The 72,089-nt window shown below is 32.1% G+C and overlaps 5 protein-coding genes and 1 non-coding gene across 8 annotated transcripts; 3 read left to right on the forward strand and 3 right to left on the reverse strand.

Annotated features, from left to right (window-relative positions):
* Window positions 1–259: 259 nt before the first annotated feature.
* On the forward strand, window positions 260–1,466 carry LOC100253485 (probable CCR4-associated factor 1 homolog 9). The gene has a single exon (XM_002271600.5). The coding sequence runs from the start codon at window positions 538–540 to the stop codon at window positions 1,372–1,374; it is 837 nt and encodes a 278-aa protein (XP_002271636.1). The 5' UTR covers window positions 260–537; the 3' UTR covers window positions 1,375–1,466.
* A 14,720-nt stretch (window positions 1,467–16,186) lies between these two features.
* Window positions 16,187–16,711, forward strand: LOC104879726 (transcription repressor OFP13). Its single transcript, XM_019220812.2, has one exon. The coding sequence runs from the start codon at window positions 16,187–16,189 to the stop codon at window positions 16,709–16,711; it is 525 nt and encodes a 174-aa protein (XP_019076357.1).
* Window positions 16,712–26,248: 9,537 nt separating this feature from the next.
* On the reverse strand, window positions 26,249–26,764 carry LOC104879725 (transcription repressor OFP6). The gene has a single exon (XM_010653550.2). The coding sequence runs from the start codon at window positions 26,762–26,764 to the stop codon at window positions 26,249–26,251; it is 516 nt and encodes a 171-aa protein (XP_010651852.1).
* A 16,445-nt stretch (window positions 26,765–43,209) lies between these two features.
* Window positions 43,210–45,040, forward strand: LOC100258627 (uncharacterized). 2 transcript variants are annotated; one of them, XM_010653549.3, is made up of 3 exons: window positions 43,210–43,546; window positions 44,432–44,623; window positions 44,705–45,040. In XM_010653549.3, exons 1-3 carry the CDS (start codon window positions 43,307–43,309, stop codon window positions 44,861–44,863), a joined length of 591 nt encoding a protein of 196 aa, XP_010651851.1. In that variant the 5' UTR covers window positions 43,210–43,306; the 3' UTR covers window positions 44,864–45,040. The 2 variants fall into 2 exon arrangements, with proteins under 2 accessions (XP_010651851.1, XP_059593659.1); XM_059737676.1 differs by having other exon boundaries at window positions 43,230–43,546; window positions 44,432–45,040.
* A 558-nt stretch (window positions 45,041–45,598) lies between these two features.
* Window positions 45,599–55,590, reverse strand: LOC100245057 (transcription factor E2FB). 2 transcript variants are annotated; one of them, XM_002272437.4, is made up of 14 exons: window positions 55,198–55,590; window positions 49,897–50,086; window positions 49,589–49,645; window positions 49,264–49,349; window positions 49,101–49,189; window positions 48,941–48,995; window positions 47,716–47,768; window positions 47,582–47,632; window positions 47,431–47,479; window positions 47,235–47,300; window positions 47,067–47,143; window positions 46,681–46,906; window positions 46,214–46,280; window positions 45,599–46,117 (listed from the first exon to the last, which is right to left on the reverse strand). In XM_002272437.4, the coding sequence occupies exons 1-14, from the start codon at window positions 55,369–55,371 to the stop codon at window positions 45,984–45,986; spliced, it is 1,374 nt and encodes a 457-aa protein (XP_002272473.1). In that variant the 5' UTR covers window positions 55,372–55,590; the 3' UTR covers window positions 45,599–45,983. The 2 variants fall into 2 exon arrangements, with proteins under 2 accessions (XP_002272473.1, XP_059593658.1); XM_059737675.1 differs by lacking the exon at window positions 55,198–55,590 and adding an exon at window positions 54,403–54,565.
* Window positions 55,591–62,558: 6,968 nt separating this feature from the next.
* Window positions 62,559–66,612, reverse strand: LOC100263775 (uncharacterized). The gene is made up of 2 exons (XR_009465921.1): window positions 66,488–66,612; window positions 62,559–62,978 (listed from the first exon to the last, which is right to left on the reverse strand). It is a non-coding gene; the product is annotated as an uncharacterized LOC100263775 (transcript).
* Between the last annotated feature and the right edge of the window lie 5,477 nt (window positions 66,613–72,089).

Consider the following 72,089-nt stretch of genomic DNA (forward strand, 5'->3'; position numbering starts at 1 on the left):
ATGCTGCTGCCCACGGTCGACCTTTGTTCCAACTCCCCATATTCAAAACAAAACAAAACAAGCATGTCCACGTGGTCTACAGTCTACAAAGACCAAAGGCTGCCGTCGGCCACGACCCTGTACATTAGGAATATGTGGAATTGGGCGGATACCTTGATGACCTGGCACCTGGGCAACTGTCTAAATGTACAAGTAAATGAATGGACCCAGTCTCATCCTCTGCGTTACTTCTCCAGTCAAAATCCAAACGCGTTGAACTTGGATGTAGGAGGTAGGAACCCACCGCCCACTCCCCGCTATCTCTCTCTCTCTCTCTTACACTGAACTAAGTCACCCACATTGGACTTTCTCTCTCCTCATTTATTCATTTTCCCATCTTCCACGCAACATCCCCGCCACCACTTTCCTTGTGTATATAACCCATCCCCCCTCACCCCCACTCCCTCATCACTACCCATCCTCAAAAATTTCAACAACTCTTTTCTTCGATTTCTAATTTCTCATTTCTAATTTCTAATATTAAAAAGCCTCTGCATCATGTTTTCTGAAGATTCCGATTGTAATTCAAAACCCGTGATGATCCGGGAGGTGTGGGCTGAGAATTTAGAGTCCGAATTCGAGTTGATCAGCGACCTCATCGATCAGTACCCTTTTATCTCCATGGACACCGAGTTCCCCGGGGTGGTATTCCGTCCCTCCGGCGGTGAACAACAGTTCCGCCTGCGTCGCCCTTCGGATCACTACCGGTTCTTGAAGTCCAACGTCGACGCGCTCTGCCTCATCCAGGTAGGCCTCACGCTCTCCGACGCCAACGGCAATCTCCCCGATCTGGGCACCGGGAACAGGTTCATCTGGGAGTTCAACTTCCGGGACTTCGACGTGGCGCGTGACGCCCACGCTCCGGACTCCATAGAGCTCTTGAGCCGTCAAGGGATTGACTTCGACAGAAACCGGGAAGAAGGGGTGGACTCGGCGCGGTTCGCAGAGTTGATGATGTCGTCGGGACTTGTGTGTAACGAGTCAGTGAGCTGGGTGACGTTTCACAGCGCGTACGATTTTGGGTACTTGGTGAAGATACTCACGCGCCGGTCTCTGCCGAGTGGGTTAGAGGAGTTTTTAAGTATTCTGAGGGTGTTTTTCGGAACAAAAGTATACGACGTGAAGCACCTGATGAAATTCTGTGCAAGCTTGTACGGAGGGTTGGACCGGGTGGCGAGGACGCTGGAGGTGGACCGGGCGGTTGGGAAGTGCCATCAGGCCGGTTCCGATAGCTTGCTGACGTGGCATGCATTCCAAAAGATTAGAGACGTTTACTTTGAGAAAGATGGAACGGAGAAGTACGCCGGTGTCTTGTATGGATTGGAAGTATTTTAGAATTCATTATTCAATTATTTCTGGGTAAATTTTGTATATTAATTTGGGAAATTAGTGAATGATTGAAGAAATTCTTTTTTCTTGAGTAAAAACAATTGCGTATGGTTTGGAATGGACTTAAAAGATTATTCAAAGCGAGTGGTAAACATAAAAATTTGGTCATAATTGAATTTGGATATCTTGTCAAATTTGAATTTCTAACGCGTAAATTCCATGTGGCAATTGACTTAAAGAATGATATTCATATGTCAAAATAAAACGTGTGTGGGTAGTATGACTCGTTCGGCGTTTTGAATTTGTAGGTTTCGTTTGAAAACATTTTTTATTGCAGGAGTACACGTCAATGACAGAAGCCGCCGGCACGCTGATCGAGTTTGAACCCAATGAAGTATGAAGCAGGCTAGAAAGGGTTGAAAAGTCAGAGCTGACTCCAGAATTGAGGTGGACTAGTTTTACGATACCCAGGTACCATCCTACCCCAATTTTGTTGACGAAAATAAAAATCCTTTGGATAATGCTTAAAAAACATACCCGTATCTTTAAAATGTTTTTATTAAAATTAAGGATGATATTACATTTTTAAAATTTTAAATTAGGAAAAATTATGTTTTAGGTTCAATTGGACCCAAAAATTAAGGTTTGGTTCATAAAACGTGCATAATTAAGAGGAATGATATAAAATATGAAAAGACAAATATACCCTTCAAATTTCCATACGCGGCAAATTGAAGTTGTCATGTCAGATGTCCTTAAAATATGTTCAGAGATAAGATTTGGGTATTGTTTATGGAGAGAGAGGGTAAGCTTTGGGGAAGAAGAGTCTGTGAAAATCATTCAATTCGTCCAGTATACCTTTGCTTCGGGTCAAATAGATCTCAAAAGCAAGAGCTCCCATGAAGATCTAAAGTCGTTGCACCACTGGCAATAGATGTGGTCATCATGGTGGCAGTGGCCCAGCGAAGGTCAAACAGATGTCAAAAGCAAGAACTTCAATGAAGATCTATAACCGCTACACCACTGGTAGTAGATGTGGTCATCATGGTGGCGGTAGCCCAACAAAGGTCAAATGGATGTCAAAAGCAAGAACTCCCATGAAGATCTACAATTGTTGCAGTAGTGGTAATAGTTGTGGTTGTTGTGGCGACGGTAGCCCAACGACCTCTATTGAACATGAAAATATGCTAAATAGGGTATATGCCCTATTGGAGTGGTTTTGGGGTTAGTATAGTTTTTGGAATTGCAACCCACGTTTGTAGATGATTGAGTGTGTTTTTATTAGCTTTTTGGAATTGTCATAAATTTCTTAATTCTTTATATTTGGGACCCCATATGATTGAAACTCCTTTATGGTTGAGTAGGAGATTAATAATATGATGACCATTAGTTGAGGAACAAATTTATACTTTAGTTTTTGCCCATTTTATGAACCGAAATATTACAAACATGGTTAACTCATGTATGAGCAGACGTTCAGTTATAGTTATATCGAAATTCTGCAATTGTACAAAGTATTTACACTAAATGTACAAGGAAAATATGGTAACTATACAAGGACACCTATCTTGAAGGATTTCAAATCCTTTTGAAAATCTGGCTTACTCATTTCCCTAAGACTAAACGATGGGGGACATTCCTCATAGACATTCCTTGATCACACACGATGATGAATAGGATGACCTCATATATGCTCATTGGATGACCTACCGCACTAATGATGAATAGGAACCTAAATTGAGTTTAATTTTCCCTCTTTTCCTTAAGGCATGACATTGGAACATGGTTAACCCACCCATATGCACACGTTAAGTTATAGTTATGTCGAATTTTTGCCATTGTACAAGACATTTACACTAAACGTACAAGGAAAATATGGTAATTGTACAAGGGTGTACAAGGGTACCTGTTTTGAAGGATTTCAAATGATTTTTAGGAACTCACTCACTCATTTCCCTTTTCCAAGGATGAGAAACAATTCTCACACGTATGGGTTGATCACTTGCATCCCATGTATTTATTTAGCCTCATACATGTTCATTCGATTACCTTGTATTTGTAAATGATAATTAGAGAAATATATTTGGGTTCGATTTCAATTTTTTTTCCTTGTTCCTAAGTCATTACAATGGAAACATAGTTAATCCACCCATATGCACACATTGCATTATAGGTGTATGTAATTTGTGTAAGAGTATAAGGCATTTACACTAAGTGTACAAGATAAATGTGTTAACTGTACAAGGGTGTACAAGGTAAATATCTCTAAGGAGTTGAAAGGAATTTGAAGAAGTTGTGTGTACATTTCCATTTTCCAACGATGAAGGACATTCGTGACACGTTACTTGATCACACACTCATTCCATTCATTTTTGTGACCTCATACATGTTCATCATATTACTTACCACAATAATGATGAATAGAAACGTAATTTGGTATCAATTTCTGCACATTTTCCTCATTCATGACATTGGGACATGTTTAAACCACCCATATGGATTCATGTGTTGAAGGTGCATGGAGTTTGTGCGAGTGTACAAGGCATTTACCAAAAGTGTACAAGGCAAATATAGTAATTGTACAATGGTGTACAAGGGTACTTGTCTTGAAGGATTTGAAATGATTTTGAAAAACTTACTTGCTCATTTCCCTTTTCCAAGGATGAGAGTCATTCCTCACACATATTTGCCAAATCACGTGCCTCCCATGCATTTATTTGACCTCATACATGTTGATGCATAGTTGGGTTTGATTTCATTTTTTTACCATTTTTCCTGAGCCATGAAAATGGAAACATAGTTAACTCATCCATATATGCACACATTGCATTATAAGTGTATGTAATTTATGTTAGTGTACAAGGCATTTATAGTAAGTGTGTAAATGTGCTAATACAAGGGTGTACAAGGTAGTTATCTTGAAGGATTTCAAATGATATTAAGGAACTCACTCACTCATTTCTCTTTTCGATGGATGAGAGACATTCTTTACACATTATTTGCTACACACTCATTGCATGCATTTTATTTGATCATGTCCATGTCCATGTCCATTCCATTAGCTACCCTACTAATGATGAATATGAAATGAAATTGGGTTCAATTTTTCTTTCTTTTCCTTGATGGATGACAATGAAAATATTGTTAACACACCCATATGCACACTTTCATACTTATGTCAAAATTATGACACTATACAAGGCATTTACACTAAGTGTATAGGGTAAATGTACTAACTGTACAAGAGTGTATAAGGTAGTTGTCTTGAAGGATTTCAAATGATATTGAGGAACTCACTCACTCATTTCCCTTTTCCATGGATGAGAGACATTCTTTACACATATTATTTGATCATGTCCATGTTCATTCCATTAGCTACCCCATTAATGATGAATATGAAATGAAATTAGGTTCAATTTTTCCTTATTTTCCCTGATGGATGACAATGGAAATATTGTTAACACACCCATATGCACACTTTCGACACCTATGTCAACCTTCTACCACTATATAAGGTATTTACACTAAGTGTATAAGGCAAATATGCTAACTGTATAAGGGTGTATAAGGGTACCTATCTTGAAGTATTTTAAAGGATTTAGAATAACTCACTCACTCATTTCCCTCTTAAATGTCATCATCCACATTTTGCAACTCATTTTGTTTTTAGTAGTTTTAGCTTTTTTTGGACACTACAAAAAAAAAATAATGACATAAGAAATAATCAAGGTAGCACTGCATTCAAGATACGTAATACAACTAGAATGTGTAGCTTAGTTGCATCACGTTTGAGCATACCTAAAAATACTTCTTAACAACAAACATGATTGTGAAAGTTACAACACATCCAAGTAGAAAATGAGCAAGAAAGCTTGATTTCTTATTTTCAATCTTCTTTAATACTTGACCATCTACCAGTTGGCCACTAACCTGGTTAACTTGTTCATGCTTAGAGGATTCAATAAGTGTATCAGGTTTTTTCCATTAAGGCTCGTACATCACCCTAACCCCTATGGGTTTTATCCCTTCAAGTGCTTCTACAAGCTTTTAAACTTGGTTAGAATACATGGATTCTAACTCTACCTCCATAGCTTTTATTAAAGATGTGCATCAACATCTCTCATTACTTTATCGTAATCTGTGGAATCGATTTCATGATTCTTTAAAATGGCCTTGAAAGACTTTCCCAAATAAATGAATCGATCTAGTTGTATAACAACCCTGCCATTATGATAAGGCATCTATGTATTAGAAACGGGAATAGTTGGTGTTGGATTCTTAGTAATCTATGATGTTGTGGGAGTATCATCTAGATTTCTCAAATCGATCTCACTCCTAACCTTATTACTCACCTTATAGTCATTTTCCAAAAATCTGACATTTGTACTCACAAATACCTTCTGATTGACCTGACTCTAAAAATAATAACTTCTAGATCCTTTTGGATATCCAACAAACTGATAAACTTCTGATATTGGTTCCAACTTGTCTACTTTTGGTTTCAACACATATGTTGTAGACCCTCATATGCAAATATGGTGTAAACTAGGTTTACGACCCATCCACATCTTTATAGGAGTCAAAGGTACTGACTTAGATGGAACTAAGTTCAAAAGATATCTATCAATATCTAAACCATATCCTCAAAAGGATGTAGGTAATGTTGAAAAACTCATCATGGATCTCACCATGTCCAATAGAGTTCAATTTCTTCTTTTTGCCACTCCACTTTGATGTGGAGTACCAATAACAGTCAACTAGAATATAATCTCATGCTCCTTACGAAAAAATTCTAACTCATTAGACATGTACTCTCCATCTTGATCAAAATGAAGCACCTTGAGGCATTTATCTAACCGATTCTCCGATTCTGCCTTAAATTCCTTGAATATATTTAAAGAATAATATTTCTTATTCATAAGTTAAACATAATCATACCCAAAGTAATTATCGATGAAAATGATGAAATACTCATACCCAGTGTTTGAAAAATCACTTATTGGTGGTGGCCGATACGAAATCAACCACCGATAATTGGTCCAACAATTTTTCACTAGAAAATCGGTGAAATCATCGATATATCGACATTTATCGGTTAACCCAGGCCAAAAAGCTTAGGTTCAAGCCTGGTTGCCATTGGGCCAAGTTCCCACTTATTATTATATGATGATATAAATATGTTAAAGTTCATTATTAAAAAATAAATAAATAAATAAATTTAATTATTTTATTTTAAAATTTATTTAATTAATTAATAAATGTATAAAAACCATCATTATAATTTTCTTAATAAATATTTTTAATATCATTTATATGATAATTAAATATTAAAAAGTCATGTATGCATCATCATTTATTTTACATTATTGAGTGCATTTGAATTAAATAAATTATAGCTTTAATATTAATTGTATCATCATTTATCTCATTAATCCTATTTTAAAAAATTACTATCACTTCACTTTTAAATTTATATATTTATCCTTTTAATTTTTATTTAATTTTGAATTTTTTTATTTTAAAATATTAAAATATAAATTTATTCAAAAAAAATACTAAAATATAAAAATAATAATAATTAAGTTCTAATATTTTATAAATTAAAATTAATTTGATTAGACAAATAATAAATTATAAATACCGACATATCTTTGCTCATCAATATTTGTCTCTTTAACCATACCTATATCAATTACACTTACTTTAACTTTAACATGTGTATTTTTATTTATTTTATCATTTTTTGGAGTTTCTCCAAACATTTCCATGAATTTTGAATAATTTTCGTCTTATCAATATTTTTGTCAAAATATCCACCAACAGTTCTCCAATATATCCATAAAATCCAAGTACTGATATATCCGTGTTTACTGATATTTCAAACCTTGCTCATACCCACCACGTGCTTGGACGTTAAAAGCTTCACACACATTAGTATGCACTAACTTCATACATTCTTTAACTCTAACCCTTTTAGTAGTAAAAGGTCTCAATCATTTTAGCTTCTATACAAGATTCAAAAATTAGAAGGTCTTCTAGAACTAATGAGTGCAATGTTCTAGACTTGACCAGTCTTAGGATCCTATTTAGATTAATATGACCTAGGCATAGATACCATGATAGGTTTGATCAGTGCTAGGTACTTTCCTCTTAAGTAAGACATGATTATTTTCAACAATAGATAATAAAAAAAGTAGGAGTGATACAAAAAAAGTGTCAACCAACATACATGAGCAAATAAATGAATCATTTTTTTTAATATTTTTTTATTAAAATAAACCGAATAATCTAATCTATTTAAACTAGAAATTGAAATCGAATTCTTTCTAAACTTAGGTACATAAAGACAATCCTTGAGTTCTAGATATTTATTATTTTCTAATACTAAGTTTAACATCTCTCACTACCTGCACAGCTATCCTCACAGCAGATGCCAAAGTCAAGTACATTTATCCTTATTCAGCTTCCTCCTTAGTTAAAACCCTTGTAAAGAATTATAGATATGGTCAATGGCCCTAGAATCTATCCACCATGAATTGGTGGAATCCACCACTAAACACGATTTTAACTAAAAGTGAATAGGACACACCTTTTTTCTTCAAGCAGTCAAGGTATTTCTTTTTCCAATGGCTCTTTTTGCCATAGAATGGAACATTTACCCTTACACTTGCTCTTTTCTTTTCCAACTCTTTTCTTTCCCTATTTGGATTTCTTAAAAGAATTCTTCTTCTTCTTATTTTGGGAAGAACTTGTAGAATCTTTCACTTCCATGTAAATACCTTTAGGATCCTTGACAATCCTTTCAAACATCTAAAGTTCCTTCATTGGTTCTAGCAAGCTTATCATTAACTTATTCATAGTATAATTTCCTATAAGGTCTCTAGGATCATATCAACCTAGGTTTCCCCATAAATTTCAGCTTCAATGATCTTCATCTCGTTAAAGAATGCAATCATAGGAATCATATGATCTCTAACAGGAGTTTTTTTTTTTATCATTTTATTATTCATGATGATCCTTTGGGAAACTTGCCTAACTAGCCTACCCATATCACAAAACATCTTTTTTAGGCTTAGAAGAATCTCATAGATAGTGGCAATGCTCATGTGTTGTTATTGCAACACATTACTAAGAGACTTAAGTATGATATAACGAGTCTTTTCATCTACTCTTTACCACTAGGAATGAGCATCTTTCTCTTCCTTTGTGGAAAGCTCATAAGGAATAGGGGGAGCAACTTCCTGAGTTACCCCTTTCAACTATTATACTGTGACCACTATGTCCAGGTTTATTTTATAGTCAACTTATTATTAGTGAGAATCAAAGTACTAGGGTTATAAGACATGATTCCTATAATAAACAAAACATTTCATGCATTAATAAAGAAACTAAGCACTCAAGACAAATATAATAATAAATTTAGCAAAAATACAGTGCTCTCAAACTACATATATCCATGCAAGGTATTCTAATATCATAAGAATTAAGTCTACTTTAGACAGGTCATGATTCTTATTACTAGGTAGAGACCCTCTCTAATTAATCAATCTAACTTAAACCTTAAAAGGTTATCCTAAGGTATTGATTAACATAACTTTGTATTTAACTCTTAGCACATGGAAATGGGACCACTATAGGTGATTCTACCACTTTATGTCTAAGTTATATGTGTAATCAAGATCTTTGACATCAATGTTACGAAGTGAAGAGTTTCATCTTTAGAATTGGTCACTCCCACTACAAACATATACAGTCTTATGCTTTGAAGATAGTCTGTATCCCTTAATTCCTTGGGTCACCCCATCTTTAAGATAGTAATTGGCCCAAAATCAAGATATGCTAGATCTTAAAGGTTTTAGGCTCCCCTATGACCTGCTCTCATTAGAAAATAGACTTTGAGATCATTTTGGTAGCCATCTCAAAACAAATTTTCCATCATGAAAATTTCCAATATCCTTATTTATTATTTGAATTATGACTCTTGTGCCAAAAAAAAAAAAGGATTGTTTTCATATTCCTCATCCTTGAATTTTCCTTTTCAAACAAAATGGTTTTCTCATTTTCTAAGGGGGAAGAGCCTGAAGAACCAATTTAGATGTTGTTCTCCTTATCTCTAAGGGGGAAAGCTTGTAAAAGCACTTAACCTAAATAAAAGAAAGTTCCAAAAGGAATTTGAAATCCCAAATGGCAACAACCAACTCCTTAAATAAATAATAATGGAAAGTAACCTTATGAAATTTATTCTTTTAAGAAAATCCAAATTTTGAATTTTGAAAAGTATTATAAAATATTTTCAATTATTTCCTAACATATGCAATATATAAAATATAAGCATAAAAGGAAATAAAAAAATCAAATCTCATGTCCTTAGAGATCTTGTTGCTAATTTGGTAACCCAAATATTTGGATTTCCAAAATCCAAAAATACTACATTGTACTTGCAACAAAATATGGTTAGTGGCATTTACAAATGACCAATACACCCTGATTGCCAAACAACTATTTTGAGCGCTCGAGCACCCAAAATTATACAAGAATACTTGATGCATTCTGACACACTAGATATGATGTCACCCCTGGATACAACTTACCACTGCTAGATATATCGCGCGATCAATCAAGGTGCATAAGAGCTAATCCCACTGCTTATGCACTTCTGCAAAACTTTAGAACCCGAGAGTTATTCTTTGAGTTTTCCAACAAACGTTTTCTGCCAAAACAAAAAAAAAAAACTCTTTCTTTTGTTGCAAAGGAATGTGCATGATCGCCATGTGAACATCTAGATTGCTTGCAGACTCTCAGAAGATTACATAGAAAGATAAAAATCGGATTTTTACACCAAAATCCTATACTCTAATGATTTGGAGTTTACATATCAATCTATGAAAAAAAAAATGATTCTTTACATGATAACAAAAATCCTATGCCCCTTATGAGGCTTACAACCAATCTAAAGAGTAATAAAAACAATCCAAATAATACAACCCCAACAACAATCACAATTATGATAATCATATTGTAAGAAGATCATAACATAGAATGCACATACGTTATCCCTAGGGCTATAGGATAAACAAAACACCCTACAAAACCACTATTAGCACAACTTAGACAAGTTCTAACATGCTTACTAAATTATGGCTCCGACGCCAGTTGTAGGAAAACCGTGGATCACTCTGTTTCACAAACCCAAATTAGGTTAGGAAAATGTAAAACTATCCTAGGTTTTTCTAAATCATATGCATAGTAGAAAAATTGCATTTTTAAATCTTTAACAGGATTCAAAAATACTAACAAAAATCATACTTAAGTTTGGATGTCCCTAAATCAATTTCACACGATGAAGATGAAAATCACTATCATAAGAAGTCTTGTAGACTAGAAGTCTTCTACCCGATGACTTGAACCTTGATCTTAGCACATTTCCAGTTGAGAGAAAGAAAGAGTGGAGGCTATGACTCTCTTTCTCTCTAAAGTTGAAAGATGGTTCCATGGGAAAAGTTATGGAAACCTTAACCCCTAATAGGGTATTTGTAAGGTTCCTAACTGAGCTTTAGTGACTTGAGTCCACTAAAGGCTTGGGTCACTTAATCTATCCTAAAATCGGGTTTAATTGATTAATTAACCTAATAGGACCTACTGATTAATCAATTAACCCAATAAGGCCTACTAATTAATCAATTAACCCAATTTAGAGACCTTGTTCACTTATCCTTGTGTAGCCTTACATAATTACCAAAATGCCTTTATCCACAAAAGTAAATTTAAAGTCAATCCAACCCTCATAACCCGTTTTAACAAGATATATGAGCTTAAAACGAGGACTGCTAGGACCCATAGGAGTATCGGTTTCCTTAGAATCCAATTCTGAAGTTAATTTAATTGAACCCCAATATCCTATGTAAATAACAACAAGACACCATGTGCTCAGGTCTGTGACCTACTATCCATTGTATTTAATCTCCCCATGAACTAGAGTTCATAGTCTAACAAGGTGAAAACTATTAGTCTTTCAAGACTACCTCTACTGATCTTAAATTACAAATCCTCTTATTATGTATTCAATTGACATGTTTTATCTCTTAAAGAACTACTATGGTCATTGCTAACTTTAACACAAACTCAATATTCTCTCAAAATTGAGAGACTACACAATGAACCAGCTTAGTAAAGTCATGACTACTTGATAGCCTTAAGTCATAACTCACCATAGATCGTGTTTAATCTGTAACCATACACACTAGTGCACTCACAATGGGAAACTCATCTCAATGGCTAAGACCAAATACCTTTCCAATTAGAAGGTAGTGTACCACAACTTCTGATGGGTTGCCTAATCCCATAAATTGATTGTAAACATGTCATCTATTTGCAAGGAACTCATCACTTGGATCTTTCGTGCAACTTCTAATATACCAAAGTCACATACAATGCAAAAAATGCAAGCTAGAATGCTTACAAGGTATAATACATAAAATTATGATAGATAAAAGTAAACTAGAACTTTATTAATAAATAATAAAATCCGAAATTTATTACAACATGTCATGTTTTTAAGGGTTTTATCCTAACACTCCTATTATGTGACCATTCATATTCCGCACATTTCCAAGTTATTCTACAAATTTAAATTTTCAAATTGTAGTTATATCATCAAGAAATAAATATTTTATAAAAATATTTGTATTTTTTAAGGTAATGTTTTATTTTATTAATTATTTTTATCACTTGAGTAAAAAAGAAAAAAAAAACTTATTTTCTTTATCCATTCGTTATTGTAAATAAATTTTACAAGAATCCATTTTTTAAATTTATTTTCTTTTGTCATCTTATTTGAACATTAAATAAACAATTGAGTATAATAAAAATTCTTTATGGTAGATAAATTTTATAGGAAATAAATCTTGTACGATTATGTTTTTACCCATATTAGTGATCATGCAATGAAATACTTTATTTCACTAATTAATTTATCATTTAAATAAAAATAAAAATTTTAATTAATTCTATCTTTATAAATAAATTTTATTTCCTTGAAAAGGAATTATTCTAACTTTGTTATACATTGTTAATTATACATTCATCAAGATAAATAAATTTTTATACAAATAAATTTTATAAGAATGTATTTTTGCAATTGTTAGTGATCATGTATATATAAATAAATGTTTTGTTTTCTTGAAAAAAATAAATATTTGTAAAAATAATAATTTATTTTACTGATTTTATTAAATAAATAAAATGATATTTGAACGGGCCCTCCTCCACATGTTTTTTTTTTCCTTTCCTCACGCGACTTGTACATGAACACCTTTTATTGGAGACTACTCTTTACTCTTTAGTAGGTATGGAAAAGTAGCTTTTGGTTGAAAAGTCTCACTTGATACATTATTTATCATCATGACCAGAAGCTATCACAACCCATAAAACTTAGATGACACATTACCTGTTGCATAACCATCGTCTACATCTCATACCACCCAACATGTGAAAAGCAAATTGGAGCACAATCCACGTAGCCAAAAACAACCAAACATGTTAGGCTCCACCTACCATCTGCCATCAAGGTTTCTACTTAAATATGTGTAATGGCGGTTGGCAAACTGGAGGTAACTTCATTTTAACCCAACTTAGTAACCGGTGGTAGCTAGTAAAAATCTTTTCATAGGAACTAAGAAGCTCTTGTTGAATGAATTCACTAAAACAACCCTCCTAATTCCTTGGCATATGGGTTGTCCCAAATGTTGCACAACTAACGGGGAATAGCATCAAACTTGTGGCCCTGTGTCACCCATAGATTTCTCTTAATTTGCTTATTGGACACCTAGAGTATTATTTACGCTCTATTTGATAGTGATTTTAAGAAATATTTTTAATTTAAAAAGTATTTTTTTTTAAAATAAAAATAAAAAAAATTGATAAATTTTAGAAAATAATTTTAAAATCTGAAAATCATGTTATAATGTTAAAAATTCACTTTTAGTGTTTTTTAAGAAACACTTGATACGTGATTCTCCTAAAAACGGTTCTACTAAAACTACTTCAAGTAGAAACACTATTAAACATACTTTTAGAATTTATTTGATAACGATTTTAAGAAGTGTTTTTAACTAAAAAAAAAGTGTTATATATATATATATATATATATGTGTGTGTGTGTGTGAGCGCGCGTGCGCACACACGTGCAAAACAAATTTTAGAAAATACTTTTAAAAATCTAAAAAATCATTTATAGTGTTTTATAAAAAATCACCTATAGTGTTTTTTGAAAAATCACTCATGATATTTTCTGAAAAAATACTTGATTGATGATTTTTCTAAAAAAAAAAAATTTAACTTATAATATTTTTTGAAAAAAATACTTGATAAGTAATTTTTAAAAAAAATATTTTTAAAAAAAAATACTTCTAATAAAAGCACGGTTGTTAAATGAACTCTTAAATTTTTTATTTGATAATAATTTTAAGGAACACTTTTAACTGAAAAAGTAATTTTTAAAAAATAATAATAAAATATTAGATAAATTTTAAAAAACACTTTTCAAAATTTTCACTTCTAATCATTTTTACTTGAACTTAGGTAATTCTTTTGAAAAACACTTTCCAAAAAACCATTTCTGATTACAACCACTACCAATCGCACTCTAGACTACTTCAGCCAGCTATATATCACTGCGGTAAGAAAGTTTAAGATTGTGCAGATGCAAATTAATAAATATTCGTGTCTTCATCATATTGGAAACATTAATCGGTAAGCGGAAGCAGTTATACTTATAACACAACAAGAAATTAATTGTCGAAGTTGTAAAAGGTTAACAGTGTATATCATCATTACTCCAACCTACTGGGTCGTACGTTTTAAATTCAGGTGGTTGACCCACTCCATCAACACAGGAAGCTTAAGGGAACAGGAGAATCTCATTCATCTCAACTCCATCAGAACCCATTATCTATCTAAAGGATAAAAAGTGATATTTATTGATCCTATAAAGAAGGAGAAGGCCAGAACTTAAAAGTATTTCAAGGAGAAAGATTGATAAACTAAACAACAAAATTTCCATGCAAAATATTTACCTTAAGCCCCTAATATCTTCAGTCACTTTGTTCAAAAGCTTTCAGCATTATAAAGGAATGAACCATTGATATTCAATATTTATGCTTAGAGTTTATTTGACGATGATTTTAAAAAGCGTTTCTAATTTTTTTAAAACTTAAAAAACAGTTACTAGAATCACCATTGAACATACTCTTAAATGACCTGTTCATTTACATAAAGCTAAAACTTTGGTACCATTTCCTCCAAAAAGTTACAATTTATTCAATGAAATATTTTATTTTTAAATATTTTTTTTTAAAAAAATGCTAGTGATTACACACTTTTAATTACCGTTTTTCTAGTTGACAAATGGTGGAAGACGGGATAATGAGAAACTTTTGAATTTAATAAATAGAGACCACTTTGTATTATATCAAATATTTACTACTTATTATGTAAAACAGGTGATAAAAATATTAATAAGAGTAATGAGTAGGTAATACTATCTTGTCTAAAAAACACTTGAGTAAGACATATTAGTTGGGATTATTTTAAAGTACTTATCAAGAACTTGAGACTTTAATTGTTTGTTATTAGTCAATTCTTTGTTCCAACACAACTATCATAACCTAAAGCATATATGCACAGAAGGTTCATGCATGTGGAAAAAGTAACAGGACACCCACAAAGACAACATCGCAGCAAACCACCATTTAATGAAAAATTGTGTGGCTGCATGGAAAGAGAGGGGAAAAAACCATCAAAATTGTGACTTTGTGAGATTTTCTTTATTCTTATATCTTGTCTTTATTATCTAATGTCAAGTTAATTGGGAATGGCAGGAGGTTATAACATTTTCAGGGATTTCAGAGCACTCGTACTTCTTCTATACGTTTGGAAAGATTAATGTTCTTATAATTGATCTCCGCTTTTGAGAAAGCTTATGATATATTCTCTCAGCTAGCAGTCGTAGATCCTTGTGTGTACCATGGAAAGTTTGATGGAGACTACATTAAGGGGCACTTGCTATACTCACAACAAGAAATGGCCTAAGCTATAAATGAGGGTCTACACGAGCGCTCATATGTCCATGGCATTGTGTTAAAACCAAGTAGTTGATCCACCCCAACAACCATCCTGTAGAAGAAGAAAAAGACTGAATTTATTAGGATAAGACACATTTAGTTGGACTAAACTCTGAACATATTGTTGGTATAAAAAGATGGTTTTCCTCTTGCCCACCTGCTCAAATTGATGCTTATCAACTTCCCCAAAAACCAAACACCACATCCAACACGTACACAGTAGTAGTGCGTTTTGCTATATTTTTACTCAAAGTCCTTTTGCAAAAAAATGTCATCTAAAAAATACTATTAATAATTTTTCAATACTATAAGTAATTTTTCAAATTTTTAAAAATGTTTCATAAAATTTATCAAATATCTATTTTTTTTTTTCAAAAACACATTTTAAGGTAAAGGTATTTTCTAAAATCACTGACAAACGAGTTTTAAAGGTCTGATGTCATATCAAATTACAGCTTACACTTCTCAGTTAAGTTTTAGTTTAACATATAACATAAGTTTTCATATGCTCATAATTTCTTTCTGGAGCTCTTGAAGCGATGTGTGCAATTAAGTTCTCATCATGAAAGACCCACCCGAACAAACTTCCCTCCTCGTATATATTCTACTATGTGAGTTTTACTACATGACAAATGGGAAAATTATATAAATTAAGCCCACTTCTTAGCAAGGTATTGTGGGATATTACGGCCAAGAAGATGAAGCTCCCTTCACTCTTCAAGAAAAAAGAAGTACAATGTCTAAGCAAATGCATCCCTCCAATATTTGCATTCCATAAGACTGTTTCTTCCCAAACCACCGCCGGCAATGTTAACAACTTCAGTTCAAGATTATCTGATGCCACCGAGTTGATAGCCGGGGAGAGTGCATGGCCGTGTTCCGAGGAGCGTCAAAGGCAGGCTTTGGACAAGGCTTTTCAGGCAATGAGATCAGAGAGGCTGTTTCTGGAGCTGAATGACACAAGTTCAATCTCAGTAGGAGATTCCAGGTTCCCATTCCAAGAGTTCGTTGTGGTGGCTCTTCAGTCCAATGATCCATACGTGAATTTTCGGATTTCAATGGAGGAAATGATTGAGGATTATGGGTTGCAGGCTAACGGGCTAAAGGATTGGAATTATCTGGAGGCTTTGCTTGCCTGGTACTTGAGGATGAATAGCAAGACCAATCATGGTTTTATAGTTGCTGCATTTGTTGATATGATTGTTGCTGTTGGTATATTGTAGGCACAACCACGGGTTCACTGATTCAACATTGTGCTGCATGATTGTTGAAAATCCTAATCTACCTAAAGATCAAATGGAAGATTTTTAGAATTTGAAAAATATTAATAATTTGTATTTAGTTAGGTTTGTTATGCTATGTAAAGCACTGATTCAACATTGTGCTGCATGATTGTTGAAAATCCTAATCTACCTAAAGATCAAATGGAAGATTTTTAGAATTTGAAAAATATTAATAATTTGTATTTAGTTAGGTTTGTTATGCTATGTAAAGTTCGAGTTATGATCCAAGTATGATTAGTTTATTATAAATATATGTTTATTATTATGTTGATTAATGAGTTGAATAAAATTAAATATTATTTTAGTAAAAATTATTGTGAATACTCATAATTATTGGTTCTAACATATAATAGACACAAAGGAATACATAGAATATAAAAAAAAAAAGTACTGATTATGTTGAACAGGTGCCCCACTAAAATAGTTTTTAGAAGAATGCTAGAGGAATTTTGAAGTATACATAAATTAGATGTTTCTTTGATATTTTTTTGTTTTTTTTTTTGGAAGAATTGTGTTTTGGGGCCCAAAAATTAAGATCCGGTTCATATATCTTACATAATTAAGTCCAACACCCAAAGAAAGTCTAAAAATTGAGAAGAAGGATATTGTCCTTTATTAATCCCTAAAATACCCTTAACCCTTATATAAGCACATGATGAGTGTGAATTTCAATTTTTTTGTGTTTTTTTTCCCTTTTCTATTCTCTATTAAGTAATACTCATTTCTATCTTTTTTTCTTTTTTCTTTTTCTTCCAATCTATATTTCTATTTTATGTCAAATAAAAAGCAATAATGTTTTTCTTTTTCTTTTTTTCATTTTTAAAGATATTGAATCTTTTTACTCTTACTATAAGCAAGGATAAAAATTTTGAGATTTTTCATCCAAATATTTTTTATCTTTTTGTATTTATCTTTTAGTTTAATTTTTAATTTTTATTTTAAATTTATATTACCCTTTCATTTATACTTTTCTCTTATTTTTAATTATTTTTATATTTTCTACATTAACCATATTTTAAAAAATTTAAAAATTGACTATCACTTCATTCTATATATATATATATATACTTTTAGCTTTTTAATTTTTAATGTTTTTAATTTTTAATGTTTTTATTTTAAAAAATTTTAAAAGATAAATTTATTGAAAAAAATAACTAAGATATAAAGTTCTAATATTATATTAATAATTTTTCTTATCTAGATAGACTAATGCAAAGTATTTTGACTCACAATAAGAAAATTGTCAATACAATTTTTTAGTGAAACTTTAGAAATTAAATTTCAAATAAAATATATTATATAAAATTTTATCTAAAAATTATGTTACAAAAAAAAATAGTTTTTCATTTTTAAAATAAATGAGTATAAATATATTAAAAGAATTAAAGATAATTTTAGTAAAAAATTTGATAAATATGATTATAATTTTAAATATAGATTCATTTGGATAAAATTTCACAAAAAAAAAAAAAAAAATTGTGGAAAGAAAGAACATTGCTAAAACTACAAAAACAAAATATGCAATTACAAAATTTTGATGATGAAATTTAAAAATAAAATTCGAAACAATTCTTGAGTGAGAGAATTTGAGTACAGAGTGAAAAAAAATTAGAAGGTTTTTCAAAATCACTTGAAATCCTTAACAAAAAGTAGTCTTGTACACCCTTGTACAATAAGTAAATTTATCTTGTACAGTTAGTGTAATACCATTGTACAATAACTCAAATTTCATACATTATCTCATGAATATCGGACAATAAGTTGGTTAATCATGTTTGCATTGGTTTTGTTTTAAAAAAGAAGAAATTTTTTTATATAATTTTGTTTTACAATCATCATAAGTGAAGTACCTATTCAAATGACCATATACAAGTTAGATAAAGTGCATGAGATGAATGTATGCTTAACCAATGTGTGTAAGAAATGTCATCTATCCTTGATTAGGGGAAATAAACAAACAAGTTTTTCAGAATCACTTAAAATCTTTCACAAATAATAGTCTTGTACACCCTTATACAGTTAGTATATTTATCATGTACACTTAGTGTAAATACCTTGTATATATAGTGACTCAAATTCCATATACCTCCTACTCAATGTGTAACCATAGGTAGATTAACCATGTTTTCATTGGTTTGGTTCAAAAAATAGTGGAAGATGGAAAAACAAAATTTTCTCTCAAACATCATTAATGGGATAAGTATTCGAATTGTCATATGCGAGTTAAATAAAGTACATAAGATGAGTGTGTGATAGAGGAATGTGTACCTTGAGAGTGTGCAATCCTTAGATGACAAGACAAAAAAAAAAAAGTTGTCAAAATTGATTGAAATCTTTCACAAATGATAACCTTGTATACCCCTTGTATAGTTAGAACATTTGTCTTGTCCAATTGAACATTTACCTTGTACAGTTCGTATAACACCCTTGTACAATGGTGCAAATTTCATCCATATACATACATTATATGTCACATATGATGTGTGAACCATGTTTCCAATAGTTTAATTTAAAAAATGATATAAAATGTAAAAACAAAATTTTTCCCTAAACATAATTATTAAGGTAAGTATTTGAATTGTTATATGCAAGTTAAATAAAGTACATGAAATAAAAGAATTTGTGATAGGAGAGCGTATAATCCTTAAATGATAAGAAAAAAAAAATGTTCAAAATGTACAGTATTGTACACCCCTTGTACAATTAGTGTAATAACCTTGTATAATGGTATAAATTTCATATATATGTATAAATTATATCCACATGAGTGTGTAAACTATGTTCCCAATAGTTTGACATTTAAAATAATTAAAACAAATAAAACGTTATTTTATTTTATTTTCAATGCAAAATGTAATTAAAAATAAGACAAAGAAATTACTTAAAAATTATTATGTAAGCCAAGTTTATTTATTTATTTCCTTTTATTTTTGGAATTAAAGAAAAAAGAATAAAAAATTTATTTAACCATGAGAAATATGAATATAAGATCAATTATAAAATACCAAATTTATTTATTTATTGCATTTTATTTTTGAAATTAAAGAAAATAATAATAAAAAATTTATTTAACCATAAAAATATTAATATAAGATATGTTAAAAAATAGAAATAACCCCAAATTTATTTACTTATTTCATTTTATTTATTTAAATTAGAAAGTAATTTATTTTAATAGATCAAAATGTGCACAATTAATCTATTACTTTGTTAATTATGGATATATTAAAATTTTCTATTAGACAAAAAATAAATAAATAAATAAATAAAATTAAAAAGAGTAATAAATATATAAAATTTAGTTATTTAATTATTTTTCATGTAAAAGATAATCACACAAAAAACACATAGTTGACCGGTTCTTTTGTTTAATTATAAACATACTATATTTTATTATTATTACTATTATTAAAATAACTAATGGAAAAAAATAAATTAAAATGGATAATCAATGAATAAAATTTAATTCTTTTTATTATTTTCATATAAAAAATAGTATTAAACAAGGTTTTCAAATTTTATTTTTAAAAATAGTTTTCATTTTTTAATTAAATGTTTTTTTTAAATATAAAAAATATAAATCATATTACCATTTTTTTAGAAAGTATTTTTTAAAATAGTTTCTGAACATAATTTTTCTTTATTTATAATTTAAAATAGAAAATAATGTTGATTTTCAATTATTTATAAATAAAAAAATTAAAACAATGAAAAATCCAAATTGTTAAAATAGAATTATTATGGTTGCATGAATAGTGGTGTGAAAATTGTTAAAATCCAAATTTTAAAAAAGTTTATGTGAAAGGCCATTGGGTATTTTAGTCTATCACTATTTTATATCCTTAAAAGGTAATCTATGGAAATTTGAAGGGTATATTGGTATTTTAATATCTTATATCCTTTCTATTAATTATGTAAGTTATATGGACCAAATGTTAATTTTTGGGCCCAAAACACAATTGTCTCTTATTTTTTTGGGTGTACTGCATATTCCCATTATAAGAAGCATCCAAAAAGAATTTGAAAATAAAAGCAAGAAGTGTATTCTTTTTTGCCATAATGACATAACTAAGGCTTACAAAATGTATAATCTCAAAATAGGGAAGTTAATTATGAATATAGATTATCAATTTCTAGATAACGAAAGTTAGATATGGACTTTAAAGAAAAGAAAGAGGAGTTTTGACTGAAGAAAACTTTGTGGAAGATAATGAGTTGTATCAAAAGGATTCAGTAGTAGATATTTTTATTTCAAACATGCTTTCTCATAGTAAAAGTTATCCGTTGCAAACAGAAATAGGTCAAAAGTCTAAATCATGAAGACACCCAAAACATGCACATATTATGTTGGCACATCTAAAGGATTATGAATTGATAAAATGACAATGAAATTGTTGATAAAGATTTAGTTAACTTTTTTTATTTTCATATTTTGACCCAATTTCATATGAAGAAGCTAATCAGAGGTGGATTCAAGTAATAAATAAAGAAATCAATAGTGAAGAACTATACATGGGAGCTAACTATTGTACAAGTTAAGAAAAAGTTTATTGGTGTTTAATGGGTTTTAAGACAAAGTATAAACTATAAAGTTAATTGATTTGAGGCAAGATTGGTGACAAAAAAAGATTACAAACATAAGACATTTATTGATTATTTTGAAGCTTTCATACCAATTACCAAACTAGATATCATTCATATGTTAATTGTACCTACAACTCATCAAATCAAGAAAATCTAGAAAATTCATTAGATGGATGTTAAGTCAACTTTTCTTAATGATATACTTGAAGAAGTTTTTGTCAAACAACCACTAGGGTGTATTAAGCATGGTTAAGAACAATGAATTTTAAAACTTAGAAAGTCATTGTATAAGCAAAAACAAGCACTATATGCTTGGTTCACATGAATCAATCGATGCTTATTTATTGCGGTATATGGTTTTCAAAAGCATCTTTTTAAGCAAAGACTTGATGTAAAATCAAATTCTAATGGTAAAATAATTGTTGTTTGCTTCAATATGGATTATTTAATTTTATAAATAATTAGCAATAGATGTTTGAAGATTTTAGGGAGGTAATGACGTAAGGGAAGGTCTAACAAACAAATAATGATACCTTCATCTCGCATATGTCATAGACATTCTAAAAAAATTCAAGATTAAATCATCAACACTAATTCACACACCTATTGCAAAGCTATTAGAGATGAAAAAAGAAGTCATTGAAAATTAGTAAATCTCATATATTCAAGGGCATAGTTGGAAGTTTTTGGTATTCGATCTCTACTAAACTAAATATTGTTTATAGAGTGGTAATCATCAATTAATTTATGAAAAACCATATCAATTAATACATTTGCAAGCAATAAAGTAAATTTTAAGGTATATAAAAGGTACTTGTGATAATGGAATTTTCTATTCCTATTTAAACAATTCAGTTTAGTGGGTTACACAAAAGCGATTGGAGAGTTATTGTAGAAACTAGAAAATAAAAAAATAAATAAAGAATATTGTTGGGCATGTTTTTTTTATCTAGAAACATGAGTATTCTATTCTCATGGTCTTCAAAAAACAAGTTGTAGAAATTGAATACATGGCACTAACTTTCATGATATATGATTAATTTATTATAAATATATATTTATTATTATATTCATCGATGAGTTGAATGAAATATATTATTATCTTAGTCAATATTATTGTCTTACCTGTGTTTTATCTTAAGATTTTATTGGTTACCTTTTTAATTAGAATTTCTAGTTAAGTTTTTCTTGGTTAAAAAATAAAATATAAAAAGTGGCAAATTTTTTATTTTAACTAAGATTTCATCTCTATCTCTCTTCTTCTTCTTTAATTAATTCTAAGTCTGGGAATGTGGATTGTAAGTTATTTTTTGTTGATATTATTCTTACTTTAGTTAAAATAAGAATATTCATTAAAAAGGAAGAAGCGCATACACCTGTAGACAACATCATGCCACTTGTATCATAGCCCATGTCTCCGCCGACCCTACCAAGCTAGCAACACGATTGTGGCCCCAGGATCTAAAACTAGACAAAGAATGACTTGTTAGCCAATTCATCAGCTTCTCAAGTCAATCCCTTAACATGCTTACATTGTTGCAGTACTCCACAAACTAAGCAAATTACTCACTATATTCTTTACCTTCCTAGTACATGTTGTGGATTGATATATCTTCCCTTCTTCATCTTCTTCTTCTTCTTCTTCTTCTTCTTGATCTTCTTGAATATGGACTCTCAACATGCTACTCAGAGTTGAAGTGTATCCTGCAGCCTAGGCATTCTTATATTCCATTTCTCTTTACATTGATTCTACTTGTCAATGAATCCCACTCACATTGTTTTCTTTCTTCTTCATGTTCTTTTGTTATATAATTTTGATATTTTTTTATGGTGCTAGTATTTCATCGTCAAAAAATGACCAGTTTGTGAACTCGCTAGGAAAGCATTTATTGGTGTGAGGTTAAATAAAAGTACTCCAATCAAACCTTGGTTGCTGTAATTGTTTGATAAGAGAATCATAAAATTTTGTTGCCGTTGCTTAAAAGCTCTACAATGCCCTAAATAGAAAATTAAGCACTAGACCAACATAGGGTGCAAAACAAAGAGAACAAACCATAAAATGGTTGGCAGTTGTGACCAAGCCACTGTTAAAAGGCCATATTGTTGCAAAGTTTGCAAACTTGGTATGAAAAACTTTAGATACAATTAGTTAAATGTTGGGATTGCTTTATAGATAAAATCATGTATTCCTTTGACATGCATATTTGAGTCTCTAATCATGCATAGGGTTGAGGAAGAAGGACAAGAAGACCTGTACTAGATTTCAAATTGGGAGTTCTGTCAAATATTTGATGAATTTCATTGAGTATAATTCATGGGTTGGTTGGAGCTAGCTTAGTGTTCATGTGTAAGGTTGCTAACTAAATTAAATCTAGTTCTTTCCAATTCTCTTGCATTTTCTTTTGTCTTTCTTACTTTTTCCCCTCCATCTCTCCAAAATCAAGTTGTGGATGAGATATAGTTTTTCAAGCATCTTACATGAATTTAGGGTCGGTTCGTATAGGCTCGTTGCAAGTTGATTTGACTTTAACTTTGCCTAAAGAAGAAAAAAATTTAGACCTTTCCAACCTCTTTTACTTTGAAAAGTACCATAATACACAATCATGAGAATTCATGGCAAGAGGTTTAAACGGTCATAAACTGCACCCGAAGATGGCTTTAGTGTGTGTGAAGAAAGCATACATACAGCCTCTTTGACCTCCATCACTAATAAATATGTTACCTTCAATTTTCAGTGCTCAAAGTTCAACCAGCATTTATGCTTATGAATGATTTGCTTCTATTCAATAATGCCCAGACTGCTTAGCCAGAGAGACACATCCAGAAAGAATTAAAGCCACTGCAGAAGCAATGGATTAGCTCATTCAAAACCAACTTGCCCCTTGGATTTAATCAAGACTGACAGCTTCTTCAGAATGCACACACAAATCAAAAAACAAAAAACAAAAAAAAATTAAATTTAGTCAGATCAGTGTGTGGGGCAATTGGGATTACCACCCTAGGCTCCATCTAAAGATCTTGTATGAACATGTACCACTGGTTCAGAGCCCATTCTTGGTTTGAACCACATCCCTTCCATCCTTGGGCATCTTGACCTATAATTGTTAATGAATGGTACTTTTGGTTTGGCTTCCATTCTTCCAAGAAGACTAGGTTTGTGAAGATATCAAAAGCAGAAAAATGAATCCCTACTTGCATAGAAAGCGAACAAGGGTATTGATTGGGTTCTTGCTTCTATAGAATGCAAACTGTAAAAGTTCCCACATGTGGTGTTTGCCCTTTGTTGAATGGAAACAGAAGGTCCATAGGACCATAGGACCATAGAACATCTCTGCAAAGGCAATAAGTTTGGCGCGCATGGTTGGTAAAATGGATGACAGGAACATTTGCAATTGAAAGTGACAGGTAACATGAAAGCAAACAAAAATTATTTTCCTTTTTCAAGCAAAAGGATCATAGTATGGAGATTATTCTGATGAATTGTACAGGTTGCAGTGGACATAGATCATTGTCACATGGGATTACTTTGGCTGGCTTGGGGGTGTGCTTATAGATTATCCAAAGGCCAACTTGGAGTCATACCATTATGCTTATAATTTTGCTTTATATCTTTCTAAATTTTACTAATCTAAGGACTATATACATATACTGAATCATTTTAGTGTGGACGACATTATTATGAAAATTTGATCAGGGTTTGTGCTATACTAATAAAGAATCAGAGCTTCGACCTTGAACTTACCTACCAATCTTGACTGAGGAGTAACTGCCTTAGGTTTATGCATGATTGGGCTACCTAAAACCAAGTTTGCTGCAAGTCCAAAATTTAGATCTAGACAGCCATTTTCTTGATCAATTTTGTTTGTGTTTCGCAGGCTGTCAGATGTTTTAATGTTAACAAATGAAGACAGTCTTTACGGCTGTAGCATGTTAGCTTTGATCATCGAAAATTTCTCCATTCACTGAAAATTTGAAAGACCACAAGGGTCAAAAATAAATAAATAAATAAAAAACCGATGTGCAGATAATGTCAACAACATCAGCTTCTATATATTTTAGCAAAGGGAACGCTAATTGTCATATTGTCTACATTATGGCCAATATTTTTTGACTTGACTATCGAATCAAAGGCTTTCCTGAATTAAAATATGAAGAAATGCTTTGTTTTTCAGAGACTTTCCTGTTTGCTTCTTTGACATATATGCTGTGAAATTTTATCGTCTGTTGAATGTATCCCATGTGTGCATTCACAGAAGCAAATTGGAGAGTCTCTAGTTTGTGGTGAATAGAAATTTTAGTGCCCAATATCCAAATAGTACCTCAGTCAAGAACTACCCTTAATGATCACACAATTAACTTTGATATAATCATCCATTGCTCTTTTTCATAGTAAAAAGGAACTTCATAAATCTTTATCAATGAAATTACAAAAAAAAAAAAGCATCATCAGAATTACCTTAACAAGAAATTGGTGATAATCATGAAAGTAGCAGAGCTACAAACCACCGCCCCCTGCCCCCCAAAGCCCAGAAACAATGAACCAAATCAACATAGTTGAATAAAAACAGCATAAAAGATAGCCAACTACTAACTCATAAAGGCTACACAGAGAGTAGTAAATGCCAATGTTTGGGAACTCTATAGAGTCACAAGAAAATTTGAAACATCACATCATTCATCATCAAAGCTCTTTAAAACTTTTTCCTCTCGACCATTACTATATTCAAATCCCAACGCCTATCTTTCCTCACCCAACACCCCATTTCCTAGAAGGTAGGTCTGTTGAAAAAAACCATGTAATGGAGAATAAATCTGATGGTCCATGGATCACCTTGTCCATTAAAGACTAATAAAACCATAACTTGCAGTGAGTTCCTCTCGCACGTACCATATCTAAACTTGGTGTGACAGCCTTTCTGAGATGACCCCATTCCAGATCTCCATGAAAGCTTGGATAATAACATCGTGGTGACAAGGAGAATTCAGCTGAAGGAAGCAGTTGAGGAGCTCCTGAAGATCCCCCTTTGAGAAAATCTGTTTCTCCAGGATCATTTGAAGCATAGATTGTCGAAAATCATGGTATGGGTCATTGGAATCCTTAACAACAGCGATGCTTTCGCTGAGCTTCTGGCTTGGGCTGATCATCTTCTTGCACTTGGGATCATTTTCAGGCTCCGAAGGATTTGAACAAGTTTCGATATTGAGAGAGAATGTGGTGGTGGAAGTGTGGTCTCCATCACCTCTCTCCCAAGAACTTGATGAAGAAGGACAAGGTTTCGGCTTCTGGAAATGGGAGGTTCTGGGCCTTGGTGTTGGGTTGACTATGTCTGAGAGCTTTGGCCTTCCACACCCACACCCTCTATTGGGTGTGAATATGCTTCTGAGCAGCTCTTTCTTGTTGGAAGACATTGTAGAAAAGAGAGAGAGATTTATGAATTGGGAGGGTTTTGTAGGTGAAAGTCCTTTTCAGTTTTCAAGATGGGAGAGAATAGGGGGGAGAGAGAGAGAGGGGGCGAGGGTTATAACTTGTAAATAAGAAGGTGAGATTGGGTCAGAGTCCTTTTCAGGATTCACCACACTAACCCTCATTCAGATAGATTTAAGGAACATGAGGTGGTTTGTATGGATAAAGATTGTTTTCAAATTCATCTTTATCCTGATTGGTAAAATAGAATTTCATAAATAAAGAGAAAATACCTATATTATTCAATTTTGAATTTAAACAACATTTTCGCGTGTAACATATAAAATAACTGTCTTTCAAAATGATTTTTTATTCCTTTAAAAATTAAGGAAAATATAATAAAATTGAAGTTCAGGAGTGCGAGATTAAAGGTTGTTCCAGCCTGCATTGGAATCTCCTTGGAAAGTGAACACCATCTTCAAACTTGACCTAACTTACATAACTAAACAACAATGAATAAATACATGATCAATGTAAAGTAATAATTATTGGTCAAACGAGATTTATTAAAATAAAAACTTGGCTGATTTGAGTTCAATCATCCAAATAAAAATTATATTTAGATTAATTACTAAAAATAAAATTTAGAATGAAAATTTTGTTTATATGAAAATTAAAATGTTTGCATTTATTTTCATGTCCTATAAATTTACAAGTTTGTTGGGTGAAAATTAGTTCTGAAATATAAACTAATTCAACCCCACTTTGGACGGGAGAACAACTCCTTGAGCAATTTGGGTAATTGGAAAAAAGAAAGGGCATTGAATTCGATGGGTCTTAGGTTGTGAGATCAAACAATCTCAACCCAAATTGAGTATCTAATAAATAATTATATTATTTTGTATAAAAAATAATATTTAAGTTTTATACTATATGTTTTAAATTTATTTAATTTTAAGAATTTAATTAATAATCATGTATATGTTTTTCTATATCTTCTTGTCAAAGAAAATGCAATAGGCGTTAGATGGGTGGATATCTCCTTCTCTAGTATATGTGCCTGCAATATCAAGGAAAACTGACGATTAGGATATCATTTAAATTTTCCTATAAATACTATTACATCCTTGTATCTGAGCAAAAAACTTTAATCACACAAATCATAATGATAAGTCCCCTAAAAGCAAGTAATCTAATTTTTCTCCTTTGAATAATTAAGAAGCATATTTTGGACTTGGATTTCCCTGATAGTGGGCTGTTCCTAAAGAATAGCAATAACATACAAACATACATATACAAGTGTTAATGGCATATGATTAGAAGGATGGTATACAACAAAATGGGACAAGTCCTAATGCGGGAGCATACGGACGATAACGAGAGAGACCAACCATAAAATCTTTCATTTGAAATTTAATCGGGGTCAATTTTACAGCTATAGTTAGGTCTGAATCATGCGAAATAGCTTAGAGAAATGGTTCGAAAAATCAACCAGAAGAAGATAGCAAAACATTGCCTGATTTCGGCACCTAATACTGAGGTATCAAAAAGCCAAAAAAATTGATATATTATAAACCCACTAAATCACTATATCAATTCCCATTATATTTCGATATTTCGACAAAATTAAGAGGATAAAGCATGGTTCAATTTTGAAATAGAAAAAATCAACACCAAAATCAATAGATATGGAATTTTGATACTAGCATTATGTCGATTCTATTTTGATATTGAACTGGAAGCATATTCGTCTTTCGACTATGAATATGAGGGCAATGCCTATTAAAGTAGCAGGGTATTTTTGGTAATAAAAGGTTTGGTTTGTTGGAGTTTAGTTAGCCCTCTTTTGTTTGTTTGTTTTACAGGTTAATTGGTTGAGCTGGTAGTTTGTTGCGTGTAGTTGTCTCCAGCCACCATAAAAGCCTCCTTTTTTTTACTGATTTTCCAATCAAGAGAAAGAAATAGAATCCTCTTCCTCTCATGCTTATCTCCAAGTTTTCTATTGATTTTTCATGCAATGATTCCCGGTGAAAATTAGAGAAAAACACACATAATTAACGTGTTTCGATCAATTGCCTACGGAATAGGGAAGAAGACTTTCATTATATCTTAAATTAGAATTATATAAAAGAGTATTTATAATAATCCTTAGGTAATAAAATTTCAAAAATACCCTTAAATAGTACCACAGGGGCAACACTCCTATCGTTCATCCTCAACAATAAAAATTCAAGCTTGAATAACAAATGTCATCACTCTGCTCCAACATTTGCCCATTTTTCCCCATGTCTTTCACTCAATATGAGTCACATACTACAACACTTTCTAATATGATATCAGAGCAACAATACTCTATTTTTGTCATTTTCTTCAAATGACTCAAAGAGGCCATAATAATAGTCGTATGGTGGTTGGGTCTTCTACGCCATCACCTTTGGAGGACTCTAGCAGTCCATTTTTCCTTCATAATGGATATCATCCTAGTCTCATCTTGGTTTCTCACCATTTGACTGGAACAAATTATAACACTTGGAGCCGAGCAATGTTTATGGCTTTAACAGCCAAAAACAAGGTCGGGTTCGTCAATGGTTGCATCTCTCGACCCGATGACGAAGATCTGTTCTATGGAGCCTAGACCCGGTGCAATAGCATGGTAATTTCTTGGATCCTAAACTTTGTATCTCGAGAAATTGCTGACAATCTCCTTTTTATTGCTACTGCATTCGAAATCTAGAATGACCTCCATGAACGCTTTCATCAAAGTAATGCTCTTCGGGTGTTTCAAATCAAGAAACATCTCATTGCTCTTCATCAAGGATCTCTTCATGTCAATACATACTATACTCGCCTTAAAATCCTTTAGGATGAGTTGAAAGACTTCTAATCGGTTACTGTATGTCACTGCGGTGGTATGAAGCCATGGATGGAGTTTCAACAGCAAGAATGTATCATGCAATTTCTAATGGGATTAAATGATTCTTATGGCCATATTAGAACTCAAATCCTGATGATGGACCCCTTGCCTTCAATTACAAAGGTCTTTTCACTTGTGGTATAAGAAGAACGTCAACGGGTCATTAATCAAGTGATCTTGCCATCTTCCGATTCTTCCGTATTAGGTGATCTAAATTCAAATTTCATCAATATTAGTGTGTCAACTACTAAAGGAAAACGTGATCGCCTTGTGTGTACTCACTGCAACTTGCCCGAACACACTGTCGATAAGTGTTATAACCTTAATGGTAACCCACCTGGCTACAAATTCAAACCAAAGGGGAACCCGCCAAGATTCACGTAAATCAAGTTAGCTCATTAGTTGGAGATGGAATAGTCATCCCCTCATCGAAGACGTCTCTCAACACTCTGACCTCCGATCAGTGCAATCAGCTTCTTGCCTTTCTAAGCTTCCAACTTCAGCTTAGTTCTTCTAGCACTTCGGATGTACAACCTTCTGGGCCATCTGTGTCTAGTTTCAATGGTAAATTCTCTTTATCTTCCACTATTTCTTCATTTTCCAGTAATTTTTTTTCTAATTCTTGTGTTATCCAAGACCATACACAGGGCAAGATGATTGGGATGGGTAGAAGAGTTGGAAACCTCTGTCTTGAATACAAGGAATGTTGTTCCCAAATCCTGTTTTGCTCCAATTGTTTGTAATAACGTCTTTTTGGATCATAGTACAATTTGGCACTTTAGACTAGGGCATCCTTCTTATGCTAAGATTTCTACAATGAAAAATGATCTACTTATTATTCAAAGTTCTGAGAATACTTCACATTACTCTATTTGTCATTTGGCCAAACAACATCATTTGCTTTTTACTTCTAATTCTCTTTCAGATTCCCATTTTCAACTTGTTTATTGTGATATTTGGGGCCCCTTTATACCACTTATACATTAATTCACACTCAATTTGGCGTGTCAATTAAATCAATCCATTCTGATAATGCTCCAGAATTTGCATTTTCTGAATTTTTTCAGGCTAAAGGCATCATCTCTTATCACTCTTGTGTAGACACACCACAACAAAATTCTGTTGTGGAACGAAAGCATCAACATATACTCAATGTTGCACATGCATTGTGTCACGCCCTAAAACTCACTTTAAGGGATGACGGTCATTTCATACATCAAACCCAAAAGCTCAAAGTGGAAATAACACAATATTCATCTTATAACTGGGAATTACCAATTACCAATTTCCTGTTCAGAGTAATAAAATAAATAAATTCTATGATCCTCAATTCTCAACTTTAAAAACTAACACATCAACCAAAGTGTTATTGTCCAAATAACTTCAAACTCAAATAATTTAAACATGAACTAAATTTTAACATATAAACAATGTTCAAAATAAAGTTTGAACCAAAATCCTAACAAGAAAAAAAATTCTCCAACCTAGCTATCACTCCTCGCCCCAACTGAGGTTACCTGAAAGATTATCAATAAAGGGGGATGAGCTCAAAGCCCAATAAGGAACATTAATACAGTTTTATGGATCAAACATTTTCAATCATGGTTGCAAATAGGAAATGTAACATATACTTATTTTCATAAAAACTTTTGAGTTCAAAATACTAATACATTCAAACTTTTCAATAAAACTTTCTTATATCCATTTCAAAACAATTTCTTATCAAAATCAAAACAAATACATTCAAAATATTTTTACTTTGGTTATCGAATAACAAATTGTGCCCAATTAGGTGGGACTTCACAAATGAATGGCTAGTTTCAAATTTGTTCTAGTTAAAGTGAATAAAACTAAACGTTAACAATTATAACTCGTTGACTAAGGTCATAAAATCAACTATTATAACCCATTTATTAGGACCGAAAATGTCAACAATTATAACCCGTTGACTAGGGTCATATAATCCAGAGTCAAACACTTTATGTCATTAATTCAAACTTACAAAACAAAATATCATATCTCTTCAATTTTTCACTTTTCATAAACAAAGAAAATTTTCAAATGTATTTTGCATACAAAACACATATTTAATCCATGCGAAAAGATAAAAATAATATTTTTACACATTTCAAAATACAATATAAAAGAAAATTATTTTATTTCATAAAAATCTGCATTATTTTCTCTTACCGTAAATAAGCGCTCAAAAACTTGAAGTATTTAGTTTAACGAATTTACTCATCACCTAACATAATATCATACACAATTATCTAAAGGTAAAATTTTGACAATCCTAAAAATATTTTATTTAGTATTAGGGATCCTAATTAATTTCTCATGCTAATATTATTATTACCCAATATTATTTTCAACTTACTAAACAATAATAAATTAATTTAGTAAGTTTCCAAATTATTGTAAAATTCATTTTCTTTCCTAATCTTACTTTCACTATTTATTTCTTTATATACTTAAATTAAATTAAAACTTATACAAGAAACTATTATTATTGTTCCCATAATCTAACTGTCACTTAACTACAATTTCACCCCCACACCCCATTATATATATATATATATTATTACTTTCAAAGACCCTGCAACACCATTACTCCAAGCCACCAACTACACCCATTATTATTATAATAATAATACCACATTTTTCTTCTTCTTCTTCTTTTGTTTCTTCTTTTCTTGACGTCCACACGCATCCTTTTTTTTTTTTCTTTTAAACCTCTGCTACACCACACACATCTACATTGTTATTTTTTTCTTTACCGTTCTAGAAAATCACACGACTCTTATTTTATTTGTTTATTATTTTTTTCTTTATAGATCTATTCATTTGAGTAATCAAAATCTGTCAATCTCCATTAATAAATCAAATTATATTCATAAATTTTTAATCCTTTTGACCTATAAATTAATTAAACGAACTCAAATAAAAATTGAAATATTCTAAAGAATATCTAAAGTGTTCAAAACTAATTAATGAATATAAAATATAAATTTAAGGATTAAAAAATCTTACCTGAAAAATTGATCTTCAAACCCTAAACCTCCAAATCTTCAGCCCTATGCTCTTTGATCTTTCTGATCTCTGTGTAAAAAAGTTTTCTGAATAGAAAAGATAGGAAAAATCTAATTATATATCTAGGGGTTTTTAATATGAAAAGACTTGTTTACCCTTATCAAATTACTTTAATTAATTAATAATTTCTAAATTATGATTTTACCCCTAAATTGGGTTTAGAGCAGTACACATTGCACTTCCAATCTAATATACCTTTAGTCTACTAAGGGGATTGTCTTCTTACTTCTGCTTACCTCTTTAACCATACTCACTCTCCACTTTTGTCAAATAAGACACCATTTAAGTTGTTTTGGCATAAGAAACCTTCATATTCTCATCTTCGCATATTTGGTTGCTTGTGCTATGGGTCTACTCTGACTAGGCATCGTTCTAAGTTCTCCCCACGAGCCACTGTAGTTGTCTTTCTTGGTTATCCTCTTGGTTACAAGGGTTACTAGCTCTTTGATCTCATGACTCATGATGTCTTCATTTCTCAAGATGTAATGTTTCATGAATACATTTTTCCTTTTCGATCCAATTCTCCATCAACCACTTATTCTGATTTTTTTTTTCTAATCGTGTCTTACCCTTTCATTCCTCGATTATGCCTCCACCACTTGATAATTCTACCTCCTCGTTTATACCACATAAAACTCACAAGACACCTTCCTACCTTCAAGATTATCATTGCTACTCTAATTCTTTTTTTTTCTCCTCTACATTTCACCCTCTCTCAAAGGTCCTCATCTATGAAAAGTTATTTCCTTCATATTATGCCTTTGTCCATGTTGTCTCCTCACATGTTGAACCAACCACTTACTCTCAGGCTATTCTCATTTCGAAATGGTGAGAAGCAATGAAGTCTGAGTTGCAAGCTCTTGAAAATAATGGAACTTGGTCTATTACTTTTTTCCTATTAGGCATACACCCAATTAGATGTAAATGGGCTTACAAAATTAAATATCATGTAGATGGTACTTTGGAAATATACAAGGCCTACCTTGTTGTTAAGGGCTACAATCAACAACAGGACATTGATTACCTTGACGTTTTTTCCCCAATTGCCAAGCTTGTTATAGTCAAAGTTTTTCTTGCATTGGCTACCATTTTTTGTTGGACTCTTGTCCAACTTAATGTCAATAATGCCTTTCTACACGATGATCTCTTAGAAGAGGTGTACATGTCATTGCCTCTTGGTTATCACCGTGAGGGGGAATCTTTGCCTACTAATGTTGTTTGTAGACTTCATAAATCTCTTTATGGTTTGAAGCAAGTCTCACGATAATGGTTCTCCAAATTTTCTAGTGTTCTACTTGCAAATGGCTTTCAACAATTAGTTGTTGATAGTTCTCTTTTCATTAAATCTACAAAAGTCTATGTTCTTGCTCTTTTAGTCTACATCAATGACATAGTTATTGCCAGCAATAATCCCCAACAAGTAAATAACCTCAAAAAGTTTCTTGATGATCATTTTAAACTTAAAGATCTTGGCCAGCTAAAATATTTTTTGGGGCTTGAAGTGGCTAGATCTGTAAAAGACATTTCTCTTAGTCAACGTCACTATGTTTTACAACTTATGTCTAACACAGGCCATTTTGGTTTTAAGACACGAAAAACTCCAATGGATCCAAATGTAAAACTCTCACAAGATGAGGGAGAGCTACTTACTGATCCATTTCAATATAAGGTTAATTGGGAAACTTTTATAGCTCACTATTACCAAACCAAACTTATTTTTTTTTTGTCAATCATCTCAGTCAATTCCTAGCCAAGCCAATTGTACCATATCTACAAGTTACATATCGGGTTCTTCGGTATATCAATAGCACAATAGGACAAGGCCTATTCTTCACCTCATCATCCACTCTTGATCTGAAATGATTTGTTGATTCTGATTGGGCTTCTTATCCAGACAACAGGAGACCCATTAGTGGTTTTTGCATTTTCATTGAGAAATCTCTAGTTTCGTGGAAATCTAAGAAACAACACATTGTTTTTAGGTCCTATGCTGAGGCAAAGTATAGATCTATGTCCAATGCTACCTGTGAATCAATGTGGTTGCTTACTCTCTTCAAGGATTTGCATGTTGAGCACCAAAAACCAGCAATCTTGTTTCGTGATAACCAAGTTGCCCTTCATATTGCAGCTAATCCCGTCTTCCATGAACACACAAAACACATAGAGATAGATTGTCACCTAGTCTGAGAAAAGTTTCAAAGTGTAATGATTAAAACTCTACATGTTTCTTCCCAATACCAAGTGGCGAATATCTTTACTAAACCATTGTTTCCTGCTCAGTGTAAATTTTTACCCAATAAGATGGGAGTACACAATATTCACTACCCATCTTGAGATGGGGTATTAAAGTAGCAGGGTATTTTTGGTAATAAAAGGTTTGGTTTGTTAGAGTTTAGTTAGCCCTCTTTTGTTTGTTTGTTTTACTGTTAATTGGTTGAGCTCGTAGTTTGTTGCATGTAATTGTCTCCATCCACCATATAAGCCTTCTTTTGTACTGGTTTTCTAATCAAGAGAAAGAAATAGAATCCTTTTCCTCTTAGACTTATCACTAAGCTTTCTAATAATGCCATAAAGAAAATCAACACTAAATCTGATACAACCCCCGAGACCGAAAATGGATTGCAACAAAAATACTGTATCGATTTTGGTTCAATATATATACTCAAGTCCAGATTTCAAGAAAATTGATATAGAAAAACATTGGGTATGACATTAAAAAAAGATCAATATTTGCCCTACAATATCAAAAAAGGTGACACCTCGTACCAAATTCACTTTCAAGCACTTTACGATCATGAAAACAAATATTATAGGCTAAAAGTGTATCAAAAGAAGCATTTTTGCTGAATTTTACAACTAAACTTTATTCATTACTACTTCAAAAATGTCATACTTTTCGAGACTATTCCAACACTAAATACTCAATCTTGATCATTGGAGGTTTGGAATTAGGGCAAAACAATAGCATCTTTGGATTTTCAAGGTCTTATTTCACACAAATTAGATTTTCAAATCCTTAATTCTTTTAGTTGTATCAAACTAGAAAAATATATTTTAAAAAATAAAATTTTTTATTTTTATTAAAAAAAAATTAACAGAAGTACACAACCCACTTGACCTATAATTAAATTGTCATTTTTTTAATGACATTATTTTGTTAAAGTTTCCAAATTTCATGACTTCAATACAAATATGTTTGGCATAAGACTCATGGTAATTAATTAGTTTCAAACCAATAATCTTTTAAGCAAAATTTCCAACCTAGTCTAATGCATTAACAATAGGCGCTATATATATGATTATAAAAAGGCTAAATAAGGGTCAAATTAATTATACCCTTGAAGAATTATTAATTTTCCTAAAAGTTTAACTTATTAGGTTCCATAATGTATATCATACTCTCAAACACTCTCTCTCACTTGTGGCCCATTAGAAATTAATGTTTTTTTAATTTTATCCACCTATAAATTGACTCATTTTATCAATCTGTAGGGTATTCAGTTGCTATTTCTCTCCCCTTTCTCGTTACTAGATTCCATATTGAGTTTCTAATTTTCTCGTCTCTCTTTCTCATTGTTAGATTTTATTTACCAATAAAATGATATAATTTAGCATCTTAAAGGCCTTAGTGTTTAGTGCGTTTTTTTTTTTTTTTAGCAAATCCTATCGTCCAATATAAGATATCATTTTGGAACTTGCTTCATTACATGACTTTAGATTTATGTTTTTCATGCCTCTCTTTAATTCTCTTGAGTATTGTCTCTCTCCAACATTATGGTTATGATTACCTCATGTGGTATTTTCATCTCACATTATTTTATAAATAACTAAATTTCAAATTTATTCTAAAATATTTAGTCATAATAATCTTTATTCTTATTTAATTTTACTATCACTATGATGTTTACTAGGTTTATGAAGATTGTGAATAGATTTCAAGCTTTAGGCATAATGGAAAAAGTCATGAAGATTTTGAAATCCCAAAGAAATAGAAAGTTAAGGTGATCATCATTCAAGAAGCCAATGATCTTTCAAAGATCCCACTTAAAGAACTCATTAGGTCACTCATGACTCATGCGATGAACATGAACAAGCATTAAGAGGTTGAAGTAAAAAAAGAAATGATATATCATTCAAAACTTCAATAATTGATTATAAATAGGAAGAAAGTGAAGACGAAGACCTTGATCTCTTCTCAAAGAAGTTCATGAAGTATATTAAGTTTGAGAAGATTAAGGGGAAAAAATCTCAGTCAAATAAGTCCTCAAGTTCTAAAAAAAAGAAGAAAGCAATGGTGGCAACATGGAGTGAAAGTGATATAGACTCCATGAAAGAAGAGTGCACAAATGAGAATGTCAACATGTGTTTCATAGCTTTAGAGGGTCATGAAGATGAAGTAAATTCTGCAACTATAAAAGATGAATTACAAAACGTTTGTGAAGAATTATACCTTGATTTTGAAAAGTTTTCTTTGAAAAATGTCGCTTTCAAAAAGAAAAAAATTTTCTCTTGAAAATGAGCTCAATGAGCTTAAAGAAAATTTTAAAAATATTAATAAGGAAAAAATATCTTTTGAAAAATAAAATGAGTTGAAGAAGAAGAATAAGTGGTTAATATATTCTCCAGAAAAATTCTCAAATGGTCAGAAAGCCTTTAACATGATCTTAGCAAGTCAAAAATATATTTTTTTTATAAAGAAAAAAAAATGGGTTACAAGACTCATAAAAATGAAATATACTACAAAAACTATTTTGTGCAAGAAGCTTCAAGTATTAATCCATACACTATTTGCAATTTTTTGTGGGAGATGAGGACACATTAGTTGTATTTGTCCTTTAAAAAAATCTCCTCATGTTGCTCAAGATTCTAAATTATTTTGGATTCCAAAAAAAAAAAAATGTTAATCCTTTAGGACCCAAGAAGAATGATTACCAAAGGTTACCTAATTTGTTTTGTAAGGACCCATGCAAGAAAAAAGAGGATATGCTTACCTTGAAGACAATTGACATGAATTTTTTTCTTTTCTTGGAAATGGTATCCCTCCCATAGTTCAAAATATGTTAATAATGCAAAATATCATTTTATTATACATAAATCATCTTTGAAGAAAATATTTTAAATATCACCTTTTGATTTATCATTTGGATGCGAACAACCAAAATTTTCAAATCAAAAGAAAGTTTTTGGGAAAAAATTGATATATATGAATGATATAACATTTCTTAGTTTTTTTTATCCTTGTAACTGTTTTGTTGAAAATATATCAAAGATGATAATGAGCTAGAAATTGGAAGAAGAATATTGATGAAGCTTAGCTCAACATCAAGGGAAAGTGAAGGAGATTCAAAGGTCAAATGAAAATGAAGAAAACTCCACAACAAAGAGAGCAAGCAAATAAAGAATCTTCCAATGGAATGGAGATAATGTAAGTCTTCATCAAATGGATTATATTAATGAAAACTCAACAAGTAAGGTAATTTTTATTTTTAACTTAAATGTGTTTATTTGTCTTATTATCTTGTTGGATTGAAATTTTCATAAGGCAAAATTAATAATATTTTTAAGTTATGATCATGCATAAAAAGTGTGAAATCATTTTGATAAAATTGGTATAATTGCTAACTTATGGTTTGGATTAAAATGCATATATTCTCTTATTCCCTTACATTTTATTTTTTTTCCAAATCATGATTTAAATTGGAAATGTTCTAAGTTTGAACAAAGTTTTATTTGGAAAATGTTTGATATAAAAAAGATGGAGAAATAGTAAAATGATTTTATCCTGCATATTTCTATGAAAAATGATGATTTTTTTAATGTTAAAATTTATAAAATCATTTTTAGTTGATATCATAATTCTCTCTCCATGCTTAAATGAAACTTTTTATAAATAACAAAAAAATGGAGAAGTAATAATAGATTGCTAACTTGGGGTGAAGTAATTTGAAATATTAACATTGTTTTATCAATCCTATCAATATTGATTTTATGTGCTTAATTGGTCATATATACATATATCATATTTAATGTTTATATTTTACCATATTGCTAACCACTCTTTATGCTATTTATATTTGGTTGTATTTTTTTTTAGCACCCTTAATATACTTCTTAAAGTTCTTAAACTTGAATATCTTCATAAATAAAATGAACATTTATTGAGGGGGAGCATTTTAGCAACCTTGATTTTGCCATCATCCAAAGGAGGAGATTGTAAAACCAAGTTTTGGTTAATCTTGGTTTTGATGATAACAAAACAAGGTTTACAACTGATGTTAAAGTGTATTTAGGCAAGAAGATTTTTAAAGTGGAAATCACAAAGATAAATCAAAGTAAAAGAAAATCAAGAATGAGAAGAAGAAAACTTCAAAGAGAATATCAATCAAGGCTAATTCTCTATAATCTCTTTGTAAGGTTATTCATTCACTAGAATCATACATTTCATTTTTATTTAAGCACTTAAAATCATCCAAGTGCCTAAATCAATTTTATTTTTTTACAAATTGGATTATTTAATGTTTTTTATTTAGACCCTAAACCTAATCCTTCCTAAACTTGTTTTAAAGGGTTTTAAAAAGTTGAACACAAATTATAAAGTTCCAAGCCTCAAATCGAGGTCTTTTATGTACTTTATAATGCAACCAATTAGGCTAAGGAGGAGTCAATTGGGCTTAGTCGATCAAGGTGTACTTGTACTTTTTCACTTTAAATAGCATGTATTTAACTAGTCGATGTTAAACCTCAACTGATTGAGAGCCAATTGGGCAACGATAACCTCAACTAGTAGCCAGTTCGACTGGTTGGTCAATCAATCAACCCTAGACTATGTCTACCTGCTAGTTTAATTCCAACTCTTATTTACTGGCTTCAAACTTCTTGTTTTGTGTGGGGAAAGAATTCTAATTCAAGAGAAGAAAATGGTGCAAGTTGAATAACTCTAGATTTTGAAAGATCAAGAAGGCGTTAAATGAGAGAATGAGCAAGTCAAGACTCATGGAATATGAGGAAATATAAGAGGAGGATTTCATGAGTTTGGGATATGAGGAATGACCATTATGAAGTAAGAAAGAAGACACACAAACATGGACAATGAGGCATGAAGCAAATTTGCATGGAAATTTGGAACTCAAAATCTGGTGGTAACATATATTCTAAATTTGAGGTGAAATTTGGAGCACTTCCCAAAGTTTATTTTGGTCAAACTATATATCATTTAAAAGCTCTAGAAGCCAAAAATCCAACACTTCAAATGGTGCATAAATTAGAGTTAAAATGGGAAAGTTATGAATGTTTGAAACAAACTGGTCAAAGAAGAATGCTAAGTTCAAAATTCACTATGCATTTCGAACTCAACCCCTTGATTTCGAATTAGACCTCCCTCTTCCATTTATGAGTTCGAAATTGACTTAGAAGTCACTCAAATTTCGAACTTAGCCACTGGTGAGTTCCAGGACATGTCGAAACGAGTTCCAAATGCCTCCATCCAATTCGAAATGCCTTATATTCATTTAGAACTTGTAAATTTTGAAGCATTTTAGGTTGTATATGATTTTTCCTTGTAATAAGTGGCCAATGAGAGTGTGCCACGTGTTAAGCCATTGATGATACCATATAAACTCTCTTAGTTTTAGGGTTTAGGGATCTTCTAGGAGTTTGACATTTTTGTAGAGAAGAAGACAAGAACTTCAGTTTGTTTCTTTTCTTCTTTATTGAATATATATTCTTTTTAGTTTCTTTTTATTCAAATCATGGATTTTTAACTTATTGTAAATTGTGAATGTGACATCACCCCTATGAGAGGCTAAAAAGCCAATTTGAGGATTGAAGCATGAAAACCTAAGGGGTAGAAACTTATAGGAACAATAGGCAAATTATTATAACAATGAGATTAATTATTGGTTGGATTATAATTTATCAATTTTTTATCCTATCCTTGTGAGTCATTTTAGGGAATGATATAGTAGGTTATTACCCGATACTAGTGATTCTTGGTAACTCTTGAGTATTAGTTATCCTGATCTTCCTTATCTTTATTTGCCCCAAAACAAAGCTATAAGGAGCAAGAAAAGTTAAAAAGTCAAACTTTAAGCCAGTAATCAATCTCATTCATTATATGGTTTTAGGAATTTGTTTTAAAAATGAAAAATTAGGTTTCTGATGCAATTACGAGTTATAGAACTCAAGTTGATCGCAAGCGGCCAAGGATCCTAAAATCTAAGATCACTCTACTTAAGAAACTCTTGTTTTCTTTGTTTCTATACCTTAAGTTGGATTGTGGAAAGCCTCAGACTTGAATCAATTAAATTAAAAATCAATATTCGTCTAGTTATTAATTTAGTTTCTTTTACTTAGTTTCACTTAATTCACATATTGGTTTCTTACTTGAGGATTTAAATAAAAGTTAGTCATTTATCTTAGTATTGACAAATTCCATAAGTCAATCCTTAAAGACGATACCTAGAGTACTATAAAAGTCATAGTAACTCTTTCTCTGGTTTTTCTTGACCATAGTTGCTACATAAAAAGGTTTACTATTTTAAACAATAGAAAGAATCGATCACTAAGTGTAAAACTTGAAAGCTTGGTTTAGAGGCCTTGATATAGTGAAACCTCAAGCTTTGCATCGACACTAAATAAGAGCGAATGTTGGATGAGATTGGGTTGAACGGCTATAAATCTTGAGTTTGCATTTCTCTCTACCTTACTCTCTTTATTTGTATGTAATTCTCTATTATTTTTATTATATTGTTACTTATTTGTCTCTTACATTCATCATAATTAATATTTGTTATAATATGCAAAAAGAAATCATCATCATAAATATTATTTATGGATACTTAATTGAATTATTTACATGTTATGTCATTTTATAAATTATTTAAAGGAAATAATTTATTTGAAATTACTTTTTCTTTAATGATATATATTTTATAGTGTTATGTATTCTAGCCCAAACCTCATATGGTGTACTAACTTAATTTCCTAATACAAAAATAATTATTAATAATATATAAAATAAAATTTGAAATTTGTATTAAAAAAAAGTATTCCATTTACACGATTTAAAGATTATTTAATATTAATTATTAAAAATTTAAAATTAAAATTAATTTTCAAGCATTAAATAATTTAATATATAAAGTTATTAAAACATGCTTTTATATAAATAATTTAATTAAATCAAAGTCTAGAGGATTATATGGAGTAAGTAAATATATAATGTCAATTTCAGCCTTTTTTACAATAAACATATTATTTAGAAGTGAAAAAAATAAAAATGGTTATGCACAAAATGACTACAGATTATGAAAATAACATCATCTCTACTAGTATTTTGAGACAGATATACGTAGCTTTCCGAATTTTATGTTGCACCACCTAAAATAAGAGATAAGCCTTTTAATCTTCCTGCCTCGTCAGCCATAGCATTCTACTACTGACTAACAAATGTAATGGAGTGCTACTTGTCCCTTCTCATGGCCATAGGTTTAAGAAAGGCCATCCTAGTGGTAATTACCAAAATAACCCTCCATCGCTGGTTGCCTTGTTGGCCTCTCCAAGTTCCCTCCTTGATATTCAGCCCAACCCCAAGTTCAAACATCGAATTATTTAATTCGACTAAGGCAAAATTTAGTTAGCTTTTAACTTTTGGGGGAGGAAAGAAAACTCATGTAATTTAATTTGTTAAGTTATTGGTGAATTCAATTAAGACTAGAGACTATATTTCATTCTATAGTGATTTTGGAAACATTTTTACCTTTCTAATATTCAAAAATTTTATTTTTAAGTATTAAAAATTATACAAATACTTCTTCAAATCATTATCAAACATAATTTAAAATATATTTGACAATGATTTTATTTAAAATGATTTTAATAAAAGTGTTTTCTCTAAAAATATTTTTAAAAGAATCAATATTTTTACTCGAGATGTCTTTAATAGAAGTGTTTTTAGAATGATTACATATCAAGTATTTCTCCAAAAAGTATTATAAGTGATTTTTCAAATTTTTAAAAATGTTTCCTAAATTATCAATCATCTAATTTTTTTTATTTTTTTCAAAAACAACTTTTAGTCTAAAAACAATTTTTAAAATCATTGTCAAACGGATAAAAAAAAATCTTTTTCCAAAAAAACACAACAAAAGACTTTCAAATATTATAAGTGATTTTTTAGATTTTTAAAAATATTTCTTAAAATTTGTTAAACACCTAAGTTTTTTTCAAAAATATTTTTTAAGCTAAAAACATTTTCAAGAATCATTATGTACTAAATCTCATCTATTTATATCTTAAATCCTATATATTGGTAACATTTTTCAATTATTTATATTTTTTTCTATAATTGTTGAGGAGAGCGAAATTCCGGGCCCATGCAATGGGAATGATGTTAAAGGTTAGAGGGCAATAAAGTAATACAACAATTATATATCATATTTCCTGCTGTGTCCTAGACTCAGTAGCTTAGTATAATGAGTTTATCTCCTGGAAAGTATGAGCAGCTTGGATGTAAATTTTGGTTAGAAATTTAGAATAGCTAGCGATGGCAGGAGCTCTGCTGGGCACTTGTTTCTCATCTGCTTCTCTCTCGATAAATACTAGGGAATTCAGAATCGGCAGCTCTGCTTCTACTCCTCCCTCCAAACCCAATTTCACTTGCTTTAGAGTCAGAGCTATCAAAGAAAAAACTGAGGAAATCAGAACCCCCTCTCCTTCTCCATCTTCTTCACCTTCAGCACAGGAAATTACGGAGAAATTTGGACTTGAAGCTGGTCTCTGGAAGGTGCCCATCTAACTCCTCTTTCTTCTCCTCGTTTTCTTTTGATTTTGGTTGGTTGTAATGCTGCAATTTTATTGATTTATTGAATTATTTCATACTGCTACCGCCTTCTACAGTGAAGCTCTGTTTTCTCCTTTTTCACTTGGATGAGTTTCAAGGTTTTATATATTCAATTACCCTCCTTTTGGTTGGCGAGAAAACTGAGGAAAACATAGAAGAAAGCACGATTCTGAATCCTGAGTTCCACATTCTTTAGGTTTCCGACGAATGAAATACTTGAATAGAGAGTTGAATGGGGGATATTGCTGTCTTGGGTGCCGAATAAATATTCAAAAAAAAAAAATTATTTGATTTTTATTCTGTATTTCTATGCAATCAATCTGGGGTATCGGAAAACTCCCTTTAGTGTGGTGATTCAGTGGTTGCAGAACAAGAAATTAGTGCTATGTTAATAACAAAGTGCAGTCCCAGAAAATGATAGGCAGTGACTTCATTCTATTATTTTTAGATTGCTACTTCCTTTTTTTTCTCTCTTTTTGAGGCATAATCTTTGAATTTTTATATTTGTCTTTCCTACCTTTTTCTAAGCAGCCAGTCGACTAGCCATGGATTTTAAAATATATTCAGCATTTCCCTCACCAAGGAAAAATTTATGCTTTGCATCTGTTTTTATTTATTTATTTTTTTTTCCTCTATTGAATACCATTCAATAGAATCAGTAGAATATTAATGGTAACTCTTCAAAAAAATTTAAATTAAAACAGTGTAGTAAAATTAAGAAAAAATTTGCATCTTTAGATGAAAAGGAATTTATGTGTAATAATCTTGTGGACCATAAATCTAATTCCTGTATTCCTACTTGGTGTTGAATTTATTGAATGAGTGTAGATATTCAGCTCAAAAGATGAAGAAAAGGAAGGAGGCAAAAGAGAGAAATCAAAAGGAGAAGAAGCTAAGGAGCTGCTAGCAAAATATGGGGGAGCATACCTGGCCACCTCCATTACTCTCTCCTTGATCTCCTTCTCCCTCTGTTATGCACTAATCAATGCAGGAGTGGATGTCCAAGCTCTGTTGCAAAAGGTACTTGAATTGCAAACTTTAAGCTTCCTCCATACAAAAATAATAGGTTTGGGAGCAATGGTCTTGATTGCTGAGTTGCAGGTGGGAATATCTGTGGATGCGACTGGGGAGAAAGTAGGGACGTTTGCATTGGCATATGCTGCACATAAGGCTGCATCTCCTATAAGGTTCCCACCCACCGTAGCTCTCACTCCCATCGTGGCCAGCTGGATTGGGAAGATAGTTGACAAGGAGAATTAACTTGTATGCGTATGACTACCTCCTCCTACCTCCTACCTCCTAATGTAATATGCTCTCTGTTTTTCCTTTTTAATATGAAATCATTCTTTTCATAGTAATGTCGATGCTTCTGCCCGCCTGAACGAGAGTACAACTTTGCATTCACAATAATCTGAATCCTTCAAAATTTTATGTCAAGGCCATCAATTTTTTTATTGTTTTAGGCATGCAACCAAGCTGCTACATGTTGGAAGTTCTGCATGGCAGGATTATTGGTACCTTTTTTTTTGTCAACCCATTTCTTGTTAAGCTCACTGTGGTCTCTAAGTAGCTCTGCTAGCATTGAAGCTAAGGAATAAGAGAAAATTACTTCTGGTTCAAACCTAATTCATAGAAAATGAAACAGGTAAATTTGAATTCAAGTTTTTCCTGGACATGGACAATGTAATATAAGAAGAGCACTCATGTCTCAGTTTATGAGGAAGCATGAACCACTTAAAAAGGTGTTTAAAGGCACTAGACATTCTGATAATCCATGGTGAAATGTCCCAGGATCACACTTAACTTAAACAGCAAAACTATAAGCCATTGACAAGCACAGCATTTACTTAGGATACTTCATTTTTAAAAAGTAGCAGGTTAACCTGATTTGAGCAAAACAGCATCCACATCAAGTACCATCAAAGAGTACCAAGTACTCAAGCAGCATTGTGCTGCCCAAAGGGAAACGGAAAATCGCATTTCACAGTTCTGCCATCACATAAGATGCTCATGTAATTTGATTCATTACTTACCTAAAACCGACATAACCAAATTTCAAGTCAATCGTACAAAAGGGGGGGGAGAGGAGGAGAAAGCAAGCCATAGAACAATATACAGAGGCAAAATTGTAATAGAGCAAATAATATTTCTATTCATTACTAAATCAGACTGATCATGTATAGTATTAGCCTACTGTACAGTGAACCAGCTTCCCCCATCTACACATTCTCTAAACTTCCTGAGATGCCTTCTTGTGGAGCAATGAGGAGGCAACCTCCAAATTTTTCACCACCTCTACAATTGAATCAGGAAAATGGAAGATGGATGGAATTAATTGGTTCCCCAAGTATCCATGATTTGTTTTGCTTGCCAATCTAATTCACCTCCCTGGAGTATTGGCAGCAGGAGGCACTTCCGCAGCACTAGATGGTGGAGTTTGAGGCTGTGGTGTGCTGACATTAGCCATTGCATAGTCATCATTAAGAGCATCTAACTCATTCCATTCAACTCCAGCTGTGGTTGAGAGTCAAGGAACTTTGTACTTGCACGTAAATAAAGATGAGGAAAGTAGATAAAAAGAAAATACGCAATATATTATTGAGAGGATACGCTCTGTCCTCCACATGTCTGTGATGCTCACATCGGCATCTGACAAAAGCCAGTAATCTGCATCACTCTGTCAAGGAAACAGGAAATATTTAGAACACCTGGGTGCTTACATGATTTAACTGCACATGCAACACATTCATGGTTAAAAACATCACTCTTCCCTTTTCACTGAAGTGAAAAGAAAGCAAAGTTACAGATTTTTTTCCATTTGAAAGAACCCTCATTCCGACAAGAACTCTGATTTATAATTGCTGAATGATGCATAAAAAGGTTTATACTTGTATAAAAAACAATGGACAAAGAAAAAATTATCAATCTCCATCGATCCAACTGCAACGGTTTTCTTTCCTTCCAATTCTGTAAAATAGAGCATGTTACCTGCACTTCTAATCCCTTTTCAGCAGACTCTATCATCACAAAGCTTTTAAAACCATGCTAACCATAACAATTCAAGTTTTAAGACTTACATCAACATCTGATGGAACGATCTTCATTATCCCACTCACAAAATCTTGTGACGCATTAAGATCAGAGGACATTCTATGAGCATCTTGTCCCTGTATTTCAATCTCCTTCCCTCTGCTCTCTTCTGTTACCATTGCTGCTGTTGGGTCCTCATTATATCCTGAACTTGATGGAAAACTTGGAGGTGCCTCAAGACCATTAATCTCCTCAAACTTCTCTTCAAATTGACTAAACCAATATCAAGAAAAATTAAGAGAATGAAAAGACAAGGCATCAGAACAGAATAGCCTGTCTCAAATAGTTTATCATCCTTACTTCCAAATAAGAATAATGGTTATCCCGTGCCTGCAAATAGAAAACAGGTGTTGTAACCAAAAGGCAACAATACCTGACAAGGTAAACATCTATAGGGCCCATTGAGCTTCTAAGAACTATTCTGTATCTCCTCTGAGGATAATCAACAGCCTACACGCAAAGGACAAAATTTCTTAGGGAATATGGAATGTTAAGACACAAAAGATGAACTTTTCCTTGATCTTCTCTGCACTTGATTTACCTCATCAGGATCTGGGACTTCTAGTGTGGTGCCATGTGGGGCTTTAATTGCTATCAAGGTTTCTTTCTGGTGGGAACAATACAAACAGACTCCCGTTAACAATCAGCCAAACAGAAACGAGCAAATTCTTGGGATTTGAAAACATTCTAATCTCAATTACTGTAAACCACCAAATCAAAGCAAAGAAGAAACAAACCTGGAAGCAGGGTAACCCCTTGATGTCTTCTTCAGTGACAAAAAGCCACCTAAGATAAGTAAGAGTGTAGAAATAGTTATCGTCTTGATCAAACTAACACACCACTAGTTAAATAACCGAATTTTGATGGGAGCAAGGGGAGAAATTTTACTTTTGATTGTTTTCATCTTCACTCAGGTCCCTCAATCTTTCTTGCATATCTCTGCAACAGACTAAAAGCATCAGCATAACCCAGAGCTTGCAAGACATCATAGAACTGTACTAGCATAGGAATGTTCACATTACCTTATTTGTGCATCTAATCTGCGCTCCTGAATAGAAAGGTTTTCAACTTCTTCCTGCAGAGGAAAAACTATTCATAAGACCACATCCTGCAAGTTTAGGAAAGATGCAAACAATTTTTCTTTCCAAATTCTCCAGTTCTCTCCAGTGGTGACAAATATCACAGATGGTCCACCATTCCCTGAATGTTGCATATACCCATGCAATTCAATGAACTCAATTCCACAGCTTTTTTCTAGATATTGCAGTCAGCTAGCCAAAACCTACTTTGGCTTTCTGCTCACTTCAGATAGATTTAATATTTGTTTGACTAAACCTTGGTTGCTGTCTAATTACCAGTTACCACAATTGTTCTTCATTTAGGGCCCAGACCATCAAAACCATAGGATTGGCAGAGGCAATGTAAACAAAAAATAAAACAAAAAGAATAAAACTCTCTCAAAGAGTTGAAGAGGGGGTGTTTAATAAAACTGAAAATTGAATACTGAACTGCAAGTATTATTGAATGTACAAAAATAAAAAGCCACTGGTAGCATCTGAAATTTAAGTAATGAATTCAGATTCAGTTATACTGTTTGATAAACAAAAAATTAAAAGAATTAAAAGAAAAGAAAAGTTTGTTTTACAGATTAATCCACAAACAATTACTAGATTTTTCTATGAAGAACCATATGTTAAGCTATGTCACATGTACTACTATGTTTTTTTGGTGATGATTGAAGAATACAGTAAAAAAATTCAACTGTTTTTATATAATTCATAATTTAAAAAATGAAATATGTAGATGATTTAATGTAAAGAATCTAATAAACTTATATGCATGATCATTTTTTTTCCTATTTAATCAAAATGACAAAGTGGAAGAGAGTTTACAACTTTGATAAATTCCTCACCCTTAGAATTCGTTATAAAAGAATTGAAAATTAAAAGGAATTTGGTTATAAACAATGATTAAAAGTGATAATCAAAAGTTACAAAACTTTAAAAACCTGAGAGCAAATGTTTCTCTTAAGTATTTAATGACCATGGTTGTAGAAATTTAAGTGATTTTCAAGTAGAGTCTGTTTTTTAACTGGCATCTCATTTATACTATTTGCACAGTAAAACACACTTAAACAGTAGGACTACTTGATATGTTTAGTTGAAGTACCAATTACGGTGATCAAACACACCCATGAAGATCAAGACAGTGTGCATGCCAAGAAACAATTTACCTACTTCTGCATACCTGTAAACTAGTAACATTTTCATCAACCTCTCCTGGCCTCGAGACATCAAGTCCCCTACAAAAATCAATTAACTTTTGAGTAATTCTTCACGTGTTGAGGTAATTATTAACATTTCAAAACAACTTTAAATAAAAAGTAAATGACAGAATATTTTCATACTTCCACTGAATTCTATTCTTCAACTTCTTCTCAATGAGACCAATTCCTTCAAGGACATTTGTTATGTCATATATACGCCTCTTCTGTACCTGTGATAATGGAAACGTTTCAATTGACAGGATGTTATGCCACAGGATATATTGCGTTAGATATAAAATAGCACCTCTAAAGTGTCGGCAGCTTTATTTAGATCAAGAATACCATCTTCTGCATGTTTAATCAAATTAATGAACTTCTTTGTCAAGAGACCTGAATGAGAATCATAGGACATTGTTGTCACTTTTATGGCATCCACTTTGGCTGTCCCACAAACTATTAAATGAAAACATCTATAGAAAAAATAAAACAAACTCCACCTTTTTTCAAACTCAAAAATAATAATAATAATAACAACAACAACAATAAAAGACTAAAAGGAGAGAGAGAGAGAGAGAGAGGAAAAAAAATCTCACACACATATACAAAGAGATAAGCAATCATTTACTTACCTAGTGAGCTATCATAACGACAGGGACCTACTGGAGTAAGATTATTTCCAGGAGAACCTGCAAATTGAGAGAAAGCATCTCAGTAAATTTGGCTTCTCTTCTCAGTCTACCATGGCTCACTATTGGATCATAAGCAAAAGAGAACTGTTCATGCTGATAAGAGAATCTCTATTCATGTTCATGCTGATAATAAAATCCTAGTAGAACCAAGGGATTTGTTGATTCTGATGGTTAATTTTTCATTGGATATGCTGCAGAATTAAAAATTTGGGAGCCAAATATACACATCTTTGACAGAAACTGCTCACCAGCATTAGATACTGGAGTTTGAGGTCCAGACCTGCTGCACTTGGTAATCCTTGATGTTTTCTGTGCCTTTCCTCCTTTTCCTGATACAGGTGTCTGGACAGGACTGTTGACTACTTCAGTAAAACCAGGAACAGCAGTCCACTCGCTAGACTCAGCTTCATAATCGGGTTCACTTTTCCGCTTTAATTGCTAAAGAATACCATATAGTTTTTGTAAATTGCAATGAGCAACATGTGCAATAAAATTTAATCATATAATTAACTGAAAAATATATTGAACTTATTCCAAGAAAAAAAAAATGCATTAACAATGGGAAAACCAGCCTAATATTAAATGAGGCAAAATATTGAAGATGTTACACCAAGCAAAAGCAAAGAAGAGTAAAAGTTTTCCCAGCCTGCCAAAAAGAATTCCTTGAAGATAAAACTTCACTAATAGTTACAATGACCCAGTTTGTCAACAAAAATATCATTTAGGTTGTAAACCTCTTAATGAAAGCAATAAGATTATAATATTTTTTTAATGGAGAAATTGTGGACATGCTTGTAACTCTTTCATAGCAGATAATAATAAATTAATTTAGTAAAAACACCCCATATGAATGACCCCATTGAACCACCAAAAACTACAGATGCAAGCAGATGCCAGCCTGTATGAATAATACTGCCACTGGAATGGACATAATAACTGCAGACAGATTCAAGCAGCTCTTTGCTTGCTTACATTCCACCAATATATGCAAAACTAGTAACAGGAGAAGCTAGTTGTGGACATTTACCAACATCTAAAACTCTTCAAGAAAAGCCCATTTGATTGATGACCATCCTATAAACAGGGACTGAGATTTCCTTATTATTTTACACCCCTTGTAATTACAAGGAAAAGAAATTTGGGATAGGCAAGATTCATCAATTAATTTACATTTCAATTCCTATCTCATTTACATCTATTTCAAAAAAAAAGGCCAATAATCTTAGCAATTCACAAAGCAGCTGGAGAATATTCCTTTGCTTTATATGGCAATCAGTATAACAAACATTGAGGTCTGAGGTAGCAGGGTACATTATGTAAGCCACTGATATGAGTCAATGGGCCAAGGACTGGGATGTCAGCTAGTAAGACCAGTTTGAGCTGTTTTGGCTGAATGACCTCTTCTTCAGACTACCTCATGGCATAGTGTCACATGCTTCCCAATAAAGAGGAGTTTATGAATAAATAGGCTTTCAACAGTTTGCTTATGCATCATAAAAAGATGCATTTGGTATAGTTATACTGAAAACTGCAGACCATTGCACTTTTCAAGCAACAGACAGAAGGTGTAGAAGGACAAAACCACTTGAATGATGACTTGTAACTTCTTAGTGTAGAAATAATCCAAGGTATAACTACCCTTTTCTGCAGACTACCAGAACTATGCTGATTTTCCTGTTTCTGTATGTAATCTTTTTATTATTAACATGTACAGTTCTTTGCCCATAACTATAAAAGCCTGCAGGATATAAACTACCATCAACTTCAAAAGAGGAAATGCAATTTTGCAAGAAGCTAGGAAGCAAATCAACCATTCTAGAGTGAGGCACTTGTCCATGATCTCCACAAAAAACTGCCTTAGTAATCTTTTTTCTTCTTTTTCCCTTTCTACCTAGTTGGAACAAGAACACGAAGTAAACTTATTGGCAAATATAGAACCTCATACAAAGTGATCTACTAAACAATTCTCTTCTTTTATAGGCAGGCTGGCAGATTTTTGGGGTTGTAATCCAGAAGTAAAAAAAGATAAGCAGAGGTTAAAAGTGAAGGCCTATGAGAAGATAGCATATCAAGGTAAAGGAAAATTAGTTCATAAATATGACTGCACCTTACATGTAAACTTAACTAGAGTTCACCTTTCTGATCAATATTGAAGAAAATGGTCTATTTTACGCATAAAATTTGCATGGCTGTTAAGGGAACCATTTTTGAAGGAGAAACAACACTAAGCATTTTGTCAAATTTAGGAATCATTTTCCTTTAGGGAAAGTCAACTACTTCACAAATGGGGTCGAGCTTAGAAGCCAGAATGAACTCAAGACACAAGATTTATTGGCCTTTCCTTGAGCCATAATTATGGGAATGAACCACTTGTGTTTCATTCACAAAAAGGAAGCAAATGCTATTTTGCCCTTTCGCAGATTTGGGTTCTTAAGTCAAAGTTAGCAATAGTTGGTTGTTTAAGTCATATTTACAAATTTAGAATTTAGAAAGTCTTCTTCACTAGTAATTTTTCACAAAGAAAATTCTGAGCTTTTAAGCTTTCTATTTCAAGAAGTTATATTTTGAATTTAAAACTTTACTGGAACTTTCTAATTATGAGAATTCCAGTATTTTTAAAATTTCTGCTTGCAAAGAAATGACAATTTATACTTTAATGCCATTATTTGGTGGATTTTTAGTTCTAGGAAAAAAATTAAAGTCATAACAGATACTATATAGGTTGGGTTTCTTTTCTTTTTAATGATTTTATTAAGTTCTTTTAAAGCTTTCTAAAGTAAATAAATAAGGCTAAGTGTTACAGAATGGAATATAATAAATTACAAATATTTTTTGCATAATTTTCAAATATTAGTGATGAGTCTCCATTATTATTATAATTATTTAGGTGAGACTCCTATAAGGTTTTAATAAGACTCCAAGATTCACCTTTATCTTTTTTCTCTTTGATAGTGAGATTCAGCTATTTTCTTGTAAGATGCTAAGATTTATCTCTCCTTTTCTCTTCAATTGTGAGTATTGATTATTTTCTATTCTAACTGAGACTCTCCTAGAAGGCCTTAGTAAGACTAAAGTTTGTCTCTTCCCTATTTATAATATTTTCTGTGTGCTTATCAAAAAACGACAGTTTTCTCTCCCTTTCTTCTCTTTTGCCTTTTGAAGTTATGGCTTTATTCAAATGTGCCATAAACCCCAATTCATCATTCCCTCCTTAAAAGTTTAAATAGGTAAAAGCCCCAACCCATCTTTATTTGCTTCTTGTAACCGCCTTAAGGTTAGCCTATTTCACATGGTAACATAATCGATGCATGGGATATGGTCATTCACCTCACCATATTAGTTGAAGAATGGGAAATCCAGAACCTGTAACTTTGGTTCACCATGACTTAGGTTTGGATTATTGCTTCAGAACCGATTTGACTTATATCACACAGCTCTTAAAGGAAATAAGAAAGGAAATTAAGAAGTTCACTACCACCATCTTCTTTGCTTCCTTTCCATTTGTTTTGATTTGAGTCCTTTGACCTCTGAAATGAGTTCAGTTGTAAAGATTTAACTGTTTTTAATTATGCTGTACACCACTGCAACTACAGAACGAAGAAGATTTGTCATGGACGCTCTATATCCTTCTATGTCAGACGAGTTTCAAATTCCATCTCCATTTTCTTATCTGTGTAGTGCAGGCTTACCTGCAGCAACTCAAAATAACTAAAAATACAAAGGGAAATCAGTCTTGAGGGGCTCCATTCTAAACCAGTCTAAACCTGATAGTTTCACCATTTACCCAGTTTGAACATTAGGCTGGTTTTAAAAGTCCTTTTGTTACAAGCATAGACCTTTCAAAAGGCTTATCTAAGGGGGAATAGAGACCCCATTACCATTCAAACCAATGTAAGAGCCATACACAGCACAAATCACTCTGAACCAAAAACTATCATGCTCTAAGAGAACTTCCAATTATTTTAATATAAGAGTTCTTTATTACCAACAAGTACAAACTACCTCTTCTCCCAAAAGCCAAGCAAAAAGGTAGGAACTAGATGATAATCCCAGTGTAAGTCCACTGTCATTGAACTCACAGCTCTCTCGCTAAGCTTTTCCCATGTACAACTTCCTCAAGGATATCATTGGTCAATTCAGCATGTCTATTTGAAACTCCTTTCCTTTCCATAACTCATTTAGATACCTTACAAGGGAATATGATTTCTCTAAGTTGATAAAAACCTAGTCGAGTCTGGCCTCTAGACTACAAACTTCTCCATCTATTAAATATTGGAAAAGTTAGCTCTAATTATTGATTCACAGGAGCTATGTGCTCCCTCTAGGAATGTGCATTTTGAGCTTATGTTACTACTTTTTTGTGCAGCACTCTAATATCAACAAAATGTCAATATAAGCAATAAACATGGATGCATTCTTTAAGATTTAAAATGAAATGTGTTGAATAACCAGATGGCAGGAGAGAAAGGGCAACAAATCACAAATGATTCACTGGCTTGATGTCCACCTTGCGAAGCACAAATTGGAAAGGCATCAAGAACCTTAAAACCAGATAATTTATGGCTAAAAATATGAAAAATAAATTTTAAAACAATCTTTGTTCGGAAGAAAACCCCCATCTTTGCCCAATGGAAAGGTGACAAGTAATTTGACAGATTAGATGGTCAAACTCAAGTAAAACACCCCAGGCTTTCTAAAGAATCAAACACAAAGACAAGGGAACAAAACTTTTTGATTGGATAAACAATGAGAACCTTGCATCTCTCTTTGCATTGTTCCAGAAAGTTCATCAAGCTACCAAAAAGAGCATCCGACACCAAACATCATCCTAAAACATAGCCCTCCACAGGAGACCCACCACAATTTTCTGGTAAGCTTGATGAACAAGGGTCTAAAATTCTAAAATAAAACCTACACCTGAGAACATCATCACCATCCAGGACTCTAATTCACTCATAATATAATCCCACTTCATTGCAATGGCCCAACAACCATTTATCAAAACGCCCCAAATCTTTAAACTAATAGATCACCTAATCATCCAACTACAATTATCTTTCAATGCACCAAATGGTACTTAAACCCCTTATGCCTCAGCTATTGACGAAAAAAACTAAAACTTCACATTTACACCCATAGAACCTTCTCAACCTGTCATACCATAAAGCAAAGAACTAGAAAGAAAGCAAGAACCAGAAAGAAGGATGGGAGAAGACACATAAACTTGAAGAAGAGCTTATAATAGATCTCACCCCGTGTAGAGTTTTATGCAAAACGACAACCCCAATACTGCTACTAACAACTTTCTGAACTACAATTAACTTGTTCCTTTCCCAGCTTGCAATCCAATATATAAAAACGCCAAAATCCTTCAACCACAGGTCCAATTCTACTCAATTGATCACAATTCAGCGCCCTAAGTTCCAGAACAAAGCACAAACAACCAAACTCACATACAAACCGCAAGGAACACACAATTCCCACAGTCAACAGCCAACCAATTTCCAATTCCAAACACCGAGGCAAACAGATCCCCAGAGCAAACTCACCGGAGATTTTACCACCACGGCCTCGTCGGCCTCGTGATCGGGGACGCGGCCGGAGGAGGAGAAGCGGTGGTAGTCCCCGGGCGAGGGGACGAAGGGCGGGCGGGCGGGCGGAAAGGGGAGGTGGCGCTTGGGAGGGTGCATGATCTGGTGAGGCGGCTGAGAAGAAGGGTTCATGGGGGAAGAAGATGGAGAAGAGGAGGGGATCGGGGTTAGGGTTAGGCGAATTGTAGGAAAAGCAGAGGAGGAAGCGGATGGGAATTGGAGGGAGATCTGAAAGAGATTAAAAAAGGTAGGAAGAAAGGGAAGAAGAAGAAGAAAACGAGGGAAGGGAGGGAGGAGGGAATTTTGGTTCGGATATAGATGTGGAGGGAAGTTCTATTATTATAAAAACCCACCCCTCTCAATTATTTTTCTTTTTTTCTTATTAATTCCTACTTAATTTAGAAAATGCATAAATAAGTACCACTGCTCTGATTTATTTTGAAAAATAAATCATAAAATTTTTAATTTGTATATACTTAATAATGCTGTCATATAAATCAAATAACATTCCGTGGCATCATATGATCTTAATTAACGGTAACATTATTGGATAGAGTTTGTTGGGAGGCTGTGAAATAGTGCGAGATTAGAAGTTGATTGTTGTAAGGGTTGTTGACAAAGATAAATAAATAAATAAAATATTGTATTTTAGAAAATATGAAAAGGTCGGTTCGAATCGGCGATGCGCGCCTTTTGTTGGGGGAACTGGGAATCAAGTCAGCGATTATTTGGCGCGTATTTCTCCACTCACTTTGCCCACTCCTCACCAACCAAACCCTACCCAATACTCCCGTGGACCGGCCTCTGCCTACTTCAATCTCAGGTTCAAATATCATTAAACTGCTCCATTTCTCTTGGGCCAGGCCTGTATGAAAAAACTAAAATAAAAAAACCCTTTAAGTTATGTTTATGTTTGGTTGAAATAATAAACTGGAATTTAAAATAACATATAAAAATAGTTTATTCAATTTTTTACTTTTTTTTTTGGGAAAAGTAGGTCTTGACTCATTAATACGAAAATATATGGAAAAAATGAACGTCAAATTTTTTAAATCAATATTATCTTTATTTATTTAAAAATAATTTGAAATATATACACTTTTAATAAGTCATTTAATTATTTCTTAAAATGTCCTTTTTACTTATCATATTATTAACATCAACGTAAATGTTTATCTTCTTTTTAGATTTATTATTATTATTATTATTATTATTATTTAGGTTGTTTTCCCTTTAGAAATAAACACATCTTAGGAAAAGTTGCGACTTATTTTTTTCTCCATGACCAAACATCTTAGAGTAAAAGTGAGGAAGTTTGAAGGGTGTGGTCATTATAAGTAGTGAAAAAAAAATCTCAAATAATAATAATAATAAATTTAAAAGAAATGAAAACATTTACATGGAAGAGCATATCAATGGGTGTTAATGGCATGACAAGTAAAAGGGGTATTTTATGAAATAATTAGATGAATTATTAAAAAGTGTATGTATTTCAAATTATTTTTAAATAAATGAAGATAATACTAATTTAAAAAATTTGAAGTTCCTTTTTCTATATATTTTCATACTAATGAACTCGCTTTTCTGTTTTCTTTTTCGACCTTTCATCTTTATTTCTTTACCTCGGATTTTGCGAAAACCAATTATAGCTTTGAATTTACCGATAGAAATTAGGTCCATTGATAGGAGATGACTTATGGTTATAGGTAGGCAAAGTTTGTCAATATGACTTGAATACAATATAATTTTCACAAGTTTAAAATGAGTATAATCATGTTTGAGTCAAATTCATGGTTGAGTATCAAACTCATTCAATAAATAGGTTTTTTTTTTTTTGCCAACCTATATAATGCGAATTTAACAAAAATTGACCTATTTGATAATTATATTAATTAACCTAATGATAATTTTAACCTATTTAACACATATTTGACTCATTTTAAATTTACTTTTGAATAAATGAGTTAATTGAATTATAAATATGTCAAATTAGAAGATTAATTATATAAACTTATATATGTCTTAACTAAACTTTATAATTAAACAAAATGACTTGATTATTAAACGAATTACATGATTTATTACCCATTTAATAATGAGATTGTATTTTGGTTTACATTTTTAATCTAATTATTATTCATATCATGTTTAGGTAAAACTATTTGGTTGAATATCTAAAATTAGATACGATACAAACACGACCCACATAAGAATTGCCACCTCTAATTATGAGCACAAAGAGATTCATCTCAAGGCCCGAGGGAGAGTAAAATAAGAATGAACAATTTGTGGCAATAGTTCGGACAAAATCAAGTTTGTATTATTGTTAAGAACTATTGAATATTCACCTACCTTCAATATAATCTAGTTATATGTCATACTCGATATAGATACAATATATTTATTATTTAATATTATAACAATCAAATCTCTTTTATATAATTCGCTATGCACTCATAAGGTTTTCACAACTTTAAAATATGATTATATGGTTAAAAGAAATTCATACCTGTTATGAGCTTTTTTCATTTATTTGAGTGAGATATCACAATTATTTAAATGCAAATATAATGTTCTTGTCATGTCTAACATGATTATAGGGCCAAATGAACAAATACTTTTTGTTGAGCTAAGCATACAAAAACTTATATTAAAGTTAAGGATCAACATTGATACCATTTGTAAGGACTCGTTTTTTTTATATTGAGTTAAACAAACAAAAACCCACATTAAAGTTAAGGATCAACTTTGATACCATTTATAATAATTTATTTCATCTCTTAATGTTGAAAAATCATTAACTAGTATTTGAGAATTCATTCATTTTCATCTAAAAATCACCATTATTTTTTATTTTAAAAATTGAAAAGAAAAAAAAGAAGAAGAAGAAAAGGAAAAAAATATGTCCAAACAACACTTTAGGCTTGTTTCCGTAAACTTTCTATTTTTTGTTTTTAAAAATGTAGAAATTCTTATATATAAAAGTGTAGATTTAGTCCTTAAAAATTACTTTAAAAATATTAAAATTAAAATTAATAAAATAATTTTAATATCTCCATTTTTAAATTAATTTTTGAAAAATCATTATATTTCATTGTAAGTCTTTAAGGGGGTGTTTGGTACTTCAAAATAGGGAATGGAAATAAATATTTTGTTTCTATTCTTATTTCTTAGTGAATAGAAATGAATTTGATGATTCCATTTTTAGTATTTGGATGAACTTAGGAATACAAGATTGGAATGATTATTTGTTTTCATTCCAATGTTTGATAATAATAGGAATGGAAATGAAAAAGAAATAAATTTACAATAATATCCTTCCATATAATTTAAAATAATTTTTTATTTTTATTTTTATTTTTTAAAAATAAAATTTGAGGGTTTTTTTGTTATTAAATAATAAGACTAAAAAAATATATATACTCAATAAATAAAAAATTAACCATAAAAAATCATATAACCCTAATGTACAAATATTCAATTATTATTTTTATTAAAAATTTAAATAATTTGTTATGCTTAAGAGTTATAAAATTATGTTTTACCAATATATATATATATATATATATATATATATATATATTTATTAGAATATTTAAATTCTCAAAGCTAGCAAATGTTTTTCCTATTTTCAAAAGAGGAAATAAAAGAATTCAAATTTCATTCTAATTTTCAACAAGTATCATATCCGATAAAATCCATAACCTTAAAAAATTTTAAATATTCGTTTTTTTTTAATAAAAAAAATAATAGTCTTGAAATCTTTTTTCTAAATGTCGTGGAATGTTCAATTGATTCAGTTTGGGAGAATCACTTGTTGCATAGAAGTAGATGATGAATGGGGTCTCTAACTTTGCAAAAAATATAAGCATCAAACTTGAAGAATGAGATAAGAGTGTAAAATAATAAATTTAGATTATTTTATATTATCAAATAGGTTTAATGAATTAGAATACCACCTATTTTTAATGAATTCGAATTATAAGTTGGATTTAGTTTCTGCCTAAATAATTTTTTATTTCATTTCCATCTTCTTAACATTTATCCAAACATAGGAATAAAGGAGAAAATGAATGAGATGTCTATTCTCACTCCCCATTCCCGTGTACCAAACACCCCCTAAAAGTTTATGTATTTAATATGGAAATTATTGTTATTTTCTATTTTTTAAAAACACAAAAATAGGAAAAGTATCCAAACCCATCTACCTCTGATTTGAATATATTTATTATTTATTATTTTTAAAAGTAAAAATAGTAATAATTTTAGCATAAAATGCCACAATCTTAAAAGTGATTTTAAGAGATTACGGCAAGTTGATATATTTTTTTAATATAAGCAAGTGTATCCAAATAAGCTGCTAAATATTTAATTTTTAATTATAATTTATTGATATTTATTTGTATTTATAATATATTTTTAACATTCATTGTTTTTTAAAATTTATAAAATTTTATTTTAATTATTTTAATTGTCTATGATTTTTATAAGTTAAAAGAAAGTATTGTCCATTTTTGTAATTTAATATGCAAAGTTCTCACATTAAATAGATTGCAAAAAAGTTAGTTGATGATGGAGTGAGTTAGATCCCCTGAAATGAGTTAAACAGGCTAAACAAATACAACATGCTTATTAAAATCTGTTAATCAGTGTAACTTTTTCAAGTTGCTTGGACGAATCTTGTGACGTTTCTCAACCCTAAAGCAACGAAGAAGCACCAAAGACAAAAACCCTATAAGATGGGTTGAAGAGCTTTGGGGAGGGATTTCCAAAAAAAATATCATTCGAATCGGAGAAGTGAATCAATGTTTTCATCCTCGACTTTGTTGTTGATGGAAGTACTGGTCTAAGTCAGGTCCTATAGTTTTCTGCTTTCTATCTCCTTCATCGCCTCTTCATCATCTTTCTTTTTCGAGTGCTTGGAGTTCCGAGCCTTCTTTCATACTCCTTCCTTCGCATTTTTTATTATTATTATTTTTAAGATGAGTGGAGTCTGAGTAAGAAGGAAAATATCGAGATATATAGTCGATATATCGTGTATCGGGAGGGGTCGACATGATATTTCGTGAAGAAAAATCGGAGAGGAGATATTTCTGTAAATATCGCCAAAATATCGGCAATATATCGGCTCAGGGAGATATATTAGAGATTTTTTTAAAAAATCGCCTCTGTGGCAAAATATCGGTAATATATCGGAGATATATCGCTGATTTTTTGGCGATATTTCCTCTCCTTCATGTAATGTGATCTGACGGCCCAGATCACGCTCGTGTTGATCCGATGGCCTAGATGTGATTCCAATTGTAATATGGTGATCCAACGGCCAGATTGCTCACAATTTTTTATCCAACTGCCAAAATTGATTTTTAACGGTAAATTAATGTTCCAATGGCTATTTTGGCCCAAATTTCTTTTATAAATGGCCCAAATTTCATCTATTTCATCCATTTTTGCTTTCATTCTTCATTTGCTCTCTCATTACTCCAATTTTTATTAAGGTTGCTCAATTATTTAATCATTTTAAGGTATATTTGTTTTAAATTGTAATTAATTTTGTTTGAAATTGTAATTAATTCATTTATTTTCAATTAATTAGTACGTTTGCAATATGGATGATTTAATGCTATTTTTACATTCAATTGTAATTAATTTTTATATTTTTATTGAATTAACTTAGGTTAATTTGATTATTTAATTATAAATTGATATGCTTATTTTAGATGATTATTTGTGATTTATTTTCACGTTTAGAATTAAATTAAACTAGTTAACTTAGCTAAATTATTTAATTAATTTAATTAACATGCTAAATTATTTAATTAATTTAATTAACATGAACTAGTATATTTTGAATATGAAATATGTTTATTTAATGAATTTAATGTGTACAAATTATTGATATTTAATGAAATGAAATATTTTATGTGACTTTATAATGAGAACAATTACAAAATTAACATTTCTTATAGATCGACATGATATAATTTCATCTAATATCGCAAATTATATCATATATATATATATAATTTTTCAATAAAACAACTTTAAAATGTCAATTATACTTCTAATTATATTATTATGAGGTTTTCCTTACATTTCCATGAGTTTTTAACAATTTTAAGTCTATCGATATTTTTTTCCAGAATATCCGCCGATATATCTTCGATATATTCGTAAAATCGAAGTACCGATATATTCGTGATTACCGATATTTTTATCTTTGAGTCTAAGAAGAGGCAGGTATTATGCCTTTCCCTATTCTTCTGGGGTGGCTTTTCTTAATTAGGCTAGTGTCCCCTTAAGGTGCATTTTCTTTGCGACTGGTCCTATAAGTGGAAGGGGGTGCGTGCCTAAAACTATTTTTAATGTATAGTAATTTTAAAACTATTTTCAAATCTATATATATATTTTATTTTACAAGATTTTAATTAGAAGTTATCTTTTTAAAAAATAATTTCAATCTATTATCTTTAAAAAAACAATTTTAATTTAAATATTAAAATTATTTAAAAAATACTAATTTTAAAATTCAACTAAAGTTATGTAAATCATTTTTCCTTAAAAGTAGCATACATGAAAATGTGAGGACCAATATAAGTTAAGTGGGTGTTTGGAGAAAATTAATATTTATTATTTGTTGACTTTAAAGTAAATTATATTTATGTTGTTAACTTAAAATTTATTACTTAATTTTAGTTTAAGTATTAAAGTTATTCGATAAAATTAACTTAAAATTTATTCTAAATTATCAAATTGATATATTTATACTCATAAATTATAATTAGGGTAAAGGAAATCGAGTAACAATGAAGGTCATAGAGTAACAAAAGAGATCGTTGAAGTAATTAGAACGAATGAGGATAAAAAGGTAAAATAAAATTATAAACTTAATAATAAATTAATTATTTTTACTTATTACTTAAAATTATTTTTGACTTTAAGTCATATCATTAAATTATTGTTCCAAACATACTTAACAACTTAAATTAGGTTATTAAGTCAAAGATGGTTCCCAAAACCTCCATTAGGTCTGCCCAATTTTGAATCCCATTACACAGTTAGGTCCAACTCATAGCAAGTCTCCATAAATTTGTCTAGTTTATTGATGAATATTTGTGCAGAAATCTCTATCTCTAGATTTTATTTTATTTTTTTTCCTCTCAAGATTACATATGTATTTTTAAAAAATTCCAAAAATCTGGTAATTCTAAATTTATTTTAAAAAGACGATATATATATAATTGTTTTTTGAAATCAACTCGCCGCGACCGGTGGCCTGTAAATGGCACATCATCTCAAGATCAGATGACAGAAAATACTGACAAAAACTACCTGAATTGATTTACATAATTTTGAATTTCCTCATCATAACAGCCTTATGAGATCCAATATTCAATCATTTTTATCTGGAAATATTCCTATGATGCATTAACACCAACATGGTGCATTCAAGAACAGGCTAAAAAGCAAAAGGCCACAACATCTTACGATCATCTATTTGAATAAATGAGCAAGATCAGGATCATCCAAATTCACATCCAGCCATCCATTCAAACGCATGTACTCGATATAATGATCTGGAGGCTTGACCGCACGGGGATTTTTTGGTGTAAAGCCATGAATCCTCTCAAGATCCCTAGCTAGCCATCGAACATATGCACGGTCCAAAGGAGGAACAATCTTCAAGAAAATCTCTTCCTTTTCTTCTTTCACAGGCTTGTTTCCCATAGTAAGAGAACCTGACCAACTTCAAAATATCAGTCAGCAAGAGGTGTTTGAGAAATTTGAAGTAAACAGTTGATGGATAAGAGAGAAAAATAATTGATCTTAGCTGGGAAATTGACAATAATGCCACTTATAAATAGCTCAGACCACAACATAATCCCTCAACATTTTCATAGGCAATTTGCCAACCTTTGTCCATCTGAAAAATAATAGTAAACTTTTTGACATGAAAGAATTTCATGCCCATGTGAATGCATTGAAGTAGTACTCAAAAGCAAAAACCATGCGCTGTTTGGCTTGTTTGGTTCCAACAATAGAATTTGCCATGCTCACATCCAAATGGTGACTCCAATTTTTGAATTCATGAGAACCTGTCTTAAAAACTGAATTTTTACATGGGCAGATGATTCATCAGATTAGTTGGTCGTACTAATGCAATACCTGTACTATTTTTTCTTTGACTGGCTTTAAATAATTACATGCTCTTAAATGATGACAGCATTCTTTTAAAATTTTTAGAACAAAACAGGAAAATATTGAACATAATAGTCAATTTCAAGATTAGGTTCAAAGTCATGCTTCCCATTATATGATTGTGTAGTTGAGTTAGATGATAGATTCTCTCCAAGCCAGAAAAGGAAACTACTAGTATATTGTACCACCTTTAACTGAAAACACTACTTAAGTTATCGATCCCAATGGACCAATATTAAGCAATTTATCAAAAATCTCTGAGACAGGGCAAAACCTTCTAAACTTGGTCAGAAAAATGATAATCCTATCTTCATCCATGTCCATTTTTCCCTATAAAAACCCAAAATTATCAATTAAGATAGACCGTTTCCATCATATAAAGTTCATACCCATCTTGCAAAAGTTAGTTCCTCAGTTATACAAAGGCCTTGCAAATTGCAAGGGTGGCCAGGAAACAAACTGGGCAGAGCCAACTATTACTAAAACCTTGCAACTTGCAAGGGTGGGCATGAACTTACCTAGGGCTCAAGCCAACCATCAACTCTCTGACTTCAAAAAGTAATGGTTGAATCTGAGCTTAATCCTATTTGGAGTAATATAATTAGCATAGCATACTAATCCATACCATCAGTATAGAAGGGTCACCTCTTAGGCAGTGGCCCCACCAATTTTGCCATTTTCCAGGGAAAAGGAAAAATAAAAGGATAACAGGATCCCTAATCTCTCCCCTTGATGTAAAAGAAATTCCCCACCTCCAGGAACTAGATAAAAATATTAAACAAAAGATATGAAAGGGAGAATTTTAAACAATTCTATGGGAAGGGCAAGGCTGCAATTGGATTTTTAGCGTCTAGGTTACAGTGGAAAAATCAGGCCCCAACTTTACAAATGAAAGATCCTGGAAGTTACTTCAAGTGCAGTCATATCCTAGCTTTCTTGGAGGAAATATTAAGAAACTCCTCCTGCATGCTAATCCAAGAAATTAAAATTTTTTAAAAGAACTTTAAGAGCTTAAAGGGTGGTCTTCATTCAGTAAGTCTTGGATGTCTCAGTCACACTTCCTTTGGATGCTTTCTTCAGCTTAACAGCTGATGAGAACCTTCTACTCCAAAAGAACAAGGAATGCTTTGGATATCAAATTTAGATAATTTTCACACCATCACAAAAATAAGGGATCAATGATGTTGAATGATTTGATGCATTAACTTTTAAATCAAACCATTCCTCATTTACTTGTGCATTCATCAAATCAAAAGACTCAATAACCATGTCAAGTAGGTTCCTCTTCATTTCACCATTGGGAACAATCAGATGTCCATCTTCAGAATTTTAATCATGGATTGATAATTACTCCCAAACCATAATTGAATCCTCCAAATAAAGAAAACTTGAGTTTAATCGTTGTGAAAGTTTCACTTCAACCATTTGAGGATGACAGCTTGCTACAAACTTATATCTTCTTTGCAATGAATGGGTTGCTTTAAGAAGATACTCAATACAGCTGCAAGGTTTCATATCCACTATCAAATTGGAAGGTGATGAAGAGCTACTCCACCATCAAAGCTTAAGCACCAACTCCACTTCCAAGAGGAAGGAGAGTTGACTGGATAGTATCAAAGTCTAAGTTTCTTAGATGACATTTAGTAAAATCCTCCTGCAAGGTGCTAAGCAACCAAAAATAGATCTTAAAGTAACTAAAAAGCCTATGGGCTGTTTCCTTGTTCAATGATTTAAGCATTATCTTAAAACATGCAATGTATTTGTAGTATTTCAAAACTTTATCACCAAGTAAGACTGACTTAGAAAGTCTAAACAACCACTAACTTTGGAAATATGACATATATCTTAGGATACAAGACAATGGATCCAATCATTCAAAATGCCAAAAAACCTAGCTAGTTGGAAATCGATCCCCCATTAATTATGCAAGAAGTCCACCAGAATCTCCACACTAGTCACCTTATTCGAGACTCTTACTACATCACTAGAACCAACTCAGACCTATTGATCTATATATAGCATGAACCAGATGCTCAAGCATCAAACTCAAGATGCTGAGGCCAATTTTGTTCATCCATTTCAAAACCACCCCTACTTTCCAATTGCCTCTCTATAAACAAAATAATCCTTTTCTCTCAATACTTCAGGAGAGTTCATCACAATTACAAACTAAGCCTTCAACTCAACACCATGACCAACCCTGGCTTAAAACTTCCACTATTCTAGATAGTCTTATCTTGTTCAATCCTTCAAGAAAATTCATCACAATTACAGCCTAAATAATCAATCTGACACCAGTTTAAAGAGAAGGGATTTGAAGCATGCCAATACCATGGACTGCCTAGTCAAAGCAAATTCAAAAGCCTCATTGTAAAAGGACTTCCATTTTATCCTGATAATGCTGTTACACTGACCATCCAACCTCCTTTTTTCCTCTAGAAAATGAAGAATTATTGGAAAGAAAGAAAAACTGTCCTTCACCTAACTCCACATCACCTACAATCCTTTTTTAATTCATAACCCATAATCATATTAATTCACCAGAAGCCTGTAAAAAAACCAACTCAACATTTATAATGCCCTCTAAAATAACATTCTTTATAGAGAAAATTCATTCTTAAAAACTAGGTTTAAACAGAACAGCACTCAGACAAAAAAAAAGGCGGAGGAAGCAGATGGAAATTACTGTTCCAACTTCCAACCAAATAGTTAATTACCGAAATCAATTACAGAAACAACTTTCTACTGCAACTTCTCAGCAGCCAAACATAGCAGAAAATTTACAGTACACCAGTCACACAAATACCCTTGGGCAACAATTTCCCAACAACCAAACAGAGAGCAATCTCATGCCCAAACTCATTCAAAATCGCACAAACAATAACAAGATTATAATCGCAAATATGAAAATGATCCCAAGTAAAAAGCAAAATATGGATGTTAAGATGAATAATTGAGGAATTTAGGTGAGGCAAACAGTAAATACATGGTTCCGTGAGTGAACATGATGAGATATTGAGAATGAGATCGAAGAAGAAACCAATCTTACCTGTCAGCCAACCAAAGCCCTTATCCTTCGGTTTCAGCTCCGGTGACACCCCCAACTCTTACCAGCCCTTCTCGGTCCTCGGATATATATTCCACATTACTTACAGTCAATATATAATTCACTTCTCTGACTTTTTCTTTCTAACGCATATAAGTTTATTTTTATTTAAAACTTCTATTATTATTATTATTGCTAATTTTAGAAAGACTTTACAAATTTTTTAATAATTTAACATTTTATATTGTTTTTCTTTCTTTGATATTCATATTTTATATTTGAGCAATTTTAAATTTATAAATTTTATTTTGAGTTAAATTGTTTACAATTTTTTTTAAATATCAATTAATTTTATAAGCCTTTCCTAAATAAATAAATAAATAAGTTATTAAAATTATTATAAATGTATATGAGTAATTTTTAATGACATCATAATTATTATATTTAATTTTAATTTTCCCAACTCCCATAAATGAAATACTCCGGTTAATGAATTTCTAATGACAAAGGTTTTTCATAATTCTCCACAATTGAGAGAACTCTTATTAGTTTTTTTAGAAGATTGAAATTAAAAAGTACTTTCTTTCTGACGTGAAATGTATGTAATTAAATTTTACTTTATGCTATTTCTTATTTGATTTTTCGAAGTTATGAAAAAAAAATATATATATATAACTAGAAGTTATGTGAAATATATAAAATTCATATAAATTTAAGTTATGTGATAAATTATGTTGTTTTTTTGGTAATTAAAAGTTATAAAAATATAATGAGAAGTTATTAATGCAATTTCTAATTCTTTTTAATTTATATTATTGTGGACCCCGTATTTCTGCTCATACGCTTCCACTCGATGGTGAACTCACTTTTTATTTGAAAATGATTTATTGTTTAAAAAATGATTTGAAGTCCTCACTTATTTTTGTTTTATTTTTAAAGGGTAAACAAAATAAGAAAAAAAACCTTAAATGTGACTCTTTATTTAGAAAAACGGGTCCGTAAAAAATCGAATCTGGGTCCGAGGGTCGGGTTACCTATTGGGAAGGTATGGTAAAAACCGTAGCACCCCTCTAAGCCCCTAAAATGGGTCTCTACTAATAAGGTGAAGCAATGGTGGCAATTGATAGAATAATCGTGGATGTCGAATAGTAATCAAAGGTGTGAAAGCATAACGTACATGATAACAAGTAAATAAATAAACATAATCGGGTACGAGGTGTACCTTAGTCACAAGTTGAATGCTATCATAAGAGACAAGGTTAGTACACAGATATAGAACAATCACATGCATGTCATGTAGTGGAGCAAGTCAATCATGTGTGACAATCAATCAATCAATGGGAAAATCTTATATGTTAGGCCCCACCACTACCCAATTTATTTTAGCATGAATTAATTCCATGAATTTCCATTATTCGGAATTATAGAATAAAATTCCCGCTTATTTCAAAATATTTAAAAAAAAATCAAAGAAAATGTGAAAATGGCTTGCTGAAGAAAATGGCCACAAAATTTTATTGGAAAATGGATTTTTGCAACCTAAAAAAAATCTAAGGATGAAAATTCGAAAAGTTAAAATTATTTGGAAATCTAGAAATTGGAAAACTATTTGAAAACTAGAAATTGGGAAATTATTTTAAAATCAAAGATGATGAAATAAAAAGGGAGGGCGCCCGCCAACAAGAATGCATGCCAAAGGCGACCATGCAAACCATGCAAGAGTGGGTCCCCAAGGGTGCAACTGCGTTGAGATTGCTCTATTGGAGCCGGTGGTGCTGTCATTTGATGAGGAAAATTCTCAATGTGAAGTCAACTCATTTTTAGTGGAAACACACCATGTAGACCTCTGATGGCTTGGGGTTCTTTTAACTGAGGGTTCTTTGAAGTTCCAATCATCATTGAAGGAGGTCACATCAAAGCATCATTTGAAAATCCTGTATCACCAGTTGCATGGTTGTACATGTTACACATGTCCTGACCCGCTAAAACATTCAATCTGCCAGCATGACTAAGGGGAACATTCGGAACTAGGTCACCACCTATCCTCATCTCCTGAGGATTTCTTACCGAGGACATTGCTACAAGCTTGGGCTGCTGAGAAACTGAAAGTGGCCTTCCTCGTTAACATTGAAATAATGACCATTATCCTACTATTCCATGTGGATTTTCACCCATACCTAGTCCACGAGTCAAAAGTTCTCTAATTTGGAGAGTGTTTGAAGCGGCATAATGCAATAGAGCTTGAAAATATGTATTTATTGCATAGAAATCAACACCTTGTAATCCACTCCCAATCATCTGATTAACGACATTGTTGCAAAGGATTGGAGGAACAAAGCAAGACGTCGATGATAGAACAAGGTGGTAGCTTCTCTACTCTTTCCTACAACCTTTGTAGTCTTGTGGATAGTGGAAAAGGTAAGAGTATTGGGTTCAACACCTTAGTTTGGCTTTTGGACATAGAAATTGGGTGCTTGCTCACGGTATTAGGGGTTGACTGCACTGCATTAGAATGGGTATGAATTATTAATCTGTGGACTTGGAGATAGGTTAGTGTTAGACTTGCTGTTAATGGTTGGTATGGTGGGTGTGAAAGATAGGTATGAATATGGGTAGGAGGACGTGGATGACAAATTCAGCTGGGTATGAGGTGTGAGAAGATGGGTGTGGTGATGGGTGTGTTGGGATATGAAAGATAGGAAGGTGATGGACATGGTGGGGGTGTGAAGGTTAGTAGGATGTGATCAGTTTGGTTGCCAGTTTCTTTGGGATGCTTGCTGTTTTGAACTCTTCCAGAGAGAATCCCTTGCCAGCTTTGATCATGTTATTATGTAAAGTTTGTCCATGCATGAGTGGGTGAAGTGGTCCAACAGTGGGGCGAGGAAAAATCTTCACAGCTCTCTTCTATCTAGCAATTCCTCTTAGGGTTTTGCAGGCAGGTTGGTTGTATAAGAAACTGGATTTTGCAGGAAGGTTTCTTATCATTCCATATCATTTTCTACACTATTACAACCTATTTATTCACATCTTGAAGATGAGATAACTAACTAACAAATTATAAGTACATTAGTTAAGCCATAACAGAATAACAAACGGGACTGTTATCTGGTGCAAATGAGGAGTTTTCTGGTGGAGTTTGGTAGTTAGTTGTGAGACTGTTTTGAGGTTCAACATCCCCCCGCAAGCTCATAGAGCAAGGAACCACATAGAGTTTTGTATGGAGAGTGATGAACTGTGAGCTTGGTAAATGCTTGGTGAAGATGTCAGCTACTTGATCTGTGGATGGGATATATTGAATTTGAATTTCTTGACGTAGAACCTTATCACGAATGAAGTGAAGATCTAATTCCACATGTTTGGAACATGCATGAGAAACAAGGTTGGCCGCTAAGGCTGTAACACTTTGATTATCACACCAGAGCAAAGGGATAGTTGTTTGAGAGATACATAGTTCTTTTAATAATGCTTGCACCCATGTAATTTCAGTTGTGAGGGAAACAAGAGCTCGATATTCCGATTCAGCGCTGCTACGAGAGACTACCTTTTGTTTAGTGGAAGACCAGGAGATGAGATTTGGTCCAAAAAATATGCAGTATTCTCCGGTACTACAACGATCATCTGGGGATGATGCCCAGTCGGCATCAGTGTAGCCTTGGAGTTCAAAGGATAAGGAGGCATGTAATGAAAGACCATGAGAGGAGGTGCTTTTGAGATAGCGTAGAATTCATTTAACTGCATTCCAATGGGTTGTGGTTGGGTGTGCCATGAATTGGCATGCTTTATTTACAGCAAATGCAAGGTTTGGACGGGTGATGGTAATGTATTAAAGTGCTCCAACAGTTCTTCTATATAAGGAAGCATTTGGAAGAGGATCTCCATCAACAAGAGAAAGTTGCTGCTCGAGAGGTCCAGGTGTGCGTACTAGTTTGGCATTAACCATGTTAGTTCTATGTAACAAGTCTTGTATATATTTTTGCTGACTAAGATGAAGAGAATCTGACTAAGAAGTGACTTCAACTCCCAAAAAATAGTTAAGATTCCCGAGATCACAAAGAGTAAATGTGTTGCTGAGGTGTTTGATGAAGGAGAAGACCTGAGCTGTGCTTCTCCCGGTGATAAGAATGTCATCAACATAAATGAGTATAATGAGTAAATCTGTAGTTGTGTGATGGAAAAAGAGCGAGGTATCAGCCCGGGAATTTTGAAAACCAAATGTGAGTGGATAGGAGCTGAGCTTAGTGAACCACGCTCAAGGAGCTTGTTTGAGTCTATAAAGCGCCTTGTGAAGACAACATACATGAGACGGGTTTTGGGTGTTCACAAAGCTAAGAGGTTGATGCATGTATACTTCATCTTGGAGATCTCCATTGAGGAAGGCGTTTTGAATGTCTAGTTGGCGTATTGGCCACTGAAAAGATAATGCAAGAGAGAGAACAATATGAATGGTCGAAAGCTTAACCATCGGGCTAAAGGTTTCAAAATAATCAACTCCCGGAATCTGAGTGAAGCTTTTGGCAACAAGTCGAGCCTTATAGCGGTTAATGTTTCCATCTGGTTTGTATTTAAGTTTAAAAACCCATTAGCAGCCGATTACATTTCCATGTGGAGGAGATGGAACCAAAGTCCAGGTATTTGTTTTTAGTAGAGTTGTGTACTCAACCTCCATTGCTTGGTGCCAATGAGGGTCTTGTAAGGCTTGCTTGACTGTACGTGGTTCGGCTGGAGCAGAGACGGTAAATGCCTTTTTCTTGAGTGTTCCAATTTTGGATCGAGTTAGCATGGGATGACAGTTGGTCTTGTGGAAAGTGGAAATAGAATTGAAGGTGGATGAATTAGAGAATGGGATTTGAACTATAGGAGGAATGGGGATATGAGATGTAGAATTATGGGACGTTGGTGGAGAGGAAATTGAGGATGGTAAGGGAATTAGTTGTGAAGAATGAAGAGGAACTGGGTCTATTGGGGTAATAATTGGTTGGAAAGATATTGTTGAAGACGATGGAAGAGAAGTAGATGAATGAAAAGGGAAATTGGAATCATCAAATTTTACATGCCTGGTGATGTAAATTATATTGGTGGAATGATGGAGGCACAAATAACCTTTGTGGGACAAATTGTAACCAAGGAAGATACATGGAGCTGAGTGGTGAAGGAGTTTATTGGATGAATATGGTCGTAAATATGGGTAACAAAGACAGCCAAAAGTTTTGAAAAATTTGTAGTTTGGAAGTTTATGGAAGAGAATTTGAAATGGAGACATATGTTGAAGGGTTGGAGTGGGCATACAATTGATGAGATGGACTGTTGTTTGAAATGCATAAGTCCAGAATTTTAAAGGTAGGGAAGCAGTGTTAAGAAGAGCTAGACCGGTCTTAACAATGTGTCTTATTTTCTTTCAACCCATCCATTTTGTTCCGGAGTGTATGGGCATGAGAATCGATGATGAATCCCATGTTTAGCAAGATGAGGAGCAAGAGCTTTGAATTCTCCTCCATTGTCAGATTGGAGGTTTTTAATGGATATGTTGAATTGAGTTTCAACTAAAGCTTTAAATTTAAGAAATGTAGAAGACACTTGATCTTTAGAATGCAAAACATATATCCAA

The sequence above is a fragment of the Vitis vinifera genome, chromosome 6 (assembly GCF_030704535.1).
Source record: "Vitis vinifera cultivar Pinot Noir 40024 chromosome 6, ASM3070453v1".
NCBI lineage: Eukaryota > Viridiplantae > Streptophyta > Magnoliopsida > Vitales > Vitaceae > Vitis > Vitis vinifera.

Coding starts and splice junctions, on each gene's coding strand:
- LOC100253485 (XM_002271600.5), top strand. CDS start 538: ATGTTTTCTGAAGATTCCGATTGTAATTCAAAACCCGTGATGATCCGG.
- LOC104879726 (XM_019220812.2), top strand. CDS start 16,187: ATGAAGCTCCCTTCACTCTTCAAGAAAAAAGAAGTACAATGTCTAAGC.
- LOC104879725 (XM_010653550.2), bottom strand. CDS start 26,764: ATGTCTTCCAACAAGAAAGAGCTGCTCAGAAGCATATTCACACCCAAT.
- LOC100258627 (XM_059737676.1), top strand. CDS start 43,307: ATGGCAGGAGCTCTGCTGGGCACTTGTTTCTCATCTGCTTCTCTCTCG. Junction 43,547..44,431: donor TTGAAGCTGGTCTCTGGAAG/GTGCCCATCTAA, acceptor GAATGAGTGTAG/ATATTCAGCTCAAAAGATGA.
- LOC100245057 (XM_002272437.4), bottom strand. CDS start 55,371: ATGAACCCTTCTTCTCAGCCGCCTCACCAGATCATGCACCCTCCCAAG. Junction 50,087..55,197: donor CCGTGGTGGTAAAATCTCCG/GTGAGTTTGCTC, acceptor GGTATTCTTTAG/CAATTAAAGCGGAAAAGTGA. Junction 46,281..46,680: donor TCGTTCCATCAGATGTTGAT/GTAAGTCTTAAA, acceptor TTTCCTTGACAG/AGTGATGCAGATTACTGGCT.